The 71,762-nt window shown below is 42.9% G+C and overlaps 3 protein-coding genes across 3 annotated transcripts; 1 reads left to right on the forward strand and 2 right to left on the reverse strand.

Annotated features, from left to right (window-relative positions):
• Positions 1-16,241: 16,241 nt before the first annotated feature.
• On the forward strand, positions 16,242-18,612 carry SLPI (secretory leukocyte peptidase inhibitor). Its single transcript, XM_004430558.3, has 4 exons — positions 16,242-16,338; positions 17,022-17,180; positions 17,670-17,819; positions 18,398-18,612. Exons 1-4 carry the CDS (start codon positions 16,257-16,259, stop codon positions 18,400-18,402), a joined length of 396 nt encoding a protein of 131 aa, XP_004430615.1. The 5' UTR covers positions 16,242-16,256; the 3' UTR covers positions 18,403-18,612.
• A 21,170-nt stretch (positions 18,613-39,782) lies between these two features.
• On the reverse strand, positions 39,783-42,498 carry LOC101394397 (antileukoproteinase-like). Its single transcript, XM_014787582.2, has 4 exons — positions 42,399-42,498; positions 41,318-41,479; positions 40,744-40,893; positions 39,783-40,010 (listed from the first exon to the last, which is right to left on the reverse strand). The coding sequence occupies exons 1-4, from the start codon at positions 42,481-42,483 to the stop codon at positions 39,982-39,984; spliced, it is 426 nt and encodes a 141-aa protein (XP_014643068.1). The 5' UTR covers positions 42,484-42,498; the 3' UTR covers positions 39,783-39,981.
• Positions 42,499-65,431: 22,933 nt separating this feature from the next.
• LOC101388752 (WAP four-disulfide core domain protein 15A-like) lies at positions 65,432-66,560 on the reverse strand. Its single transcript, XM_087444880.1, has 4 exons — positions 66,457-66,560; positions 66,165-66,317; positions 65,811-65,854; positions 65,432-65,603 (listed from the first exon to the last, which is right to left on the reverse strand). Exons 1-2 carry the CDS (start codon positions 66,542-66,544, stop codon positions 66,166-66,168), a joined length of 240 nt encoding a protein of 79 aa, XP_087301006.1. The 5' UTR covers positions 66,545-66,560; the 3' UTR covers positions 65,432-65,603; positions 65,811-65,854; position 66,165.
• Between the last annotated feature and the right edge of the window lie 5,202 nt (positions 66,561-71,762).

Genomic DNA, 71,762 nt, shown 5'->3' on the forward strand with positions numbered 1-71,762 from the left:
CTCTCTCAGCATGTGCAGTGGGAAGAAGAGATGCTTTGAGTCAGACAGATCCTAGCTTGACTCATAGTTGTGCATTATTAGTGTTGCATTGCTGGGCAGGTGACTTCACTGCTGAGTCTCCGGTTCCATGTACGTAAAATGGGGTTAATAATAATTCCTTCCTCATATGGTGATGAGGATTAAAGACGTTCTGTTTGTGAGATGAGTACACAGTGATCATAGGTCAATAAAGGTAGATATTTATTATTTTCCTTTAGAATGAGCTCCAGGCTCTTCATTATATATTGTTTTATGTTTGTTCATGATAAAAAATACATACCATACTAGGAATAAAGGTGAACATTCTTAATGTTCAAGGCCAGGATGCCCTCTATCGCCGCCTGATTCAATATCATTTTAGTCATCTTAGGCCAATACAATAAAACTGGACATAAAAACAAACAGGTATAAGGATTGGAAAGGAATAGAGAGAACTGGCAATGCGTACAGATGATATGAATGTCTTTAGAGACGACATGGGTAAACTATTAAAATTTGTGAGAAAATACATCATTTCCAATTACAAAAGTCAATATACCAAAAAATCAATTGCATAAGCAGAAACAATTAAATAAGGTAAAAGAGAAAAGATCCTATTCACAATAGGCATGAAACCTAAAAATAAACTAGAGAAAAGTTTGCAAGAATTATATAAAGAAAATAAAACTTTATTAAATGACTTGAGAAAGCCTTGAATAAAGAGTGATGCTCATTTTTTATACTTGGGAAGACTTAATATGGTAAACAGTTTGATTCCCCTGAATAATTTTTGGCTTTGATGCAATTGTAATAAAAATCTCAACAGATTTTTTTAAGGACCTTGACAAATTGATCCTAAAATTTATATGGTAAAGTACATGGATAGCCAAGACAATTCTGAAAAAGCAAAACAGAAAAGATGTGCTGCAAAGCACCAAGATATATAAAATATATATGTTAATTAAAAGAGTAGCAAAGAAGACTGGTTTGGGAATGGGCAAATTGAGTAAGAAAACCTAATAAAGTGCGGAAACACATCCATCTATATATGAAAACTTGGTACAAAAATAGATGTGGTTTTATAAACTAATAGGGGATCAATGATATGGGGGAACAATTGGCATTCCATATTGGGGAACAAAAGTGAAACAAGATCCCTACTTCAAATCTTTCACAAAAAATAATTCCACATGGATTAACAATGTAAATGTGGAAAATGAAACTTTTTAAAATGTTTAAAGAAAATATAGGGGACTGTTCTTAGGTAAGGATAGTTTGCTTAAAATTGACATAAAAAGCACCATTCATGAAGGAAGAGGTAGGTAAAACTGACTCCATCAAAATAAAAAATATCCTTTTTGAAAGATGACACCAAAAACAAAGTTTATGCTAATCGACGCCTGTCTGGAGCTCATTCACCATTTGTACACTGGGTACATAAACTGCATGAACTACAAAGGTTACCCTCACAGGGGCTCTCTCCTCTGACCCCAGCTTTGGACGCAGGGTATCTTTTGGCTGCTTTCCAGGCCTGGGGGGAAAGTAGCATCAGTCCTTAGGCAATTCCCTGTCAACCTCATCCAAAGTATTCCCTCCTCCTGTCGCCTTGTGTGGGAGGCCAAGTCTGAGGTTTATTTTTGCTATTTGTAAAATTGATGACTGTAATACCTACTTAATACATTGTTATGAGGTTTAAAGGTAATAAATCATGCGGAGCATTCAGCACTGTGCCTGGCACATAACAAATGCTCGTAATTATTAGCTATAATTGTCTAAAGGAACATAATTATTAAGTGAGAGAGTCAGGATTTGAAACCAGGTCAGCCTAATTCCAAAGTCTGTGATCTTTAAGGAAAGTCACTGGAATCCCGGAAAAGGAGGTGGAAGTTGCTCATTTGTGGGATGTTTTCACAGACTGTGGAGCTTGGGGTCTACATCCTCCTCACTCTAGAGTTTGATAGTCATCTTTCTTTCCCCCGGTCTAGAGTTTGAGAGCTCATTTTCCCTCCAGTACTGCTGACAATCGTCTGATCTCCAACACTTATTCTTCTCCCAACCTTTTAAATTTAAAATAAAAATACATTTATAAAAGTATAAAACAGAAGAGGATGATTGAATGAATAATTACAAGGCAAACACATGTGCAGCCACGACAGAGGCCACATTCATTTATCAATATATTTCATCAAGACCCCAAACCACTTCCTTATTGACAAGTCACAGCTTCTTTTCTGTTGATCATAGAGTAAACAGATGTCTTCCTTTTGGGAAATATCCAGGCCCTTGGAGAAATGTGAGACACACCCTGGTCTTAAATCTAACACTCGTCATAAATAATTTCTGTGGTGGCAAGGTCTCAGATGTTCCAGCCAGGGAATTTCCCTGGCTTCTACCTCAGATTCAGACCTTTGTGCCATTACCTCCAGACTCCCGTTCCTCTCATCCCTGGGTTCTCCAATCTTCCTTTGTAATGATTTCTTCTCTGAGTGGAACTGCCCTTCTCAGTCTCCCCAGAACCGCAGAGAAGAATCAACTGGATAAACAGCAAAAATTTAAGCCCAGGGAAGCTTAAGATGGAAGCAGTTGAACATCCAGCTCTCTCTTGATGACCGGACATGCTGATGCTCCCGTTTTTTCATCCCTTCTCAGCCTCTCTTTGCCTCATCTCTGCATGTGTTTTTTTTTCTTCTTCTTCTTTCAAACATCCTGCTGCCCCTACCACACCTGCCTCTAGTCAGTCTCTTGGGGCTTCCGGCCTTGGGGTTCTTCACTTCAAGAAAACTATGAAGGAGTGGAGATGAACACACAGCCGCTCATGGCCTCTTCCTGAGTTCATTCACTAAGTCATTCATTTATTCAGCGGTTCGTTCATTCCTCTGTTTTTCTATGTCATGCTTTGGGCTATGCACTGGAGGTACAGCAAAGAACGAAGTAGACACAGTTTGTAAACTCATGGAATTTACTACCTACATTTATTGAGTACACTATTGACTACCAGTACTAATAAAAAACAAAATTAATACACGTTTTCTCCTTCAAGGAGATCATATTCTAATGTGGAGAAATACAAATCGATAGGCAAAGAGGCAGGTAAAGTGAGGCACAGAGAGGGACATCTAATCCAGAAAGGGAGTCAGAGGCTCCTTACTCTTCCCTCCACCAACACCAATGGATGATGAAGCGGAGGGTATTTGTGTATGAAAGAGAGAGAGTTGATCAGACAGAGGCATGAGCATGAGTCTAGCGCCAAGAGGAAGCAGAGGTGAGGTACAGCAGCCTCCCTCAAGAGGAGCAGCCACCAGTCTTCCCCTTGTACCCCCTTCCTACCCTAGACCTTAGGCAACCATCCTGTGAGCATAGGCAAGACAGGCCCTTGAGAGTAGGAGAACCCACCAACAGTGGGGCGGGGTGTCCTCAGTCTCTGCTGGGGGTCTTGAGTCACAGCAGCGTCAGCTCTAGATGAGACCTTTACCTTCTCCTGGTTCAACCCTCTCATTGTACACATGGGCAAATTGAGGCTCAGAGAGCTACAGTGTCCTGACCAAGGTCACACAGTGAGCCAGTGACAAAGTCCCTAGAATCCAGAAGTAGATTAGATTGATAATCAACTGAACTAAGATCTTTCGAGACATAATAAATAGTCTGAGTTGGCAGAAGACCTGATATCTTTCCGTGAGCTCTTGGGTATGTGTGTGTGTGTGTGTGTGTGTGTGTATGTGTGTGTGTATGTGTGTGTGAGACTGTTTTGTAATAATAATAATGGCTACTGTTATTAAGTGCCTACTGAATGCCAGGCCTTGGACCAGATGTTCATTTACTCCCCTCAAAAATTGTAAGAAGAAAAAGTGTGATTATACTAGCTTTATAGAAATTGACACTAGCAGAGTTTTCCTGGCTTGACTAAGGTCACACAGATAGTAAGTAAGTTGTGGCACCAAGATTTGAATTCAGATTGGATTAACTCTAATGTTCATGCATTTATCCATTACACTGTACTGCATCTATATGTCCTATTAACTTTTGTAGTCTTATAGGATGTAGGAAGAGACGACAGAGGCTGGATGGAGAGGACGGAGTTAGAACGTGGCATCCAGACCAGGTCAGAAGGAGCATGGTCAAATAGAACAGCCTCCTGGGGTTAGTTGGGAGTGACCAGAACAAGAGAAACCACATCGCACATTTGGTAGTTAATTTACTATGTGACTTTGGATGGGTCCCCTCCCTGTGGGACTCTGTTTTCTCCTCTGTGAATCAGATTGGCCTAAATCTATTCTGAAGTACATTAAAGTGCAAACGTTCTATAATTTTAGGATTAGAATCCATTGTAATTAAGTTACAGATGATAGATATCTGGTGCTGTCCCATTCTCTATGCACGTTGATCACTACCCAAGTATAATGCTTTCTTATGAGCTCTCGAAGTCCAGGAGCCATTACCAATTGCTCAGTGACAGAGAACTCAGACTCCAAGATTGTATGCACCAGCAGAGCTATTATTCAGAAGCAGATACTTAGACAATTCCAAACTCCAAACCTCATGGAGGTGTAGACATGAGTTTTTCAGAGAGGGACAGGGAAAGGGTGGCTCAGGGGTCAGCAGGAAAGGAGTTAGAGTATCTCTGACCCTCCACTCCTGGGTGGTTGTAGTGAGAACCAGGAATTGAAGCCAAGGTCATAGCTACCCTAGTCACCTATAAAAAATGGCAGAAACCAGAATAGAAATATCAATCTCCATTTCCTATGCAAAAATTATAAAGCACACACTAGCTTAATAAGTTATGCTAATTTCCTTCCTTTCCTTCCTCCACCATAACTTGTGTGTCTTCTTTTTGTAGGGAATGGACCTTGGTTAGCTGTCGAATTGGAAAGGGTTTTAAAAATAAATTCACAGGGAAGCATCACTGATTGATAATTTGCTTCTCACTCACGAGAGGAAAAATAACACCAGACGAGACAGTTACTGTTAGGTGCTTGTTTTTGACTGGGACCAGGTCTCTTTTGATTTCTTTGAAAATAAACAATGAGGCTGAATGTTCAAGACATGAAGGTACTTAATATTGCTTAAAGGAGTGTTCCGCTTAATTTGCTAAAAAAGTAGCAGAAAAATACACATCATTTAGATGAATCTATATGTAAAAAAAAACAAATAGAAATCCTGGAAGTAAAAAATGATTATTGAAATGAAAAACTCATTAGACAAAATGGAGTCTAGACTGGGTGCAGTTGAAAGAAAAATTAGTGAATTGGAAGCTGATACTGAGGAATTCACCCAGAACGCAGCACAGAGAGATGAAGAGAAAAATATGAGAGAAAGGTAAGCCAAGGAGAATAAAAATAAAAGGTCTAATAAATAGTCACTGGAAGTTCCAGAAGGAGAAGAGAGAGAATGACAGAGAAGCAATATTTAAAGAGATAAAAGGAAGAACATTTTCAGAATTACATTAAGACGTACATCTTCAGATTATAAGTGCACATTTAGGGTTGAGCAGAATAAATAAAAGGCAAACATAACAGGATTTCTGACCATGGCTACTTACTTATGTTTTTATTTGAAGCAAGTGGACCAGGAGTCAACTAGACAAGAAACCCAAGCCCAAGCCAACAATGGTCACTGATTGCTCATGTCAGTATGAGTGTCCCGCTGAACCCTTTAGAAGTGAATTACTAAAAAGGGCATCCTCTGCAGAAGTGAATTCCTAGAAGGGCATCCTCTGCAGTACTTCTCTGAGATATGGCCGTGGAAGGCATTGGGCAAAGGAGAGGCTCCCAGAGAGCAGAACCAGGTCAGCCAGATTCACTGAACAAGGAAGTCACTTCACCACCAGGTGGGAAGTCCTCACAACCCTCTCTTCCGGGATATACGATATGAACTATGGACCAGTGACCACCTGTGTGTTGCTTCACATGTTTCTCTTTTGCAAACAAGAGTTTTTATTGCAATGATTCTGTTCTCGTTCTACCATTTTATGTTGGGTGTGCATTCGAAGTGGTTAAACTTATTTAAATTTACTAAACTTGCTTAGTCTGTAAAGTCCGTAAAGAGCCTTGTCTGGACTTAACTGAGAGAACTGTTTTCATCTGGATTCCAGAACTGGAGATGAATGTGGTACCGGAAGAGATACCTTGTTGTCTTCCTTTGGGATAGATATTGAGTGCACTTTATGTAAGTGTTGGTGGTTTGGAAAGCGTTTGAAAGAATTATGGTTGTGTAGATTTCAGTAGCCAAAGGGGTAGACTTTAGAGGACATTGTTGTTTTTATGACTGGGCATCCTTTCATTCTGGTAGCTATATAATAATTTCCCCCTGGAGGATCCCTCCCTCCCCTACTCTCTAAAAATTACATTGCATTTGGGGGCTTCACCCAGTGATGAGCACCGTTACCTTGGCTTAAATTAATCAGTACATCCATCATGGGTTCAAAGATTTAATTCTAGCCAATTCTAGTTAGGTTTTCTTACTGGACTTGAATTTGAGAAGATGCGAGGAGATGCTACAGCCATATTACAAATACTAGGAGAGAGCCCGACTTACAACCAAGGGGAGTGGAGTGGAGAGAATCTTCTGGGAACTATAATTTGAGCTCTCAATCAAATTGCACCTGAAAATAACACCTGTTCTTGGTTTATTCAGTTTTCTGAGCTGGTAAATCCTGCCTTTTCCTATTTATGTGTGAATTTGTTCTTCAAGTGCAGCTGGAACGAGTTCTGAGCACAGTAGAGGACTGTGCTCAGAACTCGAACATGCAAGTTGGTGGTCTGCTCATTCTGGTGACATATCCCACTCTCACGTTTTCTACTTCTCTCACCTCTGGTTCTGTTAGGCCTCAGGGTCCTCCCTGGAACAGGTAAAAGCCGTTATCATGACTCCCAGCCAGGGCTTTGGGTGTCTGGCTGAGCTTCCTGACTATGTAACACTAACTCAGAGAAGTCTAGACAGTTCTGGAAGGAAAGGAAAGGAAAATGTAAGTCACAAGGCCTGGAATTAACAACTGCTGTATCTGCCCCCACTATAAAAATGCAACAGCTTGTCCCTTTTGTGGTGATTCCCATCCTTGAAATCCTGGCACCTGAGGTGATGGAAGCGGCCGATAATGGCTGCAAGGTCACGGGAGAGGCTCTGGCTAGAGGAGAGGCCGCGCATTCCCCACAGCCCCACAGCCCTGCCGGTTCAGTGACCACCTGCTTCTGCTGGTGGAGCTTCTGAGCATCCGGGAGCTTCTGAGCATCCAGGAGCGTCTGCTGCACTCTCCTGCCCTGTGGGACTTCTCATCTGCTTGTCTAACTGATCTTAAATCTTTGTTTTTCTCTCTCCCTCTGTTCCTTCACTCTCTCCCTGATTCGAGATCTGCCCCCTTCTCAGTCCTGATCACTCACAGGTTTTTCTCTTTTTCTTTCACTATCTCTGTCTGACTAGCTGTTTTCTTCATTGCTAACTCTTAGTCTCTGTTGTTCTAGTCTTGCATCTTTAACTCTGTTCTCTGACTTTCTCTCGTCTCTGTTACTCTCTGCTCTTCTGTTTCTCTCTGGCTCTGTGAATCTTTGACCTTCCCTGGGTTGAACCCCCTGCCTGTGAGCTTTATATTTTCTTTGGGCACCATCTCTCCTCTCTAGCCAGGTAATCGGTTGATCTTCATTCCTCCTTCCCCAGAGTTCTGAGTGTCCCAATGATCGGTCCTTCCCTTGACTTTGAGGCCAGTCGTCATCTCCCTCTCACTCTGGGAAATACGTCCTCATGTTCAGGTCAAGAGTGGTGACTTAGGGCTGGCCCCATGGTGTAGCGGTTAAGTGCACGCGCTCCGCTGCTGGCGGCCCGGGGTTCGGATCCTGGCGCGCACCAACGCACCGCTTGTCGGGCCATGCTGTGGCAGTGTCCCATATAAAGTAGAGGAAGATGGGCACAGATGTTAGCCCAGGGCCAGGCTTCCTCGGCAAAAAGAGGAGGATTGGCATGGGTGTTAGCTCAGGGCTGATCTTCCTCACAAAAAAAAAAGAATGGTGACTTAGCCTCAACTGTCCCCTGAATCTTTGGTCTGCCTTTTCAGAAGCTGACTCCTTCTTCCCTGAGACACTATGCCTTCAACTACTGGAGTGACTAGAATTGCTGGACAAACAGGAATATCACCATCATATTTGTGGCTGCAAATATCAGGATCCTCTGACATTCTAGGCTCAGGTGGTTAGATCCTGATTTGGCAAAGAGGGACCCGGAAGGCCAGAGCCTGAGGTCACAGAATCTCAGAGCATGGAAGATGGGGAATCATTTCCATGGATGGAGCATAGGGAAGGAACTGCACAACCAGGCCTCTTTCTCTCCTGGCTTTGCAAACCTCAATCTATTGTTCCATGGTCAGTCAGTCAGTCAGCAAACCAATCATCCAGCCAGCCAGTCCCTCAGTCCCTGAGGCAGCCAGCCAGCCAGATAATCTCTAGTCCTGACTGGTGGCCTATCCTGCTTCTAGAAGATGTATAGACTGGCACAAAGGTGGGCGGAAGGGATGCTCTCCACCAATCCAGGCAGGGAAGTAGCTCCTGGAATGCTTGATGGGTGTTAGGGCTTCTGGTTTCTAGCCTGTGGCTTTGTTCTCTCCAGTTGAGGTGAAGCCTGGAGAGTTTTCGGTGATGCCTTCCCGGGGAGGGAGTTCATCCTCCAGACCTCTCTGAAAAGGACAGTCAGTGCCAAGGGTATTTCAGGTGCTACGAGGAACCATGTGGGAAAGCAACACATTCCTCCCGTATGGCAGGAGGAATGTAGTAAGGAGGAGGTCTGGGGTTAGGTCATTAAACCTCTTTTAATTGATGCCCCAGTGGTCTCAGTCTCCCAGTACCCCGGGCCCAGGGGCAGGGGGCTGCTAATCCCTTACCCCTCAGCAGAGCTCTGCCTATATCACTCTTGCTGGCCACTTTAGAGCCTCGCAGCATCATCCGGGCAGTGTCTCCAACCTTGGGTCTGAGAACGAAGTCTTCTTGGAGGGACCAGAGGAAGCAGCACATAGCTGAATTCTGAAGACTTGGGTTTGAATCTTACTCAGCCACTGACTTGCTAGGTCATCTTGGGCAAGTGGGCTTTCTTCTCTGAGGTTTCTTTCTCTTAAGATGGGATGTGAAATTGCTTGGTTCCCTGTGAGATTCTGTGTGTATCCATAGTGCCTATTTCTAGAAGCATTCTCCAGGAAGGTTGGGCTTTCTGGCTCCTGGGTATGATGGGGGGGGGGTGCTCTCTAAGGTCAAATCCCAGCTGGAGTCCTAGATCTGTGGGCTCTAAGGATCATCTGTTCCAATGGTCTGATCTTACACATGGGGAAACTGAGGCCCAGGGAAAGGATAGGTCCTGCAGCAAGTTGGGCAGAGCTGGGATTCCAGCTCAGTCTCCTGAGCCCAGCATCATCACCATGTTGTCTCTCTAGCTGACCACAAGGGCCCTGGAGGCCAGAAGTGATGCTGTCAAGTCCGGGTCCTCCATCGTCTTCCAGGCACCTGCTCTGTTTGGGCTACAGAGATGCCCTCATGGTGGTGCTGCCCACAGACCTCAGCCCTGGGCACGCAGAGCTCCCCAGCTGTAGTGATCAATCAGTCATCTGTATGCCACGTCCATCCAAGATCCTGCCACCTCCTGTCATACTGCAAGGAGAGCTTCTCTGAGACTCTTTTCTCATTTGTAAAGTGGGATGACATCAGTATCTACCCAGTACCGTGTGAGGATGAAGTGTGACAAAGCACGTAAAGCGCGTAACACTGTGACTGCGTCAGTAAATGCCATCCCAGTAAATGTTAATGATGGTGATTATAATTGTCCCAAGTAGTGCAGCTCTTAAGCAATGGAGCCGGGATCCAGCCCAGGTCTGACTGATTCCAGAGTCTGTAATGTTTGCAGGATTCAATACTCCAATCCAGGCGAAAGGAGTTGGAGTCTAGCAATTCGGGGAAATGTTTTCCCAGGCTGCTTCTAGTTCCTAGAGTTTACAAATTCAGTTTCTCTCTTCCCTGTTTTCTTCCACAGGTGGTCTTGCTTACAGTTTCTAATGTCCAATGCTTCTCATGACAATGAGCAGCCTCTGTTTCCTTAACTTCATGGTAACTGGATGTCTTCTCCTAGGGGGCCACTCAGCCTTTGAGGGAATACATTGCAGATCCCTGATCTATACACCAACCACCTCCTAGATGTGCATCGGTAGACGCTTGAGATCTGCCATTGTTGGTTATTTCCTCCAGCTACTTCCTTGAAGGATGGATATTTTTCACCTTTGCCTAGATTCTAATTTACCTGATAGCTCCCCACCCACTCACATTTGAGGCTAAAAGAACAGTACACTTTTCTCAGTTTTATTAGGAATACGATGAGTGGTTGGGGAAGAAATTCAAGCATTATAAAATTCAAACTTTCTTGGGTGGGGAAACACCAAGAAGGAAGTGGTTAGACCATCTGTTTCTCTCTGAGGTGTGGGAGATTGGGCTGCCACATCTGTCACCCACGGATCTCCAGAGGTGACCGAAGTGACCTGACCCCTCTCTGCTGCCTTCTGCTTCTCAGTCTGCTCTTTCCATCCCAGCTCAGTGGGATTCTTCCCCGATACTCTCACCATCACGTCCAGCTACTTCTCCAGGCCTCCTGGCTTCTGCATCTCCATTGCCCCGTGGTCATTATTGAATAATTTGTGTGTTTTGTTCAAGGGAATATTTCAAGTAAAGTTATAAAGGCAACTGGGAAAGCCAGAACATGGGCTGAGGCTCCTGGGGTGTGTGTGTGGCCCAGGAGGAAGCAGGGTGACATGGTTCCTTAGCGTCAGTTATCGTCTTGGGACAGATGGAGGAACTGAGGCACAAGAAAGGCAGTGACTGCCTCATTCACACAGGAATAAGCCATGAGAACCTGGTCTCACTTCCAGACTCCAAAAGGGTTTTTGTTTTTGAGACTGAGAAACATAGTGAATTTTTAGCTAAGGGCAAAGAAGCCACTTGCTATCAGTACAGGGAGAACTGAAACATATCTCCTTTAGACCTGGGCAACTGGGGCTTCTGGCCTGGGTCTCACACCTCAGGGTCCTGTGCTTTGGGGCACCTTCCTCAAGATTGTCTGTATTCCCCTTCGCTGCCTGGGGCCAACCAGGGCCAGCAGTGCCATTGGGGTTGTACCTCCAGCCTGGACTGAGACCCGCATGTGTCCTGGTCCTCCTCTCCCCCCTCTGGGCTCTTTCTCACCCTCTACTCCTCCCCTCATCGCTGGCATCCAGGGCAACCACCCTACCGGACTGCAGCTCTGCAACACCAAGGGGCCCTTCCAATGGATTTGGTTTTTTTGTTTGTTTATTCGTTTAGCCTCTGATTAACCAGTGCTCTCTTGGGTCAGTCTGGAGCCATGAAGAATGAGGAATGGATATTTCTTGTGCGAATGGACCTCTCTTCTCACTTTACCCATGAGCCCCTGTAGGGCCAGCTACATCATTTTTGGGGCCCAGGGCAAAGTGAAAATGTGGGGCCTTTTGTTTAAAAGCAGGAAAAAACTGCTGTTAAAGGCACTAAAAAACTCCCAGCCAAACAAAAAGCCCACTTTTTCCTTTCCTCTGTGATCTCTCATGGTGTTTTTTATTTGTCATTTACCATTGCTTCCCCGCAGGCATGGGGATACTCACAGGGAGAGTGCAGAGTGCACTCCTCAGTGCCCCTGGTCCCATTCCACTACTCAGCATGTCCACGGGCAGGACCACCAGCGGCCAGGGCCCCCTTCCCACTAGCTGCATTGGTGGTCAACAACAAGGAAAACCTTTGAGACAATACTTGGAAGCCAGGATTGAGGGGTGGATAATGGGTCACGGAGCCTCAGGAGTAATGATACAACTGGCATTAAATAAACGGTACTGCGAACTACAGAGGGAAGAAGGCTGTACTAGTCAGCATTCTCCAGAGAAATGGAACCAATATATATATATATTGTAGATAGACAGATAGACAGACAGACAGACAGATAGATAGATAGAGAGATCATAGAGGGAGGGAGAGAGGAAGAGAGAGAGAGAGAATGAGAGACATATTTATTTTAAGGAATTGGCTCATGCAATCCTGGAGCCTGCAGGTATAAAATCCACAGGAAAGGTGGGAAATTCAGATAAGAGCTAATGTTGCCTTCTTGCCCCTGAATCTGCAGGGCAGCAGGCTGGAAAGTCAGGCAGGGTTCCTAGGTTTCAGTCTTGAGGAACATTCCTTCTTCTTCAGGAAACCTCTGTCTTTGCTCTCAACTGATTGGATAGGCCCACCCACATTGTGGAGGGTAATCTGCTTGACAAAAAGTCTTCTGATTTAAATGTTTAATCACATCTAAGAAATACCTTCACAGCAACATCTAGATTGGTATTTGGCCAAACAACAGAGCACCAGAACCTGGCCAAATTGGCACATAAAGTTAACCACCACAAAAGTCTATACTGTTTTAACACAAACAATAGAGACCCATGGCACTCTGAGTAATAACAGAGCTGCCACACTTTCTTGTGCTGGGAGATGCGAAACGAGTCACATCTAACAATAACAACATGAAGAGCTCGTTTCTGGACCCATAGAGGAAGAAATGGTGCCTGGATACTAAGAAGAAGCTTCATATGCTCTGGCTGGACAATAAGAAAATATGTTGGCACCTCTTCTCTACCATTATTCCAAATCGTCATGGATGAATCACTATATATATATATAAATCACATGGGCCCGTGAATTTTGTAATGTATTTTTTAACCAAATTGTTTGTATAGATACAGGCCCCAGAAAAATATTTGCCAGGGTCCCCATACAGCCTAGGAGCAAGAGGGGTCCAGACTCAAGCACTGGGCTGTAGTTGGAGCCTGACAGCTCCCTGTACGCCTAGTGTACAGTGTAGCCGACTGTAATGAGAACACTGTCGGCCATCCTGACTGCAGCAGACACTGTGCTGAGGGCTTGCCAAATACTCCTCGCAACAACTGTGCGGCATAAAAGAAACCAATACTCCCATCTTACAGCTGAGGAAACTGAGGCTCAGAGAGGTTCAGCGAGCTTCTTCCAACCCAGATGACCCTGACTCTAAGTTTAGGTTCTTAACAGTCATGCGATATGGACTCCATGTATCTCCTTCATTGCAGCCTCAGGACCTAGCACAATACCTGGCATGCAGTAAGAACTCATTAAATAGTTTTTATGTGAGTGAATTGAATGACTGAATGAGTCTATGGTATTCAGTAGAAGGCAATAGAGGGCATGTGAAGTGGCTCAGTGAATCAACCTTGAGTTAAGATTGAGTTAGGAAGGGATGCGTCCACCACCAAACATGTTCTGGGGCTCAGCACTGGAGTAACAAGTTTTGGAAGAGCCCAATCTTGTCTTGTGTAATTAACTCATTATGCAGCCTTGGGCTCATACCTTCTCCTGACAGCAGCAGTCTCATGCTGCAAGATGGAGGTTTGGTCTAGATCAAGAGTCAGCAAACATTTTCTGTGAAGGACCAGAGAGCAAATATTTTAGGCTTCCCTGTAAATAATTTAGGTCTCTGCTGCAATTACTAGACTCTGTGACTGTAGTGGGAAAGTAAGTAGCCACAGACAATACATAAACCAATGAATGTGCGCCATGTCCAATAAAGCTTCGTTTAGAAAAATAGGCAGCTGTCCGGATTTGGTCCAGAGGCTGTAGTTTGCTGATCCCTGGTCTAGATGACCTCTGAGACCCCTAACAGTCTATGATTTAAAGATTTAGAACCAATTGTGTGATGGACAGAAATGATCATACAATGTCATTATCCTCCTACGGTGCCCATGGCAGACGTTGCTAACTGATCACAGGGCTCTTTTCTGATGAGAAAGGAGTTGGCCTTATTAATCAATCGCAGATAGAGAGCTCTGGCTGTAGCACTCTCTCTTTCCCTCTTTAAGAAGCAAATATTTAGAAAACTCCAGACCTGTCTTGAGTGTGACGTTGAAGAAGATAGGAAGAAACAGAGAGTGGGGGGTGTGGCAGCTTCTCCCATTCTCATCCTTGTGTGAGAAGAGTCAAGCTGCCTCCTGGGTGGTGTAAGTGAGACCCAAAATCCAGAACCTAAGCCAAGCTGTTTCACCTGACAGTGATGCTGCCCGTTGGCAGAAGTCAGCCCCTCCGCCTCTCTCTTGCCCTCCTGAGCGCTCCAGCTGGTAGTGAATGCCCCTGGCTCCCACTCATTATCCAGCGTGTGCTAATTTTCTTCATTCTCTTTTCCCACCAAAATGTAAACCATCAAGTGACTTCTGTGTAGAGGGATCTGCTGCCTGTTGACTGTCTAGTTGGAGAATACTTTACAAATTAATTCATGTGGAGCCGTCACTGCTTGATAACGCCTGACTTGTTCAGGTCTATTTGAATTTTTACAAACTTTCACTTTGAGGAATGAGTGGGGAAATCCCAAACATCAAGAAGTCACATGATATTGAGGGAAGAGCTTGGGCTTTGCAGTTAGACAAGTTTGGGTTGAATTCTAGAGATAATGATCACTCTTTTGATAATTAGAAGCAATCTAGGCAGACTGGGTAGCACATAGAATAGGTTTAATATATGGCAGCCATAATTCTTTTATCACATGAAATCTGTAGGGGGTTTTGGGGTAGAGAGCATTCCTCTAACATCCCAGATTACACAATACAGTCATGCACCACATGACGACATTTTGGTCAATGATGGACCACATATACAACAGCGGTCCCGTAAGATTAGTACCATATAGCCTAGGTGCATAGTAGGCTCTACCGTCTAGGTTTTGTGCAAGTACACTCTATGATGTTTGCACAATGATGAAATCACCTAATGATGCATTTCTCAGAATGTATCCCCATCAGTAAGCAGCACGTGACCATGTAACTAAATGTTGATTACAGTGACCAGTGAGCAGCTTTGCCACTTTGTCACAGATTCATTCCAATTCTCTTCAGTTGTAAGGGATACAATTCATTTATTCTTTTCAGGGTCCTTTCACACTCTTAATATCACAACACCCGGGGCTGATTTGTCAGTATCATCCCATTTCACAGTTGCGAAAACTGAGCTCCAAAGAGATTTGCTGAGTGCAGAGCTCATCTTTCTGCACACTTTATTTGACAATTGTTAATGAGCACTTTCCATGTCTCAGGCACAGAATAGGCCTGAGTATTCTCAGGCTGACCGGGGATACAGTGGTGTGAGTATTTTTGGGAAATAAATATTTGCTGGTTGACTGATATGTTATTTGATCTTTTGAGAAGGAAATTGCACTGACAATCAGGAGAGTTTCACAATCCCCAAGAGTCCAGGAATGTGAGAATTGGGGGTGCATTGCTCAAGGTCTCAGCTGAAAGGCCACGTCTCCCGTTTCAGCTCCAGATGTAAATAGTATCTATGGGGAATCAGAGTTGGCCACCTCAAAATATGTCTCTTTACCTTGATTATTTTCTCTGAAGGACATTTGACCTTCCCCCAAACTGCCTAAAAACGATAGACTGGGAGGGTCCTTGTTAAGCCCATTCTTATCAAAGTTCTGTTTAAGGGAAATCTCCATTTGTAAAGATATCTCCCTCTCTGTACCAGGAAGAAGGGGGATGACCCTATCTCTAGAAACTCTTATCACTGTGCAAGGTGAGGACTTAAATCTGCATACTCTTGATTACTGTGATTTCTGGTAATCTCCCATAGCTGACTTTCCCCAGCCCCAACATCCTCCTTTGTCTACCTGAATATGCTATTTAAGGTGAAAACCTCTGCTATTTGTCAAGAAACTCAGTTTCCCTGGTTTCTCCCATGTATACATATTATAAAGCTTTGTTTGATTTTCTCCTGCTATTTGGTCTCATGTCAATTTAATTTGTAGCCCAGCCAGAAAGGACCCAGAGTGGGTAGATCATAGTCTTCCTCCCCTTCACATCTTTGCAGTGACCTCTGCTCCCCCTCTCCACCTACAAGGCTAATGGTCCTGTGGCCCCCACCATGTTCAGGGTTCTGATGGACACCTGACATGACCTCCTTATCAGCCTGGTGACATCTTCCAGGCCAGCCTCTTCTATTTCTTCCCTGGCGTTTATTCTGTTGGTCTCACAGTCTCGCCTGGGACAGGAAAGAGCCACTGTCTCTGTGGTATCAGGACTAATGGTCTCTCCCTTAGCGTCCTGCCTACGCAATCACAGCTGGGAGGGGCCAAGGAAATTCTGGTGGGGCCACACCCACTAGTGAAAGTATAAATAGTGAGATTTGGCGTCGGCCATTAGAGCCACCCCTATCCCCACCATGAAGTTCAGCAGCCTCTCTCCCCTCGTGCTTCTTGCCCTGGGAACCCTGGCACCTTGGGCTGTGGAAGGTGATAGAAACAGTGAGTTGGAGTCACCTTGGTACAATCTTGGCTGCAGGGTCAGACTTGGGGGCTCCTGGTGGTGTGGGGATATCCCCTTCTCTAGGCTCTGCTCTCTCAGCTTCTTTTCAGGAGACCTCCCTGAGGGTGGGTTCATGTCCACCTGGGCTCCCAGGTCTCTGTGAGGGCTTGTGAGCATCTGGAATGCTTCTTTTACTCAGCCACTCTGTCAACCCAGGTCTCACTCCCTCTCTGTTCTTACCCTGCCCCTCCATTACCCTGTCTGTGACTCTCCAGTCCTCACTCTCTGACTCTGATTCTCCTTTGTTTCTCTCTGTTTCTGTCGTTTAGTCCCTGTTTTCCTGCCTCTGGCTCTAGCTCTCAAACTGTCATGCTGGTTCTATTCATCTTTGTTTATTTCTCTCCATCTCCATCACTCCCAGACCGCCTCTCTGCCTCTGTGAAGACTTGTTTTTCCCCGGGGGCAGGAAGCCTTGGCTGGGAGCCCTATGCCTTTTTCCAGAATCTGTGACTTCTCCTGCCCATGTGTTTAATCAAGCCTGTCACTCCTCATGGAGGTCAGACAGGAATTTCCCTTTGGACTGTGTGGACAGTCACCTGGGTAAGGGTCTCTCCTGGGAAGTGATGGTTTGTCCCCAAGTCATGATGGCTCCTTCCTGAACCCTTGACCTTCTCCTCAAAAGCTTCGAAAGCTGGAGCCTGCCCTCATATAATACCTGCCCAGTGCCTCAGATATGAGGAGCCCGAGTGCCAGAGTGACTGGCAGTGTCCAGGGAAGAAGAAATGTTGCCAGGATGTTTGTGGAATCAAATGCCTGGACCCCGTTAACATCTCGAACCCAGGTGAGGAGGTGGGAGAGCGGATGGAGGGGAATGAGCCTGAGAACACAGCATCTACAGGGACAGGATTGGGTGATGGGGTCCTGCCAGGCCTCCTCCTTTCCAAGAATTGTTGAGCCAAGTTTGTCAGCTGGTCAGGAGTCATACTGTTCCAGACAGGAAGTTACTCACCTGGCTGCTGAAGCAGCCAGTCTGTCAGGAGGTCAATTTTTCAGGGAATAGTCATCTGGTCATTAGACAACCAGGCAGTTGGCAGCCACCCATCGAAACAACACTGGACAACTGGTCACCTGCATTGGTGGGGGCCCTGATGTTAGAGGAGAGCCAGATCCTACCTTCAGGGGATACATAGGCCTCAGGAAGGAAGTGCTCGTCATGGGGATGGGGAGGAGGTGATTCTCTTTGCTCAGGCTGGGGCAGGGCCTGGGTCCAAGAAGCAGAGGGGTGGTGTGAAAGGTACAGGCCTCTGACCTGTGGCTCTACTCTCACCAGTTGAGAAGAAGCCCGGGAAGTGTCCAGTGGTCTATGGCCAATGTCGGATGCTTAACCCCCACAATTACTGTGAAACAGACAGCCAGTGCCTGGGTAACCTCAAGTGCTGCAGGGGCATGTGTGGGAAAGCCTGCATTTCCCCTGTGAGAGGTAAGGAGGGGCTGGGAAGACGGACCTCCCTGCCTCCAGCCCTCTCAGTCTCAACCCTCTGGAGGGCCGGACATATGAGCAGGGGGTCTCCTGAGCCCTACCCCAAGCAGAGCCTCTGCCTGACCCCCTTGTCTTTCAAGAGCACTATTCCCCAAGCCCTAGGGCAAGGATTTCTATAGGATCACTCCTAGCTTTGATTCTATTCCAGCCTCTCCAGTTGAGGACCCTTGACAAGTGACTCTTTGAGTCTCAGTTTCCTTGTCTGTAAAAGGGACACAGTGAAATTGAAAGTGGTTTGTGAAGCACTGTGTGCACTAAGTATTTATTATTATTTCCAGCATGTTGTCTTGGGTCAAAGCCCAAAGGATCAGTGGATTTTAAGAATAATCTAGCTCAATGCTCTGAGTTTAGAGTTTTATAGTAAAATTGAGACTTGAACTCAGTCTCCCGATACCAAGACTCTTTCAACGATACCACCCCCTTGCTGTTTTCTCTGCCTCGGGGGGTCTCTTGGGGAAGCAGCTGGAGATGATTTGGCTGGTTCTGCACTGAAGCTCTGATCTGATTTTCTCTCACAGCCTGATTCCTGCCGTTTGGAAGAGGCTCTGGATCCCTACTCTGTGTGGTCCGAGAATTCCCTTTCTGCTCCCAGACCTGGATCCCTGGGGCACTTCACCGTGAAGACTTGGTTCTACCATCAATATCTCCTTTGGGGAAAGGCTCGGCACACAGTAGGCTTTCAGGAAATGCCTGTGGATTGGTGAATAAATAAATGAGCATATTTCTCTCTGTGCATCCTGCTTCTGTGGTTCACTAGGGGGTCTGAGGTGGGTGGGAGGTGATGAGGGAATGTCTGGATGTGAGGCCTCCCTCCTACAGATACGGAAGGGAAGGAAGAGGCTTAGGGGCTGGACAGACATGAATTTACTTCATGAATCTGAAAATATTGGCTCGTGATTTTGGACAAGTGACTTTGTCTCCTAAATCTCAATTCTTTATCTGCAAAGTGGCAATAAAAATCACTTTCTTACAGTGTTTGGAGCTTTGGGGTATGCAACGTATGTGAAATAAATAACAATGTTACTGGGCCACAGCAGGTTCTCCAAAAATGGTGGATTCTTGCCTTCTGAGGTGATTTTGAGCCTCTTTCTTTTCTTCTCTCTCTCAAAACACTATTTCTTCTGTCTTAAAATAAATGTTGAGCAGAACAATGTGCACAAGTTATCAATCCCAAAGGAGGACTCCAAGCACTTCTGCCCACTGCATCTTGATATCAGAGTCTCCAAGGAAAGCACAACGCAACCAAGGGCTGCATGGCACAATGCTTTACTTACACAGCAAAGAATCGGCTTCTGTGGAGGGCCTCGATCTCCCATGGCCAGTGAGTCTCTCCCGGCAGCTGAGGCAGGGCAATTTACCTACGTGCACCCCTCTCATGCCACAGTAGAAGGACTCCGTCCCCTCCCAGTAGAGGACAGATACAGCACTGGGGCTGGCCAGATGCCATATAGCGCACACACTACACAGAACAAAGGAGCTTACGTTGAGCTTGAAGCAAGGAAAGATCTTCACACACGAGGCGATAGGCCTGGCACAAGCTGTGTGGGTTCTTTATCTCTTGGTAAGTAAATATTTCAGGTCCAAGGCCCGTTCTTATGCAACTGAGTGGGGGATGCATGTACCAGACTGCCTTTCCCAACAATAAGAATATTGTCATGGTGGGTCACGGTTATGACGTGCTGTTGGCCAATACCACGTGAGGGTGATGCTCTTGACTCCATAGAGCAGGAAGAGTAACAAAAGCCAGACTCCTGGAGCTGGGGACGAGCAGGGAAGCTTGCTTCACATTTCTCTGGGCTCTACAGACTCTAAAGGAAATAGAGAACATGATTAGATAATGATTTAAAAAAAGACAAAACAAAATTGTAATGTAATCCTTTCCTGGAAGACGTCACTGGTCTAAGAAAATATTCCATGCCACTTTCAAGCAATGTTCCAAGAGCAGCAACTGGATGTATTAAATAAACCTTTTTGGAGAAGAGGTGAAAGAGGGGAAGCCATTCTATTTGTTTTATGAGTGTGGTAGCCACCCTCCAAGATGGCGCCCAGTGATCCTCGCCTCTTGGCATTCACACCCGTGTGTAGACCTCTCCCACATTTTTGCACGGTTGGTCTGTGTGACCAATAAAATATTGCATAGTGATAGATAGTTTTGTCCTTATGAGATTAGATGATAAAAAGATTGCAGCTTCCATTTTGGAAGTGCATGCTCTCTCCCACCACTTGCTCTGGCAGAACTCAGCTGCCATGTCATGAGGACACTCAGCCAGCTGTGGCGTGGCCCATAAGGTGAGGACCTAATATCTCAGGCCAACAGCCTGTGGGGAACTGAGGCCCACCAACAAACACACAAGTGAGCTTGGCAGGAGATTTTTCAGTCCTAGATTTTTCCCAGTCTAGTCTTGAAATGACTCAAGTCCCAGCAGAGAGCTTGATTATAACTTTGTGAGTGACCTCAAGCCAGAACCACCCAGCTCAGCTGCTCTCGAATTTCTGACCCTCAAACTGTGAGAGAATGTTTACGGTTTTAAGATGCTAAGTTTTGGGGCAATTTGTTATGCAGCAATAGATAACTAATGCAATGAGGTTAGCAAAACTTTGATGCTACAACCAAATATGGACAGTAGAAGAAAAGATAATTGCAAACCAATGTTGTCTTCTCTGAACAAAGCTGGGAACATCCTAAATAAAATGTTAAAAATTAGAATTCTCTGAGGGTTTAAAATGCTTTCAGGAGAATTCAATGTGAATTCTTTATTGAAAATAAGAATAGAAAGGATAGAAATTAATCCAAAAAAAGAAAAAAGAAACCTACCTGAAACTCTAGCAAAACCTGCATTAAGTTGAATTTTCAGAGGTATTGTCGCTCAAGTCAGAAAGAGAATAAGGATCACTGCTGTTTTTCAACAGTGTATGAAATACACAAAACTATGCAATAAGATGAGATAAAGGGATATAGCATTTCTACACATTATCTATAACCAATTAGAAATAGTAGAAGTAGACACAAACAATCAAAGAAACAAATCTTACAATATACCCAGAAATAAACCTAAAAATTATGCCGGACCTTAGTGGATTAGGGAAAAGAAGAATTTTATTGAAGCTCTAAAATAAGAACTGAAAAAATGGAGAAATAATTATTATATTTGGGAAGACTCAATAAGGTAAAATTGCAACTCTTAAAAAACTATTTATAGGGGCTGGCCTGGTGGCGTAGCCATTAAGTTTGCGCACTCCGCTGCAGCGGCCCGAGTCCACAGGTTTGGACCCTGGGCGCACATTGACGCACCACTTGTCAAGCCACGCTGTGGCGGCGTTCCATATAAAGTAGAGGAAGATGGGCATAGATGTTAGCCCAGGGCCAATCTTCCTCACCAAAAAAAAAAAAAAAGAGAGAGAGGCGGATTGGCAACAGATGTTAGCTCAGGGCTGATCTTCCTCACAAAAAAAGAAAATTATTTATAAATTCAATATAATTGCAATAAAAACTCTAACATGATTTTTTAAAACAGCTTGACAAAGTGATCCTACAGTTAATATATTAGTATAAAGCTTACAGAAGAACCAAGAACATTTTTAGAAAGTACAAGAATGGAAGCTAGCCAGACCAGGTATCAAAAAAACATTATTAATTATATTAATTGTTAATTATAACAATTAATGTAGTATGATGTTGGCATAGGAATAAAAAAATAGTTTAATGGAATAGGACAGAATGTCTAGAAAGAAACCTGTGTATTTGTGGACCTTTTTTATATAAAAGGGAAGAATTTTTACAACTGGGTAGGGCAAAGCTCAAACTAGTAATGAAAGCAATTGGCTTTTTTTTTAAGTTCACTCAGACAATTTTCATTGAGTTTAACAGTAGTCTTTAACATAGTGTATTAGTCAAGGTTCTCCAGAGAAACAGAACCAGTAGACTCAGTAGCATATTTATTTATATTTATTATGAGGAGTTTGTTCTGCCGTCCTGGAGGCTGAAAAGTCCCATAATCTGCCGTCTGCAAGCTGGAGACCCAGGAAAGTCGGTGGCGTAACACAGTTCAAATCGGAAGGTCTAAGAACCAGGGGAGCTGATGGGGTAAATTTCAGTCCCAGGCAGGAGAAAATGAGGTGCAACAGCTCAGCTGAAGCAGAGAGGCAGGAAAAAAGGTGCGAGTTCCACCTTCCTCCTCCGTTTGCTCTATTTGGGCCCTCCACACATTGGATGACGCCCACCCACATTGGGGAGAGCAATTTACTTTACTGAATGCACACAGTCAAATGCTAATATCATCCAGAACATCCTCACAGACACACCCAGAGATAATGTTTAAATTTTTTTTAATTTATTTTATTTTTCCCCCAAAGCCCCAGTAGATAGTTGTATGTCATAGTTGCACATCCTTCTAGTTGCTGTATGTGGGACGCGGCCTCAGCATGGCCGGAGAAGCGGTGCATCGGTGCGCGCCCAGAATCCGAACCCGGGCTGCCAGTAGCGGAGGGTGTGCACCTAACCGCTAAGCCACGGGCCGGCCCCAGAGATAATGTTTAATCTGGGCATTCTGAAACCAGTCAAGTTGACACATAAAATTAACCATCACAAGTTCACCCCTTGTCAACTTGGCACCCATACGCATCTCCTTAAACCATACTTAATCCCCAAATAAAGACAATAACAAGGTCATAATTCTGCCGAAAACACACTAATTCCTTCCCCAGAAGAGGAAGTAAAGTCTTTGAGTGATGTTTACGTTCCTCCTTGAGATCCGGTAACTTAAGTACTGTGACATAAAATTAACAATACTTAAATACTATGATATAAAGTCAATACATCTTATGTTACATGATAAGGTAATAAGAGAGGAAAGAAAACATATACACAAATGTATTCAAGCAAAATAAGGAGGAAATGTCATGACAATTACAGTTCTCATTTCCGGAACCAGTCACATGGTTGGGGCTGGTATTTATAACTACCTTCTTCCGCTATTCATTCTCTATTCCTCTGCCTTCAGCAAGCACCTCAGCTGGTTGTGGTTCTTTGCCTGGTGGGGTGACCCAAACCTTCATTCCTGAAGGTTCTGGGCCATTAGTAGCCTTACCTGGACTTGGGTTGTTGTAGTTTTCTCATGACCTTAATCACAGAGCATGGTAATATTAAAATGCGCCCTAAGAGATCTCCTGTATTGCAGACACACCCTTCCTTACCTCCACTGTGGAGCAGCAGTCCAGTTTCCTCTTGGTAGTCAGATCAATCACCCAGCCAACACCATAACTCTCTTCTTTGCCTGTTGATTCAGAGTCACGTGGAGCCCAAAGTGGCCGGGTGGCAGTCTTAACTTCCAGTTCAGTAGAATCATTGTTGTGTCTCCTGATGGAAATATTTCTCCCTCTGGAACTAATACCTCTAGACCAACAGCACACAAAGTCACAATTTGCTAGTGGGTCACTAGGGGTAATAGTGAGTGGTGCTACCTCCATTTCCACCTTTTGATTCCTGAACCCAAGAATCCTGGCCATGGGAGAAACAGAATCATACATTGGGCTTTAATTGAGAGCAGATACAGTCTTCTGGAGAATGTTGCCCCAGCCCTGCAAAGTGCTGCCACCTAGCTGGCACTGTAATGAGTCTTCAAAAAGCCATTCCACTGTCTTATCAAGCCAGATGCTTCAGGACCGTGGGGAACATGGCAAGACCAGTGAATTCCACGAGCATGGGCCCACTGCGGCATTTCTTTTGCTATGACATGAGTTCCTTGATCAGAAGCAATGTTGTGTGGAATACCATGATGGTAGATAAGCCATTCCGTAAGTACATGGATGGTAGTTTTGGCAGAAACATTGCATGCAGGGAAGGCAAGTCCGTATCCAGAGTAAGCATCTATTCCAGTAAGAACCAAATGCTGCCTCTTCATGATGGAAGTGGTCCAGTGTAATCAGCCTGCCACCAGGTAGCTAGCTGATCATGCCGGAGAATGGCTCTATATAGGTGGTCAGTGTTGGTCTCTGCTGCTGGCAGATTGGGCACTCACAGTGGCCATAGCCAGGTTGGCCTTGGTGAGTGGAAGTCCATGTTACTGAGCTCATGCATAACCTTCATCCCTGCCACATGGCCACTTTGTTTATGAGTCCATTGAGCAACGATGGGGTGGCTGGGGAAAAAGGCTGATTGTTACCCACAGAGGAGATCGTCCTCTCCACTTGGTTATTAAAACCCTCCTCTGCTGATGTCACCCTTTGGTGAGAATTTACATGAGACACAAATATCTTCATGTTTTTTTGCCCACTCAGAGAAGTCTATCCATATACCTCTTCCTCAAATTTTTTTTTGTCACTAATTTTCTAATCACGTTCCTTCCAAGTCCAGGTTCCCCTTTTGTGGTGATTTTTCTGAATTCCAAGTCCCCAGCACTCACAGATTCTCCCAGCCTTCAGATAAGGTGGCCACCTGGTCATCAATGTATCTGCTCAGTGAAATGATCAGCTCTTTCAGGGCACCTGTAGCCAGAAGACAGTGAAGTCACCAGTCACTTCTCTCCCAGTGACAACCCTATGCCTCAGTGGGAAAGTCTTCCATCTGGGGTGGTCCTAGACTGGGATGGCAGTGGGAATTCTGTTTTGGATCTGTGATGTAGTAAGTGAGGCAAACACCAAGATGCCACATGGTGTAGGCCCCAAGTAGGTGTTATCAGATGCTTAAAAGCAGAGGGTCAAAAAAACCCAAAACCAGCAAATGATGAGGAAGATGCATGGATCTTCCAACCTCTCATCATCTGAGTGATGTGCTCGGACTGGTGTCTGTTGAATGTTACCCGGGTCTGACTTCAGGAGATGGACTTGTGCAGAGGATTAAAAATTAAAATAACAAAGCAATATCACTTACATCTATTATACTGGCAAAAATTAGAAAGTTACATACTAGGTTTGGTGGGGATGTGGGACTATAGGAACTGTTATGCATAACTTGTGGGGATGTAGATTGTGTGGCCACTCTGGAAACAATCTGGCAATGCTCAATCAAACTATATTTTATATAGTTACATCAAATTTTAGAGAATTGAAATCATCTGGAATATGTTCCTTGATTAAAATGCTATTGTGATAGAAACAAACAATATGACAACCAAAAGTCCCCATATGTTTGGAAATCAAGAAATTCACTTCACAACCCATGGATCCGAAAAGAAATTAAAAAGAAATTTAGAAAATATTTTCAACTGAATGATTATGAATATGCTATATATCAAAACTAGTGGGATGCACCTAAAGCAGTATTTAATAGAAATTTATAGTCTTAAATGGATATATTAATAAGAAAGAAAAGGTAAAATTTAGGTAGCAAAGGGTTTCCAAAAATAATCACAAAATAAATCATAAAAATATATAAGGAAAGAAATGATAAAGAAAAGAGCAGAAAACAATGAAACAAAAAACAAGGGAGATAACTGAACCAAAAGATGGTTCTTTAAAAAAATTTTCATAATAAATTAAGCTCTGGCAAAATCAATCAAATGAATAATAGAAAAGGTAAAATAATCATTATCAGAAATAAAAAGTGGACCTCACTACAGATGCTAGAGATATTCAATACATAAGACAATACGAACAACATTATATCATAAATTAAAAAATTTAGACAAAATGGAAAAATTTCTTGTATGTAGCCCAATCAGCCTAAGACCACCAAGAGCAAACTTGTGGTCTCATAAAGGCAAGTTCGTTGCAATGAGCTGTCCAGGCACCGAAGGAACAACACAGCCTCTCAACAAAGGAGAAGATAGAGCTGTTAACGTAATTTGGGGGAAGGGTAGGGTTTGGGTGAAATTTGAATGAAGCAGAGTTTTGATAGGCTCAAAGCGAAGCAGCAGTCAATATCAGATCAGGATGTGAAGTGAGCTTAGGGTCCTCTTTCCTTGGAAACTACAAAGCTAAGATAAATGTGGAATGTGTTGAGAAATCCCTTTTCTGAAGCTCTGTACCTGGATTGGAAATCAAGGCTGCCTCTCTATTTCAAAGTAAGTTAGATCTTTCAGGTAAGAATGGGATGTTTTATTCTTATATTCTTAATACAAAATATATGTAAGATATTCTTATATTCTTATTCTGTATAGTTTCTGATAGTCTGTGATTTTAGAAAACACGTTTTCTCAGTGACTAAGAAAACAGTAGTCACACAAAGAAGTGAGTTCTTACAACACTTCACGGCTACAACATGTCATCGCAAGAAATATTACTTTTTGTTAACTTTGCATTAGATTTATCTGTGTCTCTCCTTCCAGCCTGATGAATGGCAGGGCAGATTTTTACTTTTGAGTTAGTTTTACTTTCTCACTAGAAAAATACAACTTAGCAAAACTAACATAACACAAAATAGAAAACATGAATATTACTACAGGTATTAAATTAAATTTGTGAAAAGAAAAATTCTAACTCAGATAGCTTTGCTAGCAAATTCAACCAAATATTAAAGGAAGAAATAATATTAATCCTTACAGACAATTAAAATTAAAAGTTACACTTTTCAGCTCATTTTATGAGGCTAGCATAACCTTAATATCGATAGGCAACAAGAGCAATCTGAAAAGGAAAATTATAGGCCACTTTCACACATGAACATGGAAGAAAAAAGTCTTAAGATATTAGCAAACAGAATGAAACAATATATAAAAAGGATAATGATCAAGTTGGGTTTGTCCAAGAAATAGAAGGTGATTTTAGCATTAGACAAGCAACCAATATAATTTTCCACATTAATATAATAAAGGAGAAAATCATGTGATCATCTCAATAGTTGCAGAAAATACACTTAATAAAAATTCAATGGCCATGCATCTAAAACTCTTAGCAAACTAGAAACAGATGGAAACTTCCTTAAGCTGATAAGGGATATCTATTAAAAAACCCTACAGCAATTATTATACTTAAAGGCAAAATGTTGAAGACTTCTCCTCTGAGAGCAAAAACAAGACAAAGCGCCTGCTATCACCGTTTCTTTTCAACATTGTACTGGATGTTTAGCCAGTGTATTAAGATAAGTAAAAGACTGGGCTGGCCCGGTGGCGCAAGCGGTTAAGTGCGCGTGCTCCGCTGCGGCTGCCTGGGGTTCGCGGGTTCGGATCCCGGCGCTCACCGACGCACTGCTTGTCAAGCGATGCTGTGGCGGCGTCCCATATAAAGTGGAGGAAGATGGGCATGGAAGTTAACCCACAGCCAGTCTTCCTCAGCAAAAAGAGGAGGATTGGCAGATGTTAGCTCAGGGCCGATCTTCCTCACACACACAAAAAAAAGACAAGTAAAAGAAACAAATATTATAAGAATTAAAGAGGAAAAAAATAAAACTGTCACTGTCCAAAAAGATAATGATAAAAATCCAAAAATATCTACAGATAAATTATTAAAATTAACAGGAAAGTTTAGCAAGGTCACTGAGTACAAAATCAACATTAAAAAATCAAATATTTAAAAATTAATTATATTTCTATATCCCAGCAAGAAACAGTTAAAGATGAAACTTTTTATGGTAGCAGAAAAAAAGTCAAATAGATATGAATAAAACTAAGAGGTGCAGGACCTCTATGCAGAAAATGGTAAAACTTTATTGAGAGAAATTCAAGAAGATCTAAATAGAGAGATATACCATATTCATAGATTGGAAACCCTAACACTGGAAAGATGTACTTTCTCCCCAAATTTGTCTTTAGATTCAATGCAGTCTTGGTCAAAATCCCAACAGGCTGCTGTTGTCTTGTTTGTTTGCATGTGCATGTATCTTGCAGAAGCTATTTAAAAAATTCATTTTGAAAAGCAAAGGGACAAGAATAATAAAATATCCTTGAAGAAGAATATTAGAATAAGGCAGAAACGCTCATTCTACAAATTATTAAGATTTATTATAATATTAGAGTAAATGAAATATTGTGATATTGGCCAAGGACAGACTCATAGACCAATTGCGTATTGGTGCCCCATGAGAAGACGGAAAGAACCCAGTAATGTGAACAGGGCAGGTTTAAATTATTAATGGTTACAAGGAATTAACTAAAAGGGAATAAAAGAAAACCCTAGGGCTGAAGGAGGGTAGTCAAGGAAGGAACAAACTTGCAGAGAGTGAATCCTCTCCAAGGTTAGGATTCAAACTCATTGGAGAGGGTGTGGTGGCAGCCCATTGGTTGGAGGAGAAGTTGGCTGGGTTGTCCCAAATCGGAGCTGGCCCACGGTCCACCCGCAGAGGCTAGCTGGGGTGCTGGAGAAATGCTCTGGGAAGCTGCCTGCTGGGGGTGCTGTTGAGCTAACTGGGAAGCCGAGGCCAAGAAGTCACCAGGACGCAGCTGGGGCGCCCGCAGGGCTCACGCTTAGGAAGCCTGCCCGGTTGTCCTCGGAACTTTTCCGGGAGCTGCCTGTGTGGGGTGCCGCTGAACGCGCCTGTGGGTGAGCTCCCCTGGAGGTCCCACACACCACAGAAAGCACGTCAGTACCAGGAAGAGAAGCCCCTTCCTCCTCCAGTGGCCGTCCCGCGCCCACCACTGACAAAGATTAACACCGTGCCGGCTTGCAAGGGAGAATGTTCCCATATTACAAGCCAGCAACGAAGGATGGATTTGGAGCTGAGAGGCAATAAGTTGAAAACTAGCACAAATAGAATAGAATAAAGAGCCCCCAAACAGTCCTCTACGTGTACAGGAATTTGACTTGTGTCACAGATTGTCTTGCAAACCAGTAGGGAAAAGACAGTCTTTTCAACAAATGGCAGTGGGACAAATGTCCACATACATATCCATATTTTTAAAAAAGAAGAAAGAAGAGAAATTTGATCACTACCTCTCATCACATGCAAAATCAATTCCAACTGTGTTGTAGACAAGATAAAAGCCAAAATCATAAAGGTTTTAGAATATAATATAGGATATATTTTCGTGACCTCAGTGTAGAGAAAGATTATTTAAAGAGGACATAAAAATACTAAACTATAAGAAGGAGATTGGTAAGTTTGACTACGATAAGTTTAAAATTTCTGTTTAACAAAAGATACCATTAAGAAAATGAAAAGGCAAACCACAGGTGGGAGAAGATGTTTGCAACGCATGTCACCAACAAAGGGCTCACATCTAGATTATATAAAAAGAATTCCTATAAATAAATAAGGAATAATCAACCTGGTAGAAAAATGTACCAAAAACACGAACAGCCTCTACAAAAAAAGGAAATGCAAATGTCCACTGAACATCTTAGAAGTGTGCAACCTTATTACTAACCAGGAAAATGCAAATTAGAACGAAAATGAGACATTACTACATATCCACCAAATTGAAAAAAGTCGAAATGCTTGACAACACTGAGTTGTTTTTGTACAAGGATGAGGTGCCGTTGGAACTCATAATTATCCACTGCTGGTGGGAAAACAAGCTGGGGTAATTCTCTGGAAAACAGTTGGTCATGATCTAACAAAAATGAGAAAACACATAGTCTATGATGCAGCAAACTTCAATATAAATGCATTTCCGTGTGTACAAGAGACATGCACAGAAATGTTTGTAGCAACATTATTAAAAATAGCCCAAATCTAGACACCCCAATTGTCCATCAGTACTAGAATGGCAGAAAAAATATGGTAGATTCATACAATTGCATGTAAATGTAAACGAACAATATACAGTGACACGCAACAACTTGGATGAACTTAACACCATAATGGCGAGTGAAAGCATACAAACTATTTAATAACATTTGTACAAAGTTCAAAATCAGCAGAATGAAAGTGTAGCATTTGGGGATGATACTCATGGAATCAAACTATAACTTAAAGCAAGGAAGTGACTACCACGAAAATCAGCTTACGGGTCCACTTTGGTTGAGGAAGGGGATTATGGCTGGGAAAAGGCATACAGGGGCTTCTAAGTCACGAGAAACATTTTTTTATCTCAATTTGAGTGGTGGTTGCATAAGGGTTTGCTTTATAACAGTTCACCAAATTGCATATTTATGTTTTAGGCACTTTTCTTCCTATTATATTTTATAATAGATTAATTAAAATGTACCTAAATGAACATACTAACACTATATATCATTATATTGATCATCATATATCATTCTATCGTAAAATTATATACCAATGTCTGCACATTGGAAATATTAGAAATATTCATATTAGAAATATGAAGTTACATCAGACAATGAAAAAACTGACCAAGAAAACCTCAAAAGTAGACATACATGCACATCCAAAGAAAATGCAAACATTCTCTCAAGTGGCTGACTGCATTCTCTATGTGGGAAATAGTCGAAGTGTCATAAATACGAGTGATAGCTGGCTTCTTCAGTAGACAAATTCCCATGAGCGGAATTCACCTTGTAGACTGGGCTACAAGGTCTACTGACAGGAGAGTCACAGCTTCCAAAACATGTGGACCAGTGCTGTCTCCTTTAAGTGTCTCAGTTTCCCTACCTGTACACTGTGGAGACTGCATTGCATGATCCCTGGAATATAAATTGAACAAAATGCAGAAGTGCAGAAGGTCTGAGTTGTGGATGTCAGAAAGGAGGGTAAGAAGAAATTAGAGATGATGAAGCGTTGCACCCCCAGTGCACAGATGGAGAGACCAGGACTCGGAATAGGGAAGGGTCTTGCCCACATTGTTGTAGGACATCAAGAGTAGGGGTAGAACCAGAGCCGCTGGTCCAAAGTGCTCCTCTCCCTGATGCTGTCTGCTCTTCTGACCCTGGGGCAGCTGAGGGATGTCGCTGCTATTTAAGGTACGGTACTGGAGAAGTTCCAAAGAGTTCCAAAGAGGTCTGGACCCGACAGTTTAGGAGGAATCCAAGCCCCATTTCATGGGAGCAGCACTTATTTCAGGGAGAGAATGTCCAGACTGTTCTGTCCTGTCCTTCTCTAGCACCCTAGCACTGCCCGAACACCGGCCACTGTTTTATCTGTTTCCTCCTCTCCTGGCAAGGACCAGTGGGTGTTTCAAATGCGGTCCTAAAAAACTCACAGAGCACAGTTTTTTTTAGGTTCTGGGCAGGTGCTAACAGATTAAGCTTTCCCATGAAGCGTGGATCCATGCCATTGGAGGTCTGATTCCTGTTTCCTAGTATATTTCTGCACAATCGTAAATTCACATGTATGCGCGGGTTTTTATTTACGCCTGCATGTGTGTTTCTATGTGCCTGTTGTGTCTTTGTGGCATACCTGCTTGCTACCCAAGGTGTGGTCCACAGGCCAGCAGCGTCAACATACCTGAGAGCTTGAGAAATACAGTATCTCTGGCCCCATCCAAGACCTACTGAATCAGAATCTACATTTTATGGTTCTTGTGCATGTTAAAGTTGCACAAACCTGGCATACCTGTTCGTAGATGCCCAGGAGAGCATACACTTTATATGGGAAAGAGGATCAGTACTAAGCCGATGGGTGTATCCGCACTGTAGATCTGTATGTTCACAGGCACGCTTGTGTGTGTCTCTGTACGTAAGCATGATGTGTCTCTTGTTCAAAGCGGGGGAAGCATTTCCTGAGGGCTGACTATATGCCAGGCACCCTGTAAGTTCTTAACATGATCATTTATACCCTCTGCCGCATTTGATTTTCATAAAGGCTTTGGGGGAAGCAGAGAGTGGGGATGACTTGTGATGAAAGCCTTAAACATATGCAAACTCTTTGACCTGGTACATTCCACTTCTAGGCATCTGTCCTGGTAGAAAAATCTGAAATAAAGAAAAGATGATTCGCCCACAGGGAGTACATATACACATAATCTACAATAGAAACTAACAACTGGGAACAACTGGTTTATCTAGTGAAGTTACAGAAACGATGACATAGCCTTGAAATGGACAACAATGTGGCCATGAGCTGAATTCAGGTGGTGTTTCCTGAGTGGTCTCTCCATGCCAAGCGGATGCTGTGCATAAGGTTGGTAGAGATTGACATGGCCCCTGCTCTGACAAAGATGAAGATATTTATGAAGTTAATGTAACGTTGGCAGATTGTGTTATAAAGTAAACCAGAAAGGAGGATATGAAATTATACATACAGTGTAATCACAACCAGGGAAAAATGCACTTGAATCAGAAAGAAGACAACGCACTTTCTCCAGACAGGGAGGGAAGAGGAGGCAAGTGACATGCTTGGGAACTCGGGCGAGCCTGTACACATAGTCCTATTAAACCCTTGGCTTGGTTTCTGTATAAACTGTTTCTTATTCCTCATAGATTGCAAGAGTCACAATTTGAAAGGAACAAAGGGATGCTTTGTGAAATAACATCAATTCTAGCTCATTTGTTGGGAGGATGGCTTTGCAAATTATGGGCAGTTTAGGAAAATGTTTCTCTTCTTCTGTGTGGATTTAGACTGTACATTATCTAAGAATTATTTATCCTCCAGGGAGTGTATGTTGTAAGTCTGTCTGTCATCTGATCCAATCAACACTCACTGGACACTCTGAAAAATGAAAAAGATTATCTGCAATTCACAGCAGATGAGGGCTCAAAAGGACTAACCATGTTATGTCAATGCTCACACTGGATTATTTTGGGAAACTTGGAATGCCGAAGACCTTACTAGACCATCCTACTGTACCCTTCCCTCACCTCTAGCAAGAGTTATTCCAGACTGAGGACCCCAGGCTCAAGGAAACACACTGCCAGGGGTGCCCACATATTGCCCTGAAAGGAGATAAACGGGGTTACACACAGAACACATGCTGAAAAAATGGTCATAGGTTTTTTTCTTTTTCTTTCCACCTTTTTTTTCTAATTTTTTGACAATGATCACTTTTTTTAAAAAATGAAATTCTTCTCAATGAATTAAAAAATATTTAAAGAGTCCAGAAATTACATTTGATTCCCCAATTCTTTTTTTTAAAGCTTTTATTTTTTTAGAGCAGTTTTATGTTCACAGCAAAATTAAGAGGAAAGTACAGAGATTCCCCACATCCCCCCTGCCCCTATACATGCATAGCCTCCCCCATTATCAACAGCCCCCACCAGAGTGGTCCATTTGTTACAGCCAACGAAGCTACACTGAACAACATAATCACCCAAAGTCTGTAGTTTACATTAGGGTTCACTCTTGGTGTTGTACGTTCTATGGGTTTGGACAAATGTATAATGACATATATCCAGCATTATAGTAACATACAGAGTATTTTCACTGCCCTAAAAATCCTGTGTTCTCTGCCTATTCATCTCCCCCTCCCCAAACCTCAGCAACTGTTGAACTTTTTACTATCTCCATAGTTTTGCCTTTTACAGAATGTCGTATAGTTGAAATCATGCAGTATATAGCTTTTTCAGACTGGCTTCTTTCACTTCATAATATGCATTTAAGTTTCCTCCCTGTCTTTTCATGGCTTCATAGCTCATTTCTTTTTAGTGCTGAATAATATTCCATTGTCTGTATATACCACGATTTATCCATTCACCTACTGAAGGACATCTTGGTTATTTCCAAGTTGTGGTAATTATGAATAAAATTGCTATAAACACCCATGTGCAGGTTTTTGTGTGGATATAAGTTTTCAACTCTTTTGGGTAAATATCAAGGAGTGTGATTGCTGGATCATATGGTAAGAGTGTGTTTAGTTTTGTAAGAAAGTGCCAAATTGTCTTCCAAAGTGGCTGTACCATTTTGCATCCCCACCAGCAAGGTAGGGGAGTTCCTGTTGCTCCACATCCTCGCCAGCATTTGGTGTTGTCAGTGTTCCCGATGTTGGCTATTCTACTAGGTGTGTAGTGGTACCTCATTGTTGTTTCTATTTGCATTTCCCTGATGACATACGATGTGGAGCATCTTTTCATATGCTTATTTGTCATCTGTATCTCTTCTTTGGTGAGATGCTTGTTAAAGTCTTTGGCCTGTTGTTTAATTGGGTTGTTTGTTTCCTTATTGTTGAGTTTCAAGAATTCTTTGTCTATTTTGGATAACACTCCTTTATCAGATGTGTCTTTTGCAAATATTTTCTCCCAGTCTGTGGCTTATCTTCTTATTCTCTTGACATTGCCTTACACAGAGCTGTTTTTAATTTTAATGAATTTTTGGGGCAATGATCACCTTTTATAATCTTCCTTAGGTCAGGTTCCCTGGGAAACAGTCTGAGAGGCAGATATTTATGTGCAGAAGGTTTACTGGGGAGTATTTTGAGGAGTAACATCTGTGAGTAAAAGAAGTGGGGCTGGACTGAAGGAGAATTGGAATCGTGATGCACTTGCAATGAAGGCTCAGCAGACCCCACAGGGACCTCTGGAGCTGGGAGAGCCCTTCAGAGGCGTCCCTAATTGAACAAGGGAGCTAGGCCTTTGAACCCCAACATCAACCAGTCAGTGGTTGCAGGTTGCCTCTTGGTATGGGGTGTAACCTCGAATGAAGCAGCTTACTTTGGCCTAGGGAAATTCCCAGGGAGGGACTCAGCCGTGAGTGTCAGCAGCCAACACTCCCAGCAACTGAAAGTGTGCTTGCCTTAGTCCTAAAGGTGGATCTGGAGAGCACACCACAGCGTCTGTCATAAAATCTGGAAAAAAAAAAAAAAGAAACTTCAAAATAATGGGAAAGAATGTGGGGCTTAGAGATAAAGGATATTCAGCTCCACCACTGACTTATTATCTGATCTTGGGCGCAACTTCTCTTTGGCCCTCAGTTTCCCCATCTATACACTGAGAAGGTGTTACTAAACAGGCTATCTCTGACTTTCCAGTTGTGGCTAATTGGGACACTCGTAAGTCACAGTCCCCAGGTAAGCAGGTGCCCGAAGCTGGCCACGGCAACCAGAGAAGGCGGGGCTGAGGCGGTGCCGAAAGACAGAGGGGAATATATAGTCATGGGGAGTACATAAAACTAGATGAGGTGGCCCATCCTACTGGGGCTTTCCCTCAAAGGTGCTTCTATGAATCAGTAGTTCGTAAAATAGCAGAACAAAGTGGGACCTTAAAGGTCAGCTGGATCATCCCTTCATCATACAAATGAGGAGTCAAGGAACATGCCCAATGTCACAGACCGCGTCAGCTCCAGAACTGGCATTTAACCTCAGTTCCTGAAACCTGGGCAAGCGATTTACCCCATGTTGCTTGCACCTTGAAAGATTGAGTCAAGGTTTGTTTTGGTTGGAAGAAAGAGATACCCCTTCAAGCTAACTTCCATGAAAGGAGACCTATTTGAAAAGAATCAGGATGAAAGAAAAATTTCCACACCCCCTTCTTAAAAAAGGGAGAAACCAAGGGACTAGGAAGAAGCAGTTTGAGCACAGAACTCTCTGGGGGCCAATGTAGGACAGGTTCAAAATGCATTTGGAGTATTGGAGAGGCAGACGCTCTCTTGGCACAGTAAGGTCAGAATTAATGGACCACATGCAGTAAGACTGGATTCCTTCATATAGATCTGTGGAGGATTTCAGAGAAAAATTAATCCTGTGGTCCAGATGCTTGATTTTAGATAAGCTGGTTGAGAGCAAACATGAGCCAGAGTAGAAGACTGCAACCATTTTCCCCTTACCCACCTCCAAAAGATTGATTTCTCCCTTTTCTCTTCTAGACCACCACACTCCACCACCCAGAATCAACAGACACTGAAAGTTGAGTTCCCCTCCCCACCAAACACTAGAAGCATATGTAGGAGAAAATCATTTGCTGTTCAGCAGACCTGGTGAGTGAGGATAATTTATTTATACATGGCACTCCTATAATGAGGGGTGGCACATTCCAGGAAAAGGGGATATAGTGGCATAGAGAAGGGAATGCATAAAAACAGGAAAAGGATTTGGAGAGAAGGGGAACTTGGAAAGAAAGAAAGATATAGGGAATGTTCCAGAGTTCTAGGGAACATCCACAGGGATACCCTGAAAGGCCCAGTGTCCAGAGTAGGGGAGGACAGCAGTCTAAGTGAGCAAGGAGGTGAACACCTGACTCCCCCGGAAGCTCCATATGGCTATAGATGGAAACCCTAGGGTCTTAACCCTAGTCAGAGTCCATCATGATAAACTTTCTTCAGGACAGTTTCTCATCTGTAGTTGACAATCCAGCCAGAGACAGTCAAATTGAGGTTTCTGATTCTGCTCATTTCACTTCCCACACCTAGCCCCACCCAAAGATGTACTAGAAACAAATCCTTCCATATGGGATCCGTGATGAGATGAGGCATCATACAGAACTCAAGGGCAGGAAATAAAGCGAAGCCATGCAGTGGACTGAAACTGGACCCCAAACAGTGGTCAGGAACTGTATTAATCGTTCAATACACAAATTCCAGATCTCAGTGGCTTAACACAATATGCATTTATTTCTTGCTCATGTCATAGTCCCAAGCAAGTGGGGAGGAGAGGCTACAATCCAGACAGAATCTCAGGATCCCAGGCACCTTCCATCTACACCTTCCTCTAGGCCCTTGAAGTTCTCTCCATGCTGTGGTGGGTGGTGAGAGAGAGGTTTGATGGGCCAGTTCCAGAATTGGAACCCGTCACTTCAGATCACATTTCATTGGCCAAACTCAGTCACACGGCTACACTCGACTGAAAAGGAAGATGGAAAATTCAGTCTAGGGGAGACCGTGGCTATTGGTGAACGCTAGGGCTGGTTATCTTTAGCTCCATCTCTCTCTCACTGCAGAGTCTCTCCTCTCTGCTTCAGGCTCACTTTATTCTTTTTCTCTGTTGGCCAGATGTGTGCTTTCTTAACCATGTTCCTGGTCCCTCAATGGTTTCTTGAATCTAGATCATTTTCCAGCACTAGGGACAAAATTCATCAGAGAGAATCCAATTAGCTCAGCTTGGGTTCTATGTTCACCTTGCTGCAGTCAGCTATAGACATCCAAGTCCGTTCCTTCACTGGAGATAATGAACAAACATCAAATAAAAGGATGTGAGCTCTTCAGACACCCGGAACTCTTTTTCCATAGAGACCTCCACAAGTGTATGATTTCACTCCCCCTATAGGTGGGCACTTTAAGGTCAAGGGCTGGGAGGGGCTAGTCTGGTTTCCTAGGGTAGTCTAATGAAAACAATCACATTAAATACGCATTGCTATTTTTATTTCACATCTGTATTTAACATGGAAGGGAACTGAGACTCGGAGAGGGTAGGTGGCTTGGCCAAGGTCATTCACTAGTAACAGCAGAACCAAAACTTGAGCCCTGGTCTCCTGATCCTCACTGATTTTTAGATTTCAAAAATTCTTGGGACTCAGACTTCTTGTTGAAGGAGTAAATTTTCCCAGTCAGAGTGAAGGAGTGAGGAGACATCACAGGGAAGGAAATCAGCAGGAACAAGTGTCTTCCTGGGAGACTGTCTCACAGGCCGGGATGAGGGAAAAGACAGCTGGCTCAGGCATCTTGATACCCTGCTCCAGGACCTCCAGGCGGGTTAGAGATACTGCTCCTAGGTCATTAGTAAGTTGTCTTGGGATAAAGTTAAGCAGGCTTTAGGTCAGAGGTACTCAATCCACCCCCTCCCCATAGGCAGGCAATGCTTTATTCGAAGTGGTATTTTGTCCCCATCCTCCATGCAGAGCTGTAGATGCCATCTACACTCTTTTATCTATGCTAAGTGGACATTAACTATTAAAGTTTCTGCCAGGAAGCAACACACATCACTTCCCTTCACTTTTGGCCAAAGCAAGTCATCTGACCATGCCTGAGTTCACAGAGGCAGAGGAAGGAAGAAAATTGAAATATTTGTGAGTAGTCCTATTAACTACTACAGGTGAATGCTCAGCTTTTAATTGGATATCTCCATCTACAGGTTTCCTATAGATAGAGGTGTTCATATACAGATCTTTTCTCTGGAGTAGTTCAGTTTTTCCAGGTAAGGATCCTCTAGTTCTCTGCCTGATGGCTTTAAACCTGGCTGTGGAAACTCAGTTAGGTTAGGAGTGAAGGTGAGGTGCCTGGGGACCTGATTATTCACAACCAGCTTTTCACTTCTTTCTGTTTTTGGTACCATGTCTCAGTTCCTTCTCTGTGCTAGGGATGGCTGAGCCCAGGGTTCCTATCCTTCAATTTCTGCAGAGACCAAAGCCTCCAATATCTTTACAAGATGCCCAAGATATGGGAGTAGAACTAAGACTCTAACTGCAATTCCTGCAGATATTAAAACATCATCCCCCTTGATGCAATCTCCCTTTCTTTCCCGCTCTGTATTTCTGAGACTTTCCAAAATTCTACAGGGCTTCTCATAAATATCTCCTGCTGCAAACCACTAGCTACAAAGTTTCTCCAGTTTGAAATTTTGATTTCCGGTTCTATATTGCAGCCACTGGGTACAGATGATTTCTAGTTTCATCCAAGATGGTTTTTTTTTTAAAGATTTTATTTATTCATTTTTTTCCCCCCAAAGCCCCAGTAGATAGTTGTATGTCATAGGTTCACATCCTTCTAGTTGCTGTACGTGGGTCTCGGCCTCGCGTTGGACGGAGAAGTGGTGCCTTGGAGCGTGCCCGGGATCCGAACCCGGGCCGCCAGCATCAGAGCGTGCGCACTTAACCGCTAAGCCATGGAGCCGGCCCCCAAGATGGTTTTGAGTTTCTGTTTCTTGCTCTCCATGTTGTTGGATGTGGCTTTTGGAAGAAGAAAAGAGCAGAAAGATTTGTTTTACCCTGACATTTGATACTAGAAGTACCTGGAGTAGGGGTATTTTACATCTATTTTGTTTTCAAGTAATAAATCTTGAAGATAAACCATTAGTCTCCTTGGCCAAAACTACCAGTCCCATTTTCAATTCCTCTTCCCTGGAGGAAGCCATCGTCCTGCATTTGGTGTGTATCCTTTTGTATATACCTATAAACGGCTTGCTATTATATGTGTGATTTTTAAATATATATGAATACTTCAACTTACATATTTATATAAGCAATTTGATTTTCCCAACAAGCTTTTTCATGATGAGTCTTCATGTTGATTCATATAACTTTATTTTAATTTCTTTATAGCATATCAATGTATGAAAACGTAACTGTTACGCAACTGAGGGCCACTTAGGTTGATTTCGATTTCTGACTCTTTGGAACAATCTTATAATAAACATCCTAATACATGTATTCTGGTTCCCATTGGCAAATGTTTTGTCTTGCCTATGTATCTGAAATGGAAATTGCTAAATGATAGCTTATGTGCATTTTCAGTTTTATTAGGCGTAACCAAATCACCCTTCTAAGTGGCTGTACCAATTTACACTTCCATCAGCAAACTATTAGAGTCTCTGAGAGTTTATATTGTAGACATTTAATTCTTGCCATTCTGATGGATGAAAAACAGTGTCTCTGGTTGTTTTAACTGGCTTGTTTCTGATAACCAGTGAGGCTGAAGCTCTGTCTATATTGGCCATCAGTTATAACAATACCTCTTCTTTGATTGCCCATCTATTTGTAGTCCATTTTCCTAAGAGCATGATTACTGATTTTTAGAAATTATTCACATATTTTTCATTTTATTTCTTTGTCTGTTATAATTATTCCAAATATTTACTTCAAAGCTATCATTTATCTTTCAACTCTTTTGTGTCTGTCGTTCTTGATGTTGATGTAGTCGGATTTATCAGTCATTTTCTTAACTCTTTGTGCCTTGCTTAAGAAAGCCTTTTTACCCTGAGATATGTCTAGCATTTATTGAACACCTACTGGGCTATTCATTTCACATGTTATCACCTCCAATCCTCATAACTTAATGGAATTGATATTGCCATTATTATTCCCATGTTACAGGTGATGAAACTGAGGCTCAGTGGGACAAAGTCATTTGCCCAAAATTACAGAGCCAGTAATGTACTGATTCAGGATTTAAACCTGTATGTGTTTGGCTCCGAAACACTCTCTTCTTTCTACTTCATAGGTTGTGGTAAAAACCTTACACATGCAAACATTTCATTCTTCATCTCACCCCTCATATCCTAGACCAGAATCATTGAGTCAAGGAAGACAGAAATGCAGAGAAAACTTTGCACATTCATTTATTCACAAATCAACAGACATTTCCTGTTGTGTGTCAAGCCCATGTTGGATGCTGGGGATACATAGATAAAACAGGCCAAAACTTAGCCCCCAGGGAGCTATTGATCACGAAGCCACATCTTCACCAAGGTACTCTCATTTTTTCCAGGCTTGGGGGAAAAAGGAATCCCCAGACCACACATGCCGGGAAGCCCTAATCTTTTTGAACTGGCAAGAATATATCTGTGGAAAGAACATAAAACAGAGCTTCAGTACAGGAACAATCCAAGTGACCCTTACATCCTTCCCACCAAGAGGGTCCTCTGCCGCCAGGCCCTAAGTCCCATGGGATAAGTAGTGAGAGAGCCTGGAGCTGGAAGAGTTGAAACAGCGCTGGTCTTTGATCTAGGAATCAAGAACAAATCCAGGCTTTTCACTGGCTGAAAGGCCTTTACGTCTGTGCAGCCTCCTGGGGTTTCCTGTGGTTCCAGATAACCCAGCCAATCGAGACTATAACTGTAGCAACACTCTCTCAATGCACACAGAACTTCAAGTCTTGAAAAGCACTTTTATGTTTAGTGTCTCAGTGGATATAATAGTGTCCATTTTACAGATGGGGAAACTGAGGCAGAGAAAGATACAGCCAGTTGTCACACAGTCAGTCAGAGGCAGAGATGATAATAAAAGACAGAACTCTTGCCACTTGTATCATGGCTCCTTCCTCCTGGCTTATTCCAAGAATCTTTCCCTCCCAGGACCCAGCACTACCAGTCGCAGGTGACCCTGGTGAATTCTCGTCTAGAGAACTGGGGGTTCTTGTCTAGAGAATGGTGTTGAAGGCAAAGGATCTTCTTGCGGCGGGGGGAGGGGGCACAGGGAGATGCCAAACATCGTCCTTCACATGGAAAGGCACCAGGAGGGTGAGGCTGTACAGGGATATGGGGGGATGTGGATGTGTGCCAGATCTTCTCCTTACCTTTCACTGGCTTGACACATGATTTCCCACACACCCCCTTGCAGCACTTGTCACCCAACATGCAGTGGCTGTCATTCAGGCAGTAGTCTGTGGGGTTGGGCCTCTTACACTGGCCAGTGACCACTGGACACTTCCCAGGGTTTACCTTAACTGGTGAGAACAAATCCACAGCTCAGAGGCTTGACCCCCTAGACATCACCCCAACTCACATCCCCATCTCTACCCTGTGCATGGAAATCAGTCCCCTCCTCCACCTCAGTATTCAAACTGAGGCCAGTGCATGTCCTGAGGGAGACTCCTTCCCACCAAGGGGGCCTCGACCAGTGTTGTAAGTGTCTGACAGACAGACTGACTCCTTAACTGACTGACTGAGTGGCTAACTGATGGGCTGGCTGGCTGACTAGCTCACTAACTGACTGACCGACGACCTGAGAATACAGAGCTGGGAGTAGAGGTGACCAGGCTCCGCCCCACCCTCCAGCCCAGTTCAGAAGAGCCCCCTCCACTTCTCCAAGATGCATGTCCTCAAGCTCAAGTCTCCCCGGTCCCCTTTTCCAGGACTCTACTGCCTCACCTGGCTTTGATGGGTCTTCAGGATCCAGGCATTTTATGCCACAATGGCCACGACAGCATTTCTGCTTCTTTGGACACTGCCAGTCATTGTGGCATTGAGGGGGTTCATAGACAAAGCACATCACAGGGGGAACGAAGGGGCAGACTCCGTGCTTAGCTTTTTCTGAAGGATAAGAACAAAGGAGGAAGAAGGAGCTGATTCCAAGTCATAACCATAATCTTGGACAAGGAACCACTTCTCAGGAGGGGAGAGAAAACCTAACCCAGGTGGCTGATCCCAAAGGAATAAAAGGAGCAGTTAGGGTTGCAGTGTCAAGGCAGGTGTGGGGCAGTGCCAATCCTCAACCAAGAGGGAGTCAATGGCACAGGAAAGAAGATATAGATGGTGGTGTGCCGGTTAATGTTTTGAGGGAACCTTTGCAGCATTTCCAATTTCCATGGTGTAAATACTCCCACCATGGCTGATTTCAAGCTGCCAATGTGACATCAACTAGCTTGCAAAAGTCTTGGATATTTAACCATCAGCCGTTGCAAGCCAGTATAAGCCAGCTCCAGTACACGGCTGGATAGAGCTCACGGTTAGTGTTCCTGACCCAGGGAGAGGGAGAGACACACCCTGGCTGGGAGGGAGGCAGAGAGGGGCAGTGACAGCAGGAGAGGCAACTCATCAGAGATTGAATGAAAGAGAAGATCAAGTGATAAGTAAATAGAGAAAGGAGGAGTAACCATTAAAAAAAAAGATAGTAAGAGAAACGGAACAATTTGGAAAAGGAAACAGATAGAGACCAAAATAATGCCGCAGAGCAAAATATCAACCAGTAGAGAAAGAGCTGTAGAGGAAGAAAAATAAGAAACACAGGGGCTGGGGTAAACAGGTCCATTTGGGGAAAGGTGGATTTCTGGATGCTCAGAAACTCTCGTAGTTGAAGTCCTCAGAGAGATGCTTGCAATTAGAGGCCATGGGCCAGACCTTGGAAAGGTGGCTTCAAGGTCAGCCCCCAGGCTAAAAGGAAGAGGCCATCCTCTTGTTGAGCCATCACTGACCCTGGCACCTGGATGTGGCCTGAGAGCCTCTGACTCACCTTTGCTAGCACCTTCTACAACCCCGGACGTCAGGATTCCGAGGGCAAGGAGAACCACGAAGGCGCTGAGACCGTTGGGCTTCATGGTGAGGGCTGGTGGGGCTGTGGTGGCCCGTGCCAGCCTCCTCCCTTATACCTCCCCTGTGGGTGTGGTCCCATCAGAATTGCCCTGAGTCCTCCCAGCTGCTATTTCACAAGCAGGAAATCCAGGTGAAGACAGTGACGCTGCCACCCGGAGTGATGATGGCTCTTTTCTGCCCCAGGCAAGAGCCTGAGACCAGGAAGGGGACTGTACAACTTGGAGGGGAGGTGTCACCAGGCTGGTCAGGAGGCCATTCAGGAACACCTTAGGTGACCCTGAACCACCTGCATTTGGGGTGGGTTAGGGGAGGGGTAAAGAGGGGAGAGTAGAGGGCAGACCAGAAGGACGTGACAGAGGAGCTTCTGATAAACCTGGAACGGCTTCAGAGCTGTGGCCTCTCAGCGTGCCCTGACTGTCTCACAGTCCTGCACTTTTGGGGATTGCCATACTCGCTGTTGAGCTACTCAGGGTCACGCCTTTCCTCAGACATCAGGTGACACATTCGCTTGCTCTCTCCTGACTTGTTTCGATGTAATACCTGCAGTTTCAGGCACTCTGCCAGCCACACAGGTTTCTCAAAGAAGCCTTGTTGAAGAACAGGTGAAGAGGGGACAGCAATCCAAACCACTTCAGGCCTCACCCTTCCCAGCTGTGAAGTGGGCATAATAATAACTGACTAGGTCACCAAGGAAGATTTCAGGTCAACAAGGCAGAAGGACGTTGAAAAGGGTTAGCCTGCTACCCCTTCACACTGTGATCCGAAGTGAAGTTGATGTGAAGCGAATCACATTTAAGCCACTTTTCCTGAGATAAACCAAGAGAGCTCTTCTCAGCTGTCAGTTTAACAGCCAGTTAGGAAAGGTGTGCCATTTAACATGCTCAAAAAATTCTCCCACACCCCAAAATGACCCCCATTGTTCTTTCATGATTATAATGAAGGCTCTCATTTACTGAGCATTGACTATGTGGCAAGAAGTTTGCGTGGAACAATTCTAAACATCAAAAGAAAGCCTTTTAAGGTGAAACCAAGGAAAAAAATGCATAGGGTACAGAAAACAGAACGTAGGAGAGAAAAGAAGGGAGCCTCCGTGATGATGGGGACAGAAGATCCCAGAGTGACAGCTGAGTACCAGAAATACAGGGCCATCAGCCCAGATTGGAGGGGGTCAGAGGGCTCCAGGAAATTCATCTTCTGGAAGGTGAAATTAACAGAACATCTGGTGCATATGAATATATGGAGAGAAAGTTTTGGCAATTGGTGAAGAGTTTGTGGTTGAATAGGTGCTATGTACCTAGAGAACCAAGCAAATGCAAAATTAGACAATTTGTCATTTCAGAGAAAACAAAAAAAGTTGTGCCAGAAGGGAATAGTGGTGTAGTTTACTACATAGCTCAGCTGTGACAGTGTTTCCATAGTCATAATGATGCAAACAATAGTGCTGATCTAATCAAAATGATCATATAACTTTAATGGAGGTGGGGGGGTGAGTAGTGGAAGGGTGAGCCTTTATTCTAGAGGGGTAGGGAGCAAAGAGGTGGAGGAAAATCTCATTTTCAATCATGAGAAGTCAATAGATTATATCTAAAACTGGAAAGTCAAGATGTGACATTACATGAATGTTTCTTAGAGACAGGAGATAAGTGCCAATATGATCAACTACAAGTGGTTTCCTCCGGGGAGAGTGGTAAACAACTGCTGTTTTTCACAAAAACCTTTGTAAAATGATGTGACTCTTTAATCCATCTGCATGTATAACTGATAAAAATACAAAAAATATGTAAAAAAGAGGGCCTATTATCTCACAAAACTCACCACGAAGATGTACAATCACCCAGGAAAAGGACTAAGCACTATTCTTCTCGCCATGGGGTTCCTTTGTGAGTAAGAAACGCTCTCTCTCTCTGAGCTGGGAGCCGCTCCTCTGTTCCCCGTCTTGCCCTGCACTTGCCACTTTCTTAATGATTATCACTGAGGATTGTCAGAGCCAGTTTACGGGGATGCTTCTCCATGAGAATATAAGGTCCTAAAAGAGGAGGGACGTGTCTATCTTGTTTATTGTTGTAAAATTCACCCAATTTAGTGTACAGGTCTATGAGTTTTGACAAAGGCATACAGCCACGTAACCACCGTCACAATTGAGGTAGAGAACAGCTCCATCTCCCCTCAAAATTCTCTTGCACCCTTGGGAGTCAGTTCCTTCCTCCACCCTGCTCTTGGCAACCTCTGATGTGTTTTCTGTCCCTATAGCTTTGCCTTTTGAGGGTGTCGTATAAATGGAAACAAGCAGTATGTAGCTTTTTGAGTCTGTTTTTCCTACCTGCTGAGGTTTCCCCTCCCCAGCTCCTTCTAGATGGATCTTTTGAAGTTTATATGAGGTTTGAATGCCCTCTCAGACATTCCCACAATTCTGTTGAGTCTGTGGAAATAAACTTGTGCAAGGCTATGCCACTGAGACTTTGTAATTGTTTGTTAATGCAACACTAAGTTCATGAACATTAGTCATATCATGATTATTTGCATGCTTGAATACGTATTTGGCCTCCTAAATAATCATGCATACGAACTGAAATAAGACATCAGTTTTCATGAACCGGATTGACAACAATTTTAAAGTCTGACAATACATCATTGATTAAGTTATGGGAGAACAGAGACTCGCATAATCTGGTAGGAGGGTAAATTGGTCCATCCACTCGGCAGAGTTACTTGGTGTTTTCTACAGGAACAATTTAGACTTGCCCAAAGCAAAAACCTAGAAGCAATTTGAGTTCTAGGTCTACAGCTTAGGGAGAAACACATGTCCACGGGTGTGAGGATTCATGCTGTAGGATGGAGTCTCCATGCTCCCCATCCACTCCCAGACACCAGGCCAGACTCCATGAACCACAGATGCTGGGTGTGTAGACAGAAGCATGTGCTTTTACTCGTTCTCTGATCAAAACACATTTTCCACGCCCAACCCTCTTCTGGGTGCCAGGGATACACAAAGGACCAGGCAGAAAGCAAGTGCTCATGGCAGCACCAAGGCTTCACCTTGGACTGCCTGGTATTCCCGGCTCATGTGGGGAATGCGCTCCCCCAGTCCCTCACACCAGGAGTCCTCCGCTTCATCGCACTGGCAATAACCCATCTGCAGAAAGAACAGTAGGTCAGAGCTTCCACCCATGGGGCAGCCACCTCATATCCAGATTCTCCACCTCAAGGGGGACCTCTGGCCAACAATTTCCAAGGCCACTTGGGACAAGAAAGAAGGAGCATGAGGTGGCAAAATTGAAGAATCACTGGTCTTGGGGTCAGTCCTAGCTGTTTACTGACTCAGTAGTCCATCAATAAAATCAGGACACTGGCTGGATGATTCTAGAGAGGCCCTCAACTCTGGTGGTCCTGCTGGGCTTTAATCTGAACATCTCCTAGGACCCAGAGGAGGAATCAGTGAAGAGCCCTCAATGCCCACAGTGCTTTATGGATGACTAAACTCTGTGTAGGATGTGGTCCTGATCATGTGATTATGTCCATTTTACGGATGAGAAAACTGAGGTTCAGAGATACAGTCATCCTTCATAGTCATAGTGTGAGTCAGAAGCAGTTTTTATTCCAACTCGAGGCTCCTGCGCCCGGGACCACAGCTGCTTGCTCCTGTTCCACTCCATGGCAACCTCCCTTCCAGGGCCTTGGGAGGGGTCTGGGAGAAAGCACCATCCCAGGTAACCCTTTGAGAATCCTTGCCTGGGGCAAGGGTGGTGTTAAATGCAGGGAGGCCTCACAGAGGCTCTGCCAGAGAAACAAGGTAGGCAGCCCCTCCCCGTGGGTCTGGGGTACCAGGATATTGAGACCAACTGGATTGAAGGACTTCCATCTGAGCTCAGACTTCCTCCTTACCTTCTATGGGGTAAATACATTTTCTCCTACACAGGATCTTGCAACACTTCAAAATGCCCCTGCACTGGTTGTCGTTGACACATTCATCTCTGTAGGAGGACCTTCCTCAGTTGCTTTGTACCACCAGAGTTCTTCCAATCTTCTCCTTAACTAGACAGGGCAGGGCTGCAGGTTATAGTCTGGAAGCTACCTCCTGACCCACTCAAAGCTGCTCTTTCTTCCAGGGCCCACACCAAAGATGTCTGAGATGGAAACATTGCCCCAGTGACTGACTGCATCGAACACGGTGGGTGCCATGCCCAGGTTCCTTCAATACCTTTGATTGTCTCTGTATGACCATGATCCGGATTATTATTTTGCTGCTGAGGGCTCACCCTGAGACTTTCTTCAGAGGCGTGTCCTTGTCCAGACGGAGAACTAGAAGTGCCTGGGAGTCTATGTCCCCTCCCTTCAGCTCTTACAATGGCTGACCAGTGTGGGAGTACAAAATCCCTGTTTTATGCTCCAAAGATCCCTGTGGGATCAGGCTTAGATATGCACCATTGCTTGGCTTCTTTCTCTCATTCCCTTGTCAGTTTCTCCTGGGAGCACTCAAGCCCTTGACTCAAGTCTGTTTCTAGCAGAACCCCCACTAAGCTAGTGACTCTGTGGGGCTCCTTGCTGGAGGACTGGGAGTGGGGGATGAGACCGAAGGGCAGGGAAGCGTGGCAGAGGTAGCAGGGCAGAGAGCCCCTTCGCATGGGTCTGGACCAAGTAGAAGATAGATTGGGGACGTTGATCTGAGCCTGGACCTCCTGCTTAGCTTTCCTGAGGGAACAAACATGTTCCCACACCTGCCCTCACAGCCCTTGAGGTCACCCTGGCACTAGCTGTCTTTCTCACATTGGTGCAGGGGGTAGAGTCTCCTGCCCTTGCCAGACACTCCTGGACATTTCCCAGACTTCACCTCAACTGGACAAGGCGGATGTGCAGGTTATAGGAAGTCCTGGATGTCACCCTCATGCTGCAAGATCCCACCCTGTCTCTGTGCTTTACCACAGAAATTGACCCCTCCCACATCTCAGTTATTCACGCATGTCCTGAAGGGGCATCTTATTCTTTCTTACCAGTGTCCTTTCAAGTAGTGGCTGTAGCTGGTGGCATGTGGCACTGAAGGGCACTAAAGGACAGACCGACTGGGTCACCAACTGACCAATGGACACCGCTGATCCAGCAGGAACCACTCTTTCTGGGCAGGGCGTTCTCTCTGGAGTCTGAGAAGTCTACCGAGTGTCTGCATGTGACACAACAGAGGCCAGGGCAGTGTCTCTTCTCCCTGGGCCCTGCCCGTCATATGGCATCATGGGAGCTGAACCAGCTAGTGTGGGAGAGCGGTTTTGAGGGGGAAAGGATCCAGTTTTCTCGTCCTTCTCACCTGCCATGAGACAAGGCCAGGTTCCCCAACTCAATAAGGAGACACTTTCTCAGAAGGTGAAAGAATCCCATGTAGAGAGGCTGTGGGGGAGCAGTCACAATGGGGGATAGAGGGGAGAGGAGTCAGGTTACCCCGTCATCCCGTCAGGAAAAAGTCACTGGCTCAGGAGGGCATGTGTAGGGCTCATGATCAGGTATTTCTGTCTCAGGGAAAGACAGACACACAGAGACAAAGAGTGACAGAAATGGGGAAGGGGCGATTAGAGACAAACAGTTGGAACCATCAGGATGGAGACTGAGACAGAGACAAAGACAGGCAGACAGAAGAGAGAGTAAGGGACACACAGAGAGAGTAAGAGACAAAGAAGATGAATTCGATTAAAAGGAATCCAAACAGAGACAGAAACAAAGATAGAAAGGTGAAGAGTAAGACAGTGAAGGAAGTATAAAGAGTAAGATGAAGGGAGGTGAGAGTAAGAGAGAGATCGCGATACAGAACTGTTTAGGAAGAGAAGTTCTGGGAGTCCAGACACACTTCAGATGAAGGCCTCACAAAGAACTCAGACCCTGTTGGCCAAAGGCCCTTCCCCTCCCACCCCCAATGACTGGGACGCCCACTGGAAGGAAGGCTCTGGCCTGGGGCTTGGGACAGAGGACCAGGTTACCCTCGTGCTGGGAAGGAACCCCCACAAATCCTTGACTGTGGGTGGAGCTTGAATCCAGTGACTAAAACCCACCAGGGAAAATATCACCACCTTCCACAGCCCAGAACCAGGACATCAAAGTTCCAAGGATGAGAAGGACCATAGTGAAGAGGAAGTCATAGGACTTCATGGTAGAATCTATGCGACTCTGAGGGCCACTGCCAGGCCTTGCCACCTATACCTTCACTAGTGGATGTGGCACCGCTGGAAATGTCTTGGCTCCTCCTGGCTGCCCTGGAATATGTGGGAGACTAAGGTAGGCACCCATAGCCCTGATATTATCTTCTGCCCCAGTCAACAGCCTGAGGCCTATCAGAGCAGAACCTTTGGGTCTACTTACTCCTTATAGACATTCAAATACCGTTCTAAGTACTGTAGCCAGATAAAACACAGGACACTCAGTTAGATTTGAATTTCAGATAAACCACCAAATAATTTTTTAGTATAAGTATGTCCCAAATACTAAAAGAAAATTATTCATTTTTTTTAATCTAAACACAGTTTATCTGATTAATTGAAATTCAAATTTCATTGGTCATCCTATATTTTTACTCACTAGATATGGCCACCTTGGCCCTAAAACCATCCTTATTAAGTTCCTGATTCCCCCAATTCCGAACATTCCTGATTCTGCAGGGAGTATTGGTTTGTTTTTCATCAGTGTATCTCAATCATTAGGTTTGATTTTCTCCCCTTTGTGAATTATTTACCATTCCTTTCCATCTTCGTGTATTGTGGTTAATGGATGCAGGTGATTTCTATCTTCCTTTAGAAGAAATCCTCCACAGTGGGTATCTGGTTTTTGTCCTTTATGTCATTGTAAGTGATTTTAGAGAGAAGAGGGCAGAAAGGTTTCACTTGTAACTCTGAAATCAGAACTATATTTAAAAAAATAATAAACCACTAAAAACAAAATATAGGTCTCCTTTGACATCACCACATTCATTTTTGTCTTCCCTCCCCTAGAGGCAATCACCAACTGCAGAATACCAGCAGGGCTGAGGTATTGGGGACATTCAAATGCCTACAAAGTAGTAATCAATTATCTCACAGTAATGCCTCCGTGTGAACTTCTATTATAAAGGTTTCCGTAATCAACCAGCAGACTTGGGGCAGCTCCTCTAAGCAGAAGGCATGTACACCAGGTTAGGTTTGGGTAGAAGGAGGAAACAAAGCCTAGAGATTAGTATTATTGAAGACTGCTAGCCAGGCAGGACCAGCTACATAATATGTGGGACGCAGTGCAAGGCCCCTTGTTCAAAAATCATTAAAGACTTCGAGATGGCGACCGCAGAGCATTAGACCTGTGTGACTGTACAGGTTCCTGTGCCCATGAAGCTGGTGCACCTTCTTGAAAATCCCAGTTCTGCAACTAACCATCTCAGCGACGTTGGAAAAACCACTTAGCCTTTCTGAGGTGCAATCTCCTCCTGTCTGCAGTGAGGATTTAACTTTCTCACTCACAGAGTGTAGTGAGGAATTCAGACAGGAAAAAACACAAGCACAGGCACGTAGGAAGCCTTCAGTAAATAGTAGCCATTATTTTTATTGCAATAGGGGCTCTATACACATACCCCCATGGGGTGCTGTTGGGCTGTAGTCAGAGCCTCAGGCCATTGTGTCTGCACTGATACTGTTCTGTGCCATTCACCTCTTGCCCCATCGTGGTTCTGCTTCTCTCTGCTCTGACACAGCACATGCCCTCTTTGCCCTGGCTGAAGTCCCTTCCTCACCCCAGACCCATCAACACTCTCATGTCACCAACTTGCGGCTGTCCCTGGGGCCACTTGACCTTTTCCAGGTATTGCCATTTTATTTCATGTTATTTAAAAATGCTATATTTTTAAAAAGGCAATTATGTCTATTCAGAGATAGGAGAGGTAGAGAATCCTCTTCCTTCAGGTCAAGACACTGGTTGACATGCAGGTTCCAGGAAAGAACCCTGAGAACAGTGCTGGAAAGAGATTTGGAAAGAGTTGAAAATAACAGAGGGTCATAAATAAAAGTCTTCCCAATCATTGAGGGTGACAGATGCAACCCCAAGACCTCCTCCCATCCAGGAGAAAGTACACAGCCTAATTCCCATCTACCCAGGGTTTCCTCATCCAGGCTCTTCCTGGTTTGAATTTTGGAGGTTGTGACAAGGCTTAATTCCACCCCCAGCACTCTCACAATTTGGAAGGGGCTGCTGAGATAAGCTCTTCTTTCTGCTGAAATGAGAACTGAAATCAGTCCCCAGGGGTGTCACCCTGGAATGTGGGCATGGGAGCAGAAAATATGGACATCTGGAGTAGAGGTTGGGGGAGAAGATGGACAATGGGAGGGCTCAGCCAGCTTCCCTACCATAACCCTCCATCACGATGATTTGTGAAGGTGCCAGCAATAACGTTGTGGGATTATAACCTGCAGAAAAAAAATCTAAATGAGAAAATAAAAGTGATACCAAGCAAGGGCTTGATCTGCTCACTGTGAGACAAAAGCCAATCCGTCAACAAGCAAGGCAGTGGAGAGAGAAAACTTTATGTAAGTGATGAGCTAGCTAATCAGAAGATGGTGGACTATCATCCTTAAAAAAACCATCTTCAAGGGGAACTGATTTGGAAACAGCTTATGTAAGGCAAACAGGGTTGGGGAAGGGACTCAGGAGTTCCGGGTGTTGGATGACTGTAGACTGTTGGGTGCCTCTCCCTAGACAAAAGTTTCGGATCTGCTGAATGTGACATTCCTGAGGAATCTAAGAAAACATTAGTTATTTTCATATCAGGGAGGGAAGGAACAGTTTGGGCAGAGGACTTAAGGCTTCTGTCAACAAGTCATTCTCTCTACTGGTTACTGATTAGCTTGCCTACGCGCAGTTCTAAACATTTCTCCAAAGCACACTATGAGAATAAGGTGGGAGTGGGGAGTGGTTTAGACATGGAGTCTCTATGCTAACTCTGTCTCAAAAGTTGCCAACTGTTTCACCACAAACTGATACTCAGTATTAATATTCTGATGTATACCCCAGCTCTTGTTCTGTGTGTTATTTACAAAATTGCAACTATACTGTCTAAAGTAGCTCAAATTGCTTTCTATTTTCCTTAATGTAGCAATGCATGTACACAGCTTTAAGATTAAAACAGTATTTTTAGTTTTAAAAAACCCAGCAGTATATTTAGGCCTCTCTCCTGAGGGTGCCAACCCACCAACCCCACCCCTCTGCCTTTCTGGTTCCCCACAAGTAACTGCTTTCAACACTTTTTGCTATTTTTTCTGGCATTTACTTTCATCTTTCATAATTGTATGTATATACTGCCAACTTTTACTTCTTCAAATTTAGACATTATCTGCTCACTCCCTCTTATTGATAAGGATTTTAACTCTTTAACAGGCCTCTATACCCTCCCAATATGAATATATCACAATTTTGGTAAAATCCATTTTCAAGGATAACATTATTACAACTCAGTAAAATTGTCATTGCTGAGTCAATCTATATACCATGATTACATTTCATTCTTTATACAATTTTTGTTTTTTCCTCCAATTTTTGAATTGCCTCATTTCATTTTTCTTCCCCTTAAAAAAAAAGAAAACCACTCTAGCTAAGTCCTCTATAACACTCCAACAGCTCTATAAAATTCCTCTGTACCAAATTTTTATGTGGCCAAAACCATCTGTTAGTCTATTGAATTCATTTCCTATTGCTGCTGTAGCAAACTGCCACAAACTTATTGGCTTAAAATGGCACAAATTTATTCTCTTATAGTTCTGAAGGCCAGAAGTCCAAAATGAATTTCACTGGGCTGAAATCAAAGTGTTAGCAGGTCCATGCTCTTTCTGGAGCTTCTAGGGGAGAACCATTTCCTTGGTTTTTCTACCCTCTAGAGGCTATTCTCATTCCTTGGCTCATGGCCCCACATCACATAGCTTTTTCTCCCCTGCTTCCATTGTCACATCTCCTACTTCCTCTCCTGTTGTCAAATCTCCCTCTGCCCCCCGTCTTATAAGGATACATGTGACTATACTTAGGGTCCATCCAGATAATACAGGATAATCTCCCCATATCGATATCCTTAACTTGACCACATGTGCAAAGTTCCTTTAGCCATATAACGGAACGTTCACAGGTTCAGAGGATTAGGATGTGAACATCTGTGGGCACCATTATTCAGCCCATTAATCATTACCATTTTTTTTCTATGAGACACCCCTCCTGGAGTGCTCCATCCTTCTGCTCCAATCTGGACTGGTTGTTCTCTAGACCTGCTACACAACCAGTATTTGGGGATTTTCTTTGCCATGATCCTGGCAATTATTATCTTGGCTCCATTCTTGTATTATTCCTGGAGTTCACGTTTCCGTTTTTCTTGGTTACTTCCTCCATTTTAGTGGCACATATTTTCTAGTAGATTTCTGAGGAATGGTGCATTGGGAGTAAATATTTTGAGACTTTGTCTTTCTGAAAGCATCTATATTTTACCTTCACACTTGGTTGATATTTGGGCTTAGAATACAAATATAAGTTATAAATAATTTCATTTAAAATTTTGAGAATATTGCTTTTATTCTAATTTCTAATGTGTGCACTGAGAAATCAAATTCCATTCTGAGTCCTGATTCTTTGGATGTGATATGATTCACTCCCTCTCTCTCATTTGTCTATCTATCTATCTCATAACTTTATAGAATCTTCTCTTTGTCCTTGATGTTCTATTTCACAGTGATTAGCCTTAGTATGGCTTTTACATTCATGAGCTGGGCACTCGCTAGGCATTTCAATTTTGGGATATTTTATTGCATTATTTCTTTAATAATTTCACCTCCACCATTTTGTTGGTTCCCTTTCTAAAATTTTTTATTATCCAGATATTGATCTTATTGATTGAATCCATAAATTTCTTGTTTTCCATCTTATTTCTATCTCTTTAACTTGTGATTCTAGTCACTGAATGATTTCTTCATATTTATTTTCCCACTATTTTTTAAAATTTTTAATTTCATCTATCATTTTTCCTGCTTTGATTATCCTTTTAAAAAACTATCATCCTGTCTTATTTCATGTTACAGGAGTATCTTGTCTCTTCTGTCCCCTACATGATCTCTGTTTCCTCTGAGTCTTTTTTTTCCCCAATATGTTCTCATCTCTTTTGTTTTAGAATTTTTGTCAATTGTGTGGTGAACTTCGGCATCTGCCCTACTTAACAGCATGCACCAAAATTATTTTATTTTATTTTATTGAGGTAATACTGGCTTATAACATTGTGCAAATTTCAGATGTACTTTATTATATTTCAGTTTCTGTACAGACTGAATCATATTCACCACGAAATTTTTACCCATCACCATACATATGTACCTCTTTATCCCTTTCACCTCCCCCCAACCCCTTTCTCCTCTGTTAACCACTAATCTGTTCTCCTTATCTATGTGTTTGTTTATCTTCCACATATGAGTGAAATCGTACGATATTTGTCTTTCTCTGTCTGACTTATTTTGCTTAGCATAATACCCTCAAGGTCCATCCATGTTGTTGCAAATGGCATGATTTTGTCTTTTTTTTATGGCTGAGTGGTATTCCATTGTATATATATACCACATCTTCTTTATCCATGCATCCGTTGATGAGCACTTGCGTTGCTTCCACGTCTTGGTTATTGTGAATAAGGCTGCAACAAACATAGGGATATGTAAATCTCTTTGAATTGTTGATTTCATGTTCTTTGGATAAATACCCAGCAGTGGGATAGCTGGATCATATGGTATTTCTATTTTTAATTTTTTGAGAAATCTCCATACTGTTTTCCACAGTGGCTGCACCAGTTTGCATCTCACCAGCAGTGTATGAGTGTTCCCTTCCCTCCACATCCTCTCCAGCACTTGTTATTTCTTATCTTGTTAATTATGGCCATTCTGACAGGTGTGAGGTGATATATTATTGCAGTTTTGATTTGCATTTCCCTGATAATTAGTGATGTTGAGCATCTTTTCAGGAGCCTGTTGGCCATCTGTATATCTTCTTTGGAAAAGTGTCTGTTCATATCCTCTGCCAATTTTTTGATCAGATTGTTCATATTTTTGTTGAGTTGTATGAGTTCTTTCTATATTTTGGAAATTAACCCCTTGTCATATATATGATTTGCAAGCATACATCAAAATTTTAATTGGAAGCTTTGTGTGCAGGGCAGGGGCTCATCAAATGGTAAGTTTCACTATAGGAAAACTGGATAAGAAGTCAGTTTTCAAAATTTGCGATCTTTTTCTGTCTCCTGCAGAGGTGTTAGAGGCACAGCAATGATAGCTAGGGTCAGGGAGGGTGATGGCCTAGAGCATTAACTGCTTTTTATACAGACAATCAAATCCAATTTGACTCCCTACCTGAAACTAACCTGACTCAGTTTTAAGTTCCCCTAGTTCCTGAGTCTTTTCAGAATCTATAGGAAGAATTGGCTTGCTTCCCATTGATGTCTCCCTCTATAGATAGTGAGGTTTGATCTTCTTCCCATTGGTAAAGTAAATTCCTATTCCTCTATCCGCATTCAATTTTTTAAACTTTGGGTGCCAAGAATTGAATTAATCATAATCCCTAGTTTGTGACCCACTCTCATCATAGGTTCCATGTATGCTCAAACACAAAAACATACCAAGAGTGAAGACATGATAAATATAACATAATATACACAAGAAAATGTAATATAAATAATATAACAGAGCCAAGATCAAATATATTTGTCATAACAATAAATGTAAATGGATCAAGCTCACCCATTAGAAAAACATTCTTAGATTGGCTCACAAAACAAAACCTAACTCCATATAGTATAAAAGAGATATTATCTTTTAAAAAATGATTTAGAAAGCCTACAAATAAAGAGATAGGTGAAGATAGAACAAATGGATGCAGACAATAAAAAAGCAGATGTTGTCATCTAAATATCAGACAGAGTAGAATTCAGGAATAAAAGAATTATTTGAAATAAAAAAGGATAATTTATTGTGCTAACAGACACAATTAACAAAGAAGATATATCAGTTATTAATATCCATGCAAGAAATAGCACAATCACCTTAATAAAACAGAAACCATCAGAAATGCAAGGAGTAGAAACACTCTGAAAATAGAAACTCAAATATACATTCACACCAAGACAGTAAAGCTGTAGAAGATCCAAGGAACATAATTCATAAGGTAACCTTATAGATGTACATTGAATTTTGAACACTGATAACAGAAACTATACCTGCTTCTCAAGCGCACGTGGAATGTTAATAAATATTTGCCATATACTAGGTCACAAAGAAATCCCCAATAAATTTCATAAAGTAGAAACAACACCAATAATATTCTCTAGTTGCAATGCAATGTAATGAGAGATTAAGTTTTTTTTAATTTCATCCTAGAAGTTTAGAAACTCTCTGTAAAACAACTGTTGGATCAAAGAGGAAATACAAATTAAAATTGCATAATTTCTAAAATTTACTGATAATGAAAATGCTACCTATTAGAATCTAAGTGATATGAGTTAAGCAGTAATCAGAGGAAAATTCATATTTTAAAAATGAGTAGCAAAAAAATCGAAAGGGTGCAAATAAATGAATTAAACATCCAGCTCAAAACCTTGAAAGAAACAAAAAAGCAAAGTGAAATGAATAAAAAGCATTAATACAGATAAAAGCAGAAAATAATATGTTAGAAACCCCAAAAATATAGTAGAACTAATAAATAAAATGCTATCTTCAGAAAAAACCTATAAAAATAAATAAATGGCTAGCTAATCAATAAAAAAGTAAGAAAACACAAACACACAAAATAAGAAATGATAAGGGAAAATAATTATCAAACAGGAAAAATGTCTAAAATCATGAGAAATTTATCTGCACAGAATTATGCAAATAGATGTAAAATTTTAGATGAAATAAATAATATCCTAGAAAAATGTCATTTACCAAATTTTACTCCAATGGACATAGAAAATGAAAACAGAGCAATTTCTATACAAGAAACAGAGATTATTGAAAAACTATCCCATATGGTTCCACAGAGGCTCCTCTACAGGCCTTCAAAGACAACTCCAATGCTGCTTAAACAATTCTGAAGTAGAGAAAAAATAATTTCCCCAGGGCTTCTTATGAAGGAAGTATAAAATGGACACCCAAACCTGGTAAAAATTACGTAAAAAGAGAAAACTACAAATCAATTGCACTAATGAATACGAATTCAAAAATTCAAAATAAATATCAGTAAACAGAATAAAATAGCACGTTAAAAAAAATAATGCATCATGACCAAATGAGGTTTTTTTTCAGGAATACAAGATGGTTAAGTATTAGGAAATCCTTAGTATAATTTATTATATAATATATCTAAGGAGAAAAAAATAATAGGATTCATTCTCATAGATGATGGAAAAAGCCTTCAAAAAAGTAAACACATTTATTATTTTTTAAAAACATATACACATTTGATAAACTAAAAAATTGACTAATACCTTCTTAATGGAGAAACACAAAGGCTTTTCCATTAAGGTTAAGAAGAAGGTGGGGATGTCCACTAACTTCACTACTATCTCATATTGTATTGGAAGAATTAGCTAATGTATTGTGCAGGATTTTAACAATTAGGCACATAAAAATTAGCAATAAAGAAATAAAATTATCATTGCAGGTGACATGATAGTGTATCAATAAAAGCCAAAAGATTCCATGCTAAATCTAATATAAACAATGAAATCAATAAATAATAGAGAATTCTATATTAGCATTCAAAAATCATTGATGTTCTTACATATAGACAAGAAGTTAGAAGACAATGTACAAGAACATCCCATTTACAATCCAACAAACACTAGAAATAAACATCATAAGAAATTATCAAAATTTTAAAACATTTCTGAAAGCCTCAAAAGTATGCTTAAATGGGAAGACATCCCTTGTCTTTGGATGGAACGATCACGGCCTAATAAAAATGTCAAATTTCTTCAAATTAATTCAACATGATCTCAGTAAAAGTGCCAATAATTTTTTCCCCAGGGCTTCGAGAAATTGATTCTAAACTTCATATGAAAAGTAAACAATCAAGAAAGCTAGGAAACCCCTGAAAAAAGAAAAGCATCAAAAAGGATCAGCTTTCCCATAAGTTAACATATAATCTAATGCCCCTATAGTTAAAGCAGTGTATGAATAGACAGAGAATATATATGATAATAGACAATAGACAATATATCTGAATAGACAGACAAATTAAAGGAACAAAATAGAAAGTTCAAAAATAGACTCAACTACAAATGGAAATATAAAGTATGATAAATGTGGCATTTCAAGTCACTGGGGAAATATTACTTTGTAATATATGATATTAGGAAATCCATAACAATTTTTAATGTATGGCCAAAAAAAATATGCTATAGTCAAAATTAAAAGACAAGAAAAACTGGGGAAAATAGTCTCAGGTACATCATAGAAAAAGAGCTAATCTCTCTGATATATAAAGAGCTTTTTAAAATCAAGAAGAAAAATATCAAAAACCCAAGAGGAATGTGGGTAAAACATGAGAACAGAAAATTCATAGGAAAAAATTAAAGTGACCTTGAAATAAGGAAAAAATAAATATCCACCTCTCATGTAAGAAAACTACACATTGAAATTATACTGATACCATTTTCTACCACGAGGCTGGCAAAAATCCAAAAGCTTGACAACAAATTCCATCAGGAAAGCTATGAAGAAACAATCTTTCTCAGATATAGCTGGTAGGACTCCAAAATAGTGCAGTCCTTGGGGATGAGAATTTAGCAGTGTTTAACAAAACTACATATATATTTATCCTTTCAGCAATCTCATTTCTGGGAATCTATCCTGAAGTCATATGTCAACAATCGTGCTAACATAATTTGTGATGTCATTGTAACAGCAAAAGATTTTTATCTATGCAGGACAAGGAAATGAGATGAATAAACTACGAAATATCCACACAATACAATATTATGACAGTATTTTAAAAAAATAGAATGAGGAAGGTCTCTATGAGCCAAGATGGAGTAATTGTCAGTTATACTGTCAAGTGAAAACAATGTATATATTTATATAATAAATTATATTAAACATTTCCTAATATTTAACCATTTTGTATTCCTGAAAAAACCTCATTTGGTCATAATGCATTTTATTTTTTTTTAATTTTTTTGTGAGGAGGATCAGCCCTGAGCTAACATCTGCCAATCCTCCCCTCTTTTTGCTGAGGAAGACTGGCCCTGGGCTAACATCCATGCCCATCTTCCTCCACTTTATATGGGACGCCGCCACAGCATGGCTCAACAAGCAGTGCGCTGGTGCGCGCCCAGGATCCGAACCAGTGAACCCCGGGCCGCCACAGCAGAGCGCGCGCAATTAACTGCTTGCACCACCGGGCCAGCCCCATGATGCATTTTTTAACGTGCTATTGTATTCTGTTTGCTAACGTTTTAACTATCGTTCATGTAAGAAACAAATGCAAATAAGAATACATATATATATTTCAAGTGAAAATATAAAAAGGATAAAGCAAAAATGAATAAAATTGCTACCTATAAAGGTCGGGTGCAAGTGCAGTGAAGATCATAGGGATAAGAAAAGACTTCTCTGACTATATCTTCTTATGTAATTTTGATTTTTTTTTCTTTTTGCTGAGGAAGCTCAGCCCTGAACTTACATCTGTGCCCATCTTCCTCTTATTTTGTATGTGGGATGACACTACAGCATGGCTTGATGAGTGGTGTGTAGATCTGCACCCGGGATCTGAACCTGCGAACCCTTGGCTGCCCAAGTGGAACCCGGGAACTTAACCACTACGCCACTGGGCCAGCCCCATGTAATTTTGACTTTTTTCCCCCAGCTTCATTGAGATATAATTGACATATAACATTGTGCAAGTTTAAGGTGTACAATGGGATGATTTGATACATGTATATATTGTAAAATGCTTCCCACAATAAGGTTAGTTAACACATCCTTTACCTCACATAATTACCATTTTGTTGTTGCCGTTATGGTGAGAATATTAAAGCAATATAATGCAATTTTCACAGCAACTTTCAGGTATACAATACAATACTGTTAACTATAGTCACCATACTGTACATTAGATCCCCAGAACTTATTTGTTTTATAACTGAAACTTTGTACTCTTTGAACATCTCCCATTTTCCCCACCCCTCAGGCCCTGGCAACTGCCATTCTAATCTCTGTTCCTGTGAGTTGGATGATTTTAGATTCCATATATGTGAGATCATACAGTATTTTTCTTGGTCCACCTTATTTCACTTAGCATAATGCCCTCAAGGCCCATCCATGTTGTTGCAAATGGTTGGATTTCCTTCTTTTTTTATGTTTGAAAAATATTCTACATATGTACCACATTTTCTTCCTCCATTCGTCTGTCACTGGACACTTAGGTTGTTTCCGTGTCTTGACTATTGTGAATGTTGCTGCAATGAACATGGGAGTGCAGATATCTTTTTGAGACCGTGATTTCATCTCCTTTGGATATATACTCAGAAATGAGATTGCTGGATCATGTGGTAGTTCTATTTTTAATTTTTTGAGGAACCTCCATACTGTTTTCCATAGTGGCTGCACTAGTTCACATTCCCATTAACAGTGCACAAGTGTCACCTTTTCTCCACATCTTGCCATCATTTGTTATCTCTTCTCTTTTTGATGACGGCCATTCTAACAGGTATGAAGTGATATCTCGTTGTGGCTTTGATTTGCATTTCTATGAAGATTAGTGACGTTGAGCACCTTTTCATGTACCTGTTGGCCATTTGGATGTCTTCTTTGGAGAAATGTCTATTCAAGTCCTCTGTCCATTTTTTAATTGGATTGTTTGGATTTTTTTGCTGTTGAGTTATGTGAATTCTTTATATATTTTGGATATTAACCCACCTATCAGATATATGGTTTGCAAATATTGTCTCCCATCTCATAGGTTGCCTTTTCATTTTGTTGATTGTTGATTTTACCATGCAATGGCTTTTTACTTTGATGTAGTCCCACTTGTTGATTTTTGCTTTTGTTGCTTGTGGTGCTGTTTCCAAATAAAATCATTGCCAAGACTGATGTCAAGGAGCTTTTTCCCTATGTTTTCTTCTAGTAGTTTTATGGTTTCACGGCTTATGTTTAAGTTTTTAATCTATTTCAAGCTAATTTTTGTGAGGGGTCCAATTTCATTCTTTTGCATGTGGCTGTCCAGTTTTCCCAGCACTTTTTATTGAAAAGACTATCCTCTCCCCACTGAGTATTCTCAGCTCCCCTATCAAACATTAGTCGACTGTATATGCGAGGGTCCATTTCTGGGCTGTTCCTGCATTGGTCCATGTGTTCACCTTCATGCCAATAACATACTGTTTTTATCACTATAGTCCTGTAGGTAGTTTGAAATCAGGAAGCGTGATGCCTCTAGATTTGTTTTTCTTCAAGATTGCTTTGGCTACTTGGGGTCTTTTCTGGTTTTATGTAAATCTTAGAATCATTTTTTCCATTTCTGTGAAAAATGTCATTGGAATTTTGACAGAGATTGCATTGAATCTATAGATGGCCTTGGGTAGTATGGACATTTTAACAATATTAACTCTTTCAATCCATGAACGTGAGATATCTTTCCATTTATTTGTGTCTTCCTCAATCTCCTTCCTCAGTGTCTTGTAATTTTCATTGTACAGACCTTTTACCTCCTTGGTTAAGTGTATTCCTAAGTCCTCTGCTCCTTCTCATTTACCCTCCACATGCTTTTGCAGGGAGGCCACATATGCAAATGTCCTGTCACTCACTTCCTCTACCCAGCTACCAGACCAAAGAAGCTGGATATGAAGAAACAGCATGTTCATTTATTCATTTTCTAATCAATAGGCATTTCCTGAGTATCTACTGTGTGCAAGCCCTATCCTGGATGCTAGGGATACACTGATGAATCAGGCCCAAATCTGAACCCAAAGGAAATATTAGTGATACGACCACGTCCTCATCAGGGAGCTTTCAAAGTTTTCAGGCTCGGGGGAAAGAGAATTCAGAGACCACATACACCAGGGATTAGTCTGTGGAGAGAAAAGCAGGTCAGAGCTATAGCACTAGAACTAACTAACTAACTAATCTAGCACTAGAATGGCCAAGGGTCCAAAGGCACCCTTGGCCACGGGTCCCCAGCATTTCCTGAGGACAGGCAGAGAGGGAGAATGGCGGTGGTATGGTTAAATGAGCACTGCCTACAAGTTCAGGATGCTGAGTTCAAATTCTGGCTTTCTACTGCATCAGTGCCTTAGGTTTCCCATCTGTAAAATCTGGACATGGGACTAGTCCAAGATCCTTTAGAGTTCTTTATCTTGTGGCGGTCCTATTCGGTTTGACCCTTAGTATCAAACTAGAACCCATTCAAGCTGGGTTGAATGGGGCATAACCATAGCACCAGCCCTCAATGTACTTCACAGCACACTAATTCCCTGCGCCACTGTTGTCTTGATGGACATGATTATGTCCATTTTACTAATGAAGAAACTAAGTGTCACTGAGCCTCAGGGGGGTGCTGTCACCTGCCCGAGGCAATAAGCAAGTCAGAGGCAAAGCCAACATTCACACCTAGGTCTCATGAGCCCTGCATCAGGGCTGTTTCTCTAAGCTTCTCCAGGCCATCTCCCTCCCAGGGCTCAGGTAAGAGGCCAGGCATAGAAGCACAGCCACAGGCGATCCTCTGAGGTTCTGTGCCTGGAGGACTGCGGGAGACAGTGCTGAAGGGTAGAGGTTCTGCTGAGGGTCACATGTGAGCCAGCCCCCTGCCGATGAGGGCAGAGCTCCAGTGGACTTAGACCACACTGGGGGAGGGTGATGGCAAATGGGTCACAGCTCTGAGCCTAGCCCTTCTTACCTTCCTCAGGGACAGTGCCCCACCTCCTACCCTTGCCCTGTAGCACTTCAGGCTGTGTCAGTGCTGAGCGGCCTTTTTGCAACAGTTTGAAGGGGTGAGCATCTTACAAGTGCCTTTCACCACTGAACACTTCCCAGGCCTCACCTGAACTGGAGAGAGCAGGTCCAGAGCCTGAGACCCTCCTGCTGTCCTGGACCACAGCCCAGCCTTACCTGCTCCATAGAAGCCAACCCCTCTCCCCTGCCCCCAGGCCCCAAACTGAGGTTTAAGCATCTCATGAAGGAAGGCCTGATTCCTTTAATCCAGTGGGCCCCCTGGTGGACTGACTGGTGGCTGACCTACAGTCAGGCTGACTATCGATTCCACCAACTGATCAAGTGACCCATAAGATTTACAATGTTGGCAGTAGCAGGGACCTAGCTAGGCCTTGTCCCCAACCAGATTCAGAGGGAGCCCCCGCCAGCACCCCAAGACTTTCTGTCCTCAGTCTCAGTCTTCGCCCCTTCCTGGCAGATAGGACCCTCCCACCCACATTCAGAACATTTGCAGGATTCTTGCAGTTCCCACAACAAGCACCAGGACGGCATTTCCTCTCTGAGCACCGCTGGTCATCCTGGTGCAGCGGGGGCTAACAGATCTGGCACCAATAGGGGGTTATGGACAACATGCACAAGGAGGGAGGTGGAATTGACAAATGCACAAGAGACCAGCTTCCCAGTGGGTGAAAGGAGTCCCCAGAAACCAAAAGGAAGCCTGTGGAGGAGCAGACATGATCCAGGGATGGGCAAGGGGAGAATGTTAAGGACGGCCTGATGAGCCGGCAATGAGAAGTCACTGGCTCCTGAGGGAACGTGTGGGCTTTACATTCTCATGTTTCTAGCCCAGGGAAAGACAAAGATACACAGAGACAAAGAATGACAGAGACAGTGAGAGGAGAAAATAAAAACAACATAGGAAAACATTATGACAAAAATTGAGAGCTAGAGACAGAAGGACAGGCAGACAGAGAAAGAGTACGATACTGGAATAAGACACAGTAATATTTTATAATTTATAAAATACAGTAATAAAAATTAAAACGAACCAGAAATGAAAAGTAACCCAGATAGATGCAGAGAGGGAAGGAGACGAAGAATAAGAGAACAAAGGAGATGTGGAAAATGAGAGGGAGACAAAGCACAGCAGAGAGAGTGAGCGCGGCAGCCAGAGCTGTTTAGTCAAGGATAATGTCAGGTGGTCCGGACACACTCCCGGATGAAGCTCTCACAGAGAACTTGGTCCCTATTTGTCAGGGCTCCCTCGCCTGGGATGCCCACCGCAAGGACTTGATTGAGCTCCTGCCCTAGGAAAGGAAGAGGAGATCACCCCCCAGCTGGCCAGGAAGCCCTCCATCCCTGACCCATTCTGGGAGACCCGGGACTCCTCTGATGGGTGACTTTAATTCCAGCACTCTCTTTCAGCCCGGCTGACACCTTCTTGATATGGCACTGTATTCTGAGACTCTTCCTTCACAGCCCTGCATCCTTCCCTCCTCCTTCACAGGAGTCAGCCCTGCGTCATGATCTGATGGCTCTCCTTGTCTCCTCTGGCCACCTCCCATTTACCCCTCACAGCCATTTTCCCCAATAAACCCTTGATCATCTACTCTTGTCTTGACATCTGCTTTTCAGAGGACCCAAACTAACCCACTCATCTATTTGTTTTGATTTGACTTCTTCAGGCAAAGAAGGGAAAGGAAGAGAGGAGGCAGAAGAGAATTTGGAAAAGAAGGAACATGTTTTTTTCCAATAGATATTACTATCAAGTGAAGATGGCAATTAGATTCCATTAGAAACATTAAAAAGAGTGAGGCCCCCATTTTCTTTAAATGACAATATTCATCATACACCTAAAATTTTATCACTCACAACTATGTAAATTATGATGAAAAATATTATATGTCACCTTAAAACATTCTAAAGAATAAGTCGTTTTTCAAAAATTTGTTTAAGGGGCTGGCCCAGTGGCATTGTGGTTAGGTTCAGCGAACTCCACTTTGGTGGCTTGGGTTCAAGGGTTCGGATCCTGGGCGCGGACTTACACCACTTGTCAAGCCATGCTGTGGTGGCATCCCACATACAAAATAGAGGAAGATTGGCACAGATGTTAGCTCAGGGCCAATCTTCATCAGCAAAAACAAAAACAGAAAAAAAATTTGTTTAAGATGTATGTGCCAAGGAAAAATAAATTCTTTGAAGACCACTCTCCAAGACCTGAAATCCCTGTGTGATCCCTCATCAAGACTGAATCATGCAGCAGAAAGTGAGAAAATGCAAGGCTAACGAACACTTCATTATTAGGTAGATTAGGGGCTCAGCCCCCAAACTAAGACTCCAGGCAGCTAAACTGGGTCACAGACAGGAGTTCTTTTTCCTGAGTTATGATGGCTTAAATTTTAGACCCTAAAGGAGCCTAGAACTAAGGCAGGTCCTGCTCTGTTTCCAACCTAAAGTCCCATATCTAGTCCTCGATCGTACTACTCCAGCAAGCGGAAAGGCCACCAGCAGCAGCGCCAGAGACAAGGTGGCAAAAAGGCTTGCTCCTCCATCCCAGGATGAGGTACACCTTTCACAGGATCCAAACGCAGAAAACACGACTCAAAAACGCCCCTGGAACCTGACCAACAGAGAATCCGAATGTCAGGAGACACCGAAAGAGAGAAACACATCAGAAAAACAGAAGTGCGTGAACCGATCCAAACTAAATATGAAGGGCCGGCCCCGTGGCTTAGCGGTTAAGTGCGCGCGCTCCGCTGCTGGCAGCCCAGGTTCGGATCCTGGGCGCGCACCGATGCACCGCTTCTCCGGCCATGCTGAGGCCGCGTCCCACATACAGCAACTAGAAGGATGTGCAGCTATGATGTACAACTATCTACTGGGGCTTTTGGGGGAAAATAAATAAATAAATAAAATCTTTAAAAAAAAAAAACTAACTATGAAGCAGTAACCCCATCCTTTTTAACGAACCCTAAAGGATCCCCCAAAGGGCTGAGGACATAGAAAAGGGGGAGGGGGGATCCTGCAGTCATAGATTGTCACGTAGTTTTAAATATATAACCGTTTATTTCTTTGTGTTGTTTTCATATTAATAAGCATTTAACTCTGGATAAAAGGAAGTCTTGGGAAGGAGGAGAGCAGGGAAGAATCAGAGATCAGTTATCCAGGTCTGAGCCCGCTCTACCAGTGTCTTCTCGGGCCTGGTTAAGAAGGGGTTTCTACCTGGCGAGAGAAGAGAGAGTTAGAGATATGGGAAGGTGCCAACCGTGCAGGGAACACGCATCGGGTCCCAAGACCACTGTGGTCTGAATCCTTTAGGTACTCTCCTCCCAAGAGCACTGACATGTGCTGCCAAGAAATCAGGGACGGGGATCAGGAATTCTAGGCAAGCCATCCTAAACCATTATAATCCTATAATCCCTTACCTCACAATTTAAATGTGGAGAGGAAAGTGATTCATTCTTATGAGCTGTAAGAAAAACGATGGCAATTGAAAACTGTCATAACAAAAACTCAATAACCGTGGAAGCACTTAGAGATAATCCTGTCCGTATGTCCCCATCATCCACAGGACTGGGACGCCCATGACATGGAACCAAGGGTGCGTCTTCGGAGGAAGGAGGTCTGTCGGGCCTCTCTCTCTACTGTCCTTGAGGCCAATTTCAGGGCAGGTCCCAATTTAAGGGTTCTGATCTCAGGGATTTCTAAGGGCAGTGATGCTTCCCAGCTCGCTCTGGGACACCTGGTTCAAAGCGGGGGGCAGACGGGGCGCTCCTCACCTCACTCCAAACTCGGCCAGGGCTCCACACACCGCCGCCTACAGTTGTAGAAACAACACTTCTTGGCGCCCCTGCAGCGTCTGTCGCGCCGGCACAGAGGTATAAGTACGAAGGGGCAGGAAAGGGTAAACTCGGGGCAAATTCCGGGTTTCGCTGCAGCTGAGGAAAAAGGCCGCCCGGGGAGTTGGGGGCACCAGGGCGCCGTTGCCAGGCAGCAGGGCCGGCTTGTCCCATGGACTCCTCCGAGGGAATGCTCCCCGACCCCTACCACACACAGGACCCCACGTCCTACACCCACCCTTCCGGAAGCGAGGCTGCGCCACGTGGAGGCAGAGGAGGAGGAAGACCGCAGCCAGCGCAGAGAGGCTGCTGGGCTTCATAACGCAAGAAAAGCGAGCGAGGAGCCTGCAGGCGGGGTCTCCGTTTATATCGTCTCCGGCAGCGCCCGCCAGCAGGGGGAGCTGTAGTCCCCAGGGCCCGAGGTCAGAGCGCCTTAATTGGACCGGAAATAGCTGTTTCCTTTCACCACCACTCCCCCCTCCGAGAAGAGGCACGGTAATAACCTCCGGGGCATAACTTCTGAGAGCCCGCAAGTGCCCCTCTTTTTCAGGGAAGCTCAGAGCTGGCCTGACCCTTAATAATTCTTGCTTTATGCAGTGGATTTTGAGGCAGTAGGAGGGAATTTTTTTTTTTGTCTTTCCCAGGTCTGACCAACTCCATTCTCCTCACTCTGTATCCAGAACGATTTAAACCCCACCCTTCCCAACAGATTTCAGAAATGGGTACATTTGAAGAGCTTTCTTTGAACAAATTAATGTTTGAAACACACACAGACACAAAGACAAGGCAAGATAATGAACTATTAACAAGATAATATTTAGATTTATGGAGAATGTCAATACATTGTGCACTGCAGAGATGAGACCTAAATTGAAGTCGTGCGATGAATGTTTTCTACTTTAACTCCTGTCTTGATGTCTCCATGACTTTATATAAACTTCGTTTGTTGATAAGGTCAAAAGGCTAACTTGAGGCCATTTTGGTATGTGAACCCCAGACCAAATGACCCTTCTAGTTCTCTCGGCACTCCTGTAAAAGTGTCTGTTGTTCCTACTCACTTGGTGGCAAAGAATATACCTATCTTAAGTAATGGTAATATGGATGCACACAGGAGAATTGGTACCAGATATGGGAGGCAGAGAGATGCTGAGGAAAAGACGGCTCCCTGGATCCCCGACTCTATCCACCAACTCCTCTCTTTTCTTTCTAGCGTAATCTTGTAGCTACCTCCTGGCCTTTCTTCACTGTGCATCTGCACTGCTTTCTTCTAGCCCTGGCTTGGCTGTCCTATGTGAGTTCCAGACCAATTTTAGAAAAATACAATCCTTTCTAATTGGTTTAACAGGCTAGTAACTTAAAATGTCTGCACTTTTATTCTTAAAAATGATTGTCTGCAGTCCACACCCCCACACATGACCTTTCCGTTTTCAAAGAACTTTGATATTCATTGCAATTATATGATACCAAAGCATGACAAGGTTATTACATGCAAGGAAAACTGTAGGCCAATCTTACTATGAAAATAAGGCAAAAAGTCTAAACAAAATATTTTGCCAATGGATTTTGTCGTATATAAAAATGGTGATGCATCATGAGCAAGTGGGGAGTTATTTCAACAATGTGCGGTTGGTTTGAGATAGGTAACTAGGTAGACATGAGCGAGGGATCATAGTAGGAGACTTTGCTGCATCAGTGGAGCGTCTTACTGGCGTCCAGACATGAGTGGGGGATTGTAGTTGGAGACCTTGCTGGATCAGTGAAGCGTCTTGCTGGCGTCCTGCAAGATACAGATGAAGGGGAGCTGAGACCTGCCTGGCACCGCCACCAGAGTCTGAGACCTTCAACCATGACAATAAAAGTAGCAAGTGCACAAAACAAAGCCTTCTGCTATACACCTCTAGAGGACATTGACCTTTCTTTAATTTACTTACAAATTCCATATGCACTAGCCCCCTTCCACAGGGGATGACTGCCGTGACAGTTCCAGAGACTCCCCTAAAATGTCAAGAACTCCCCCTCCCAACGTGTGGGTGGAGGAAAAAACATTATTGGCAGATAACCAGATAATGCTAATTCCCTTCTAAAAAACCCAAATAAAAATAAAGCTAACTCAAGATACGGGACACATGCATTCTCTGGCACTGCCCGCTCCTCACTTGGAGCGTATCTGACCTTTCCTCTAATAAATCTTTGCTTGCTTGCTGTTGCCATTGTGTCAGTGTCTGAATTCCTCTCTTACGCTGACCAAGAACCTGGGTGATCGGACTTTTCAGTCCGGTTACAGGTTTAACATTCAAAAGTAAGTCGATGGAATACTCCTTATTAATAAAGGGAAAAATCATATGTTCATCTTCACATCAGCAGTAGAGTATGTGAAGAATCACTTATCTATTAATGATGAAAGAATATAATGATATAGGATTAGAAGTTCCCGTATTTAGTTTGGTAGAAAGCCTCTACAAAAACCCTGCTACAGAGGTAAACACCTTCAGAATGTACACTTTCAGAGTAAAATCTGCTGCTCCATAAAAGCTATTAGATACTAACAAATATTGTCACAGTCAACCTCATCAGAACTCTAGAACTTAATCAAAAACTTGCAACAATCCATGGAGTGTTTGTTCAAGAAGAATGGGTGAATATCAGCAAGAACAGAGAGCTCTGGGGCAATTTGAGTTGCCCTACTCCCATCCCTTTCTTCCCAGCTGTGAAGCCAGCAGGCTTGCACTGCGGTAGCTCTGAAAACCAGCAGCCTAGCAGCCACTAAAGGAGAGAATGGATTTGATGCTGCTCAAAATCTCCATCTCCAAAAAATTGTCACTATTTGACCTGTCTGGCAGTTTCATACAAAGCTCCCTTCTCAGAGCAGGTATTTATTTCACCTAACTCAGAGCTTGCTCTGTATGCTCAGTCCTATCCCCTGGTCAATTTTTTGACATCACGGCTACTTCAGACAGTGAGACCAATTGGAGCTAATGAGAGGCTGACCAAAAAACATAAAAGGAAAAAGTGGGGAATGAGATATCTAGGAGGCTTTGAAAATTTCTAACATAGTCACAGAAATCTAGAAGGCTACACGCATGTGTAGTGTTGTGCCTATGCCCAGTGCTGTGTACATGCTCTGGAAAGACCAGAGAAGGCCCTAATCGCTCAGCTCTGGCTGAATTCCATCTGTGCAAGGAGGACGTGAAGGCTAAGGCAGGGTTGTCAAGTGCCTGCTGGAATCTTGAAAATATGCACCAACACATGCACAGCACTCCTTGGAAAAGTCTAGGTGACTTATTGGTTCATGGCATTTAGGGTAACATCAGTCCAATCATTAGCTGACCACTAAGCTCACTGAATGGATACTTCAGTGGCTGCACGTGACAAATAATACAGATTTTACAAAATTAGTCCAAGAAAGTTACCAAGCAAATAATTAGCCACAAAAACAACGACAAACCCTGAGGGGAGAAACTGATTTCTGAAGTGCCACATTATATTATGTAAAATGTCTCATTTTCAATAAAAAATTATGAGACATGCAAAGAAACAAGAAATATTGCATATATACAGGAAAAAAAGCACAATCAATAGAAATGATCCCTAAGGAATCCCAGACAATGAACGGCTAGACACTAAACTTTATTTTTATTTATTTATTTTTTATTGAAGTAAAATTGGTATATAACACTATATAAGTTTCAAGTGTACAGCCGTATAATTTGACACCTGTATATACCACAAAGTGATCACAACCAAAAGTCTAGTTGCCATCCGTCACCCTACAGTTGACCCCCTTCATCCATTTCAACCATCCCTCAACCCTATTCCCCTCCAGTGACCACCAATCCGTTCTCTGTATCTATGAGTTTTTGTTTTGTTTTCTTGGTTGGTTCATTTTTTTGAGATTCTACATCTGAGTGAAATCATATGGTATTTGTCTTTCTTCATGTGATTTATTTCACTTATCATAATACCCTCAAAATCCATCCATGTTGTTGCAGTTGGCAAGATTTCATTCTTTTTTATGGCTGAGTAGTATTCCATGGAAACCAGTATGGAGATTCCTCAAAAAATTAAGAATAGAACTACCATATGATCCAGCTATTCCACTTCTGGGTATTTCTTTGAAGAATATGAAAACACTAATACAAACCCCTGTGTTCACCTCAGTATTATTTACAATAACCAAGATATAGAAAAAACAAAAGTGTCCATTGATGGATGAATAGATAAAGAAGATATGGTATATATGTACAATGGAATACTAGACATAGACTTTAAATCAGCAGTGAGGGAGGCAAGAGGCAGCTGGTGGAGGCAGCCAATGAGAAATTGGCTGTTGCTGCTGTGCCTGTGTGTGCTAGGGGGCACACTGCACCTCTGGCTGGGGCTGTGCTCCTGGCTACCCACCTGTGCCTCCAGGTTGGCCCCACAGAACACTTGGCCTTATTTCCACTGTTTGTTGGGAGGTTTTTGGTTACTGATTCAATCTCCTTACCAGTAATTGGTCTGTTCAGATTTTTTATTTCTTCGTGATTCAGTCTTGGTAGGTTGTATGTTTCTAGGAATTTATCTATTTCTTCTAGGTTGTCCAATTTGTTGGTGTACAATAGATCATAGTAGTCTCTTATGATCCTTTCTATTCGTGTGGTATCAGTTGTAACGGCTCCTCTTTCATTTCTAATTTTAGTCATTTGAATCCTCTTTCTTTTTTTCTTGGTGAGTCTAACTAAAGTTTCTATTTTATCTTTTCAAAAAATCAGCTCTTAGTTTCATTGATCTTTTTTATTGTCTTTTTAGTCTCCTTTTATTTCTGCTCTGATCTTTGTTATTTCCTTCCTTCTACTAACTTTGGGCTTAGTTTATTCTTCTTTTTCTAATTTCCTGAGGTGTAAAGTTAGGTTGTTTGAGATCTTTTTTGTTTCTTAATGTAGTCATTTATTGCTATGAACTTCCCTCTTAGAACTACTTTTGCTGCATCCCAAGTTGTGTATGTTGTATTTACATTTTCTTTGTCTTGAGATATATTTTTATTTCTCTTTTGGTGTCCTGCTTGGCCCATTGGTTATTCAGTAGCATGTTGTTTAATCTCCACATATTTGTGAATTTTCCAGTTTTGTCCTTGTAATTGATTTCTGGTTTTATACCTTTGTGGTTATAAAAGATGCATGATACAATTTAAATCTTCTTAAACTTATTAAGACTTATTTTGTGGCCTAATGTATGATCTAACTAGGAGAACATTCTGTGTGTGCTTGAAAGGAATGTGTATTCTCCAACTTTTGGATGGAATGTTCTGTAAATGTCTGTTAAGTCCATCTGGTCTAATATGTTGTTTAAGTCCAATGTTTCCTTTTTTATTTTCTTTCTGGATGATCTGTCCATTGATGAAAGTGGGATATTGAAGTCCCCTACTATTGTTGTATTGCTGTCTATTTCTCCTTTTAGGTCTGTTAATATTTGCTTTATATTTTCAGGTGCTCCTATGTTGGGTGCATAAATATTTACAAATGTTATATTCTCTTGTTGGGTTGACCCCTTTATCATTAT

This window comes from Ceratotherium simum, chromosome 21 (genome assembly GCF_057802395.1).
Source record: "Ceratotherium simum simum isolate JZ-2026a chromosome 21, ASM5780239v1, whole genome shotgun sequence".
NCBI lineage: Eukaryota > Metazoa > Chordata > Mammalia > Perissodactyla > Rhinocerotidae > Ceratotherium > Ceratotherium simum.

Coding starts and splice junctions, on each gene's coding strand:
- SLPI (XM_004430558.3), top strand. CDS start 16,257: ATGAAGTTCAGCAGCCTCTCTCCCCTCGTGCTTCTTGCCCTGGGAACC. Junction 16,339..17,021: donor TGTGGAAGGTGATAGAAACA/GTGAGTTGGAGT, acceptor TCTCCTCAAAAG/CTTCGAAAGCTGGAGCCTGC. Junction 17,181..17,669: donor CGTTAACATCTCGAACCCAG/GTGAGGAGGTGG, acceptor TACTCTCACCAG/TTGAGAAGAAGCCCGGGAAG.
- LOC101394397 (XM_014787582.2), bottom strand. CDS start 42,483: ATGAAGCCCAACGGTCTCAGCGCCTTCGTGGTTCTCCTTGCCCTCGGA. Junction 41,480..42,398: donor TGTAGAAGGTGCTAGCAAAG/GTGAGTCAGAGG, acceptor CTTATCCTTCAG/AAAAAGCTAAGCACGGAGTC. Junction 40,894..41,317: donor TGAAGACCCATCAAAGCCAG/GTGAGGCAGTAG, acceptor TGTTCTCACCAG/TTAAGGTAAACCCTGGGAAG.
- LOC101388752 (XM_087444880.1), bottom strand. CDS start 66,544: ATGAAGCCCAGCAGCCTCTCTGCGCTGGCTGCGGTCTTCCTCCTCCTC. Junction 66,318..66,456: donor TCGCTTCCGGAAGGGTGGGT/GTAGGACGTGGG, acceptor CCTCAGCTGCAG/CGAAACCCGGAATTTGCCCC.